The sequence below is a fragment of the Jaculus jaculus genome, chromosome 8 (assembly GCF_020740685.1).
Source record: "Jaculus jaculus isolate mJacJac1 chromosome 8, mJacJac1.mat.Y.cur, whole genome shotgun sequence".
Classification (NCBI taxonomy): domain Eukaryota; kingdom Metazoa; phylum Chordata; class Mammalia; order Rodentia; family Dipodidae; genus Jaculus; species Jaculus jaculus.
In genome coordinates, this window is record NC_059109.1 from 63,769,128 (window position 1) to 63,841,216 (window position 72,089).

Consider the following 72,089-nt stretch of genomic DNA (forward strand, 5'->3'; position numbering starts at 1 on the left):
CAATTTTCATATATGTATATAATGTATTTTAGTCACAATCCCCTCTCATTTCCTTCTTTTGTCTCCCCTCACCCGTATATCATGTGCCCTTTCCAACTGAACACTTTCTTCTTTCTAACTACTCCCTCTTCTAATTTGATGTCTTTTTTTTTTTCTTGCTGTGGTCTACCACCCATGATTATATGTTGATTGGCTCAACGCTTGGCAAGTTCTATGCAGGTAATGACAGTGTTGCAGTCAGGTTCACATTGCTGGCAGAAATCATCCAATCAAGAGCAGCTTGTAAGAAAAAGAGGTTTATTTTGGCTTACAGGCTTGAGGGGGAAGCTCCACAATGGCAGGGGAAAACGATGGCATGAGCAGAGGGTGAACATCATCCCCTAGCCAACATCAAGTGGACAATAGGAACAGGAGAGTGTGCAAAACACTGACACAGGGAACTGGCTATAAAACCTGTAAGCCTGCCCCTAACAATAACACTGCCTCCTGGAGGTGTTAATTCCCAAATCTCCATCAGGTGGGAACCTGGCATTCGGAACACCTAAGTTTATGGGGGACACCTGAGTCAAACCACCACAGACAGTCACTGTGAAGTCATAAATGCAATGGCCAGTTCATGTCTAGAAGACCAAGTTTTCAAGCACTCTTCCCCATACTCTGGCTCTTTCTGCTCCTCCTGCCCTTCTGCAATGCTTCCTGTGCATTGGAGGGGCTCATATAGCTCTCTCATTTAGTACTGAGCACTCAATAGTCACTTGTTCTCAGCACTTTGACAGTTTTGAGTCTCCCTGGTAATCACTGACATCTGCACAAAGAAGCTTGTCTGACCAAAGGTAAGAACAGCACTATATATGAGCATAAATGTTTAGAGGGCAACTCAATGTGCCCAAAGTATTTATTTAGCAACAATACTAGCTTCCTCTCTAGGGACTATGACCATCTCAGCCATAGGATTTTGATTAGGTTTACAGTACTAGACACGAAGCCCTTCCAGTTGATCAAGTCTCAAATGCAACCAGAGAGCAAATGGTTTCTCCTCTTAGCAGTTATGCCACTATTGCACCAGTGGGGACATCTTGTCGCTCTGGTCAGCCGTGTAACTCATAGGATCCACTGCTAAGTAAGGCTATTGATGACTTTTCTCCTCCAGCAGCCGGCACAGGGCTTTCTAGCATGATGACAGCTAAAAGCTCAAAAATGTTTTTGAAAAAATGATACTAATGAAGATATTAACTCAGCTCCCAAACTACTATAGCTCTTTTTTTCTTAAGTTTTTCCCTTAAATCTCTCTTCTGTCAACAAAAATATTACACTAATTATCATTGCAATCTGATAAACTTCCCTAAAACTTAATAACAAAAACAATGATCCTTAAATTTCTTATGTTCTGTAGGTTGACTCACCTATGGCTCTTCAAGTCTAAATGTTGTCCCTTGTGCTCTGTAATACAGCTGTATTCACATAGCAGCTAATCTGAGCTAGAACAGTTAAGATCTTTCTCACTTGTTTGAGGCACTGGTGGTTTCTATGGGCTGAATATTTGTTTCTTCCAAAAATTTATATAAATGCTAGTTGATAGTATTTGGAGGTGGTGCTTTTCTTTGTGAGGTCATGAGGGTGAAACTCCAATATGGAACTGGTGCTCTCATAAGGAGATGAAAAGACAGAAATACTCTCTCTTTCTCTTTCTCATTTCCATACGAGGCTACAGCAACAAGAACTAGGACTTCTAACTTTCGGAAATGTAAGAAATAAATTTCCACTGTTTAGGCCACACTGTATAATATTTTTGTTATAATATGCTATGAAGTCAGTGCCATTGACTGGGTCATCTTAGTCTTTCCCTTTGTAACATTCCACTACATCTAGTATCTCAAGGGACTTTCCATATTGTCTCTTCCTCAGTAGTGTAGTCTGGATTTTTAACATGTTACAGAAGAAAAAGAACTGAAACTGTTAGACCTTACTTTCATCATATTTGATTAGTAAAAGCAAGCTATAAGGGCATCCCACATAGAAGGGAAGGTAAATGAATTTACTCCTTGACAAGAGTAGTATGAATGCCAAAGAATGGGATAAACTGTGCTACAGTTCTTCTCCATTCACATTAAAAAATTGTACTCATTCTGAAACGTAAAATTTTTACTCCATTATGGCACAAATTTAAATCCAGTATTTTATTATTTAAATCAGATCCAGACAGGATAAATTCCTGATATTTTTCCTCAGGTATAGTTGTTTGGGAGTGCCCTCTATCAATCCAGGTTTTCTAGAGTAGGGACATCACAGAAAACTAGGTTGCACAAATGGAAAGTATACAATTGTTTTTAAGTAGACAATTATCTGAGTCCTCTACATCAAAGGCAGGAGGCAGATCAAGATCCTGGCTCAGGTCAGTGCCCTGGGAATGGCCACCTCAATCACGGCGCTCCTTGCATCTTGGCTCTTTCTGTTGGAATGTTGACTATGCTCTCCAGTCATCCTGCCTTTCTCGTGAATGTTACAAGTAATGGTTGGGAAATGCTTCTTCTGTAGTCTGTTTTCAAACTGAACAATTACTTCCTTGGTTCATGTGTACCTCCCTTCTGATCATAAACAGCCATGGAATGGGCACTTTCAACATATGCCTGGAAATCTCTAAGAGTTCTACCATCTCTTAAGGTTCATTCTTTTTTTAATTTTTTTTGTTTTATTTTTATTTATTTATTTGAGAGCGACAGGCATAGAGAGAAAGAGGCAGATAGAGAGAGAGAGAGAGAATGGGTGCGCCAGGGCCTCCAGCCACTCAAACAAACTCCAAATGTGTGTGCCCCCTTGTGCATCTGGCTAACGTGGGTCCTGGGAAATTGAGCCTCAAACCAGGGTCCTTAGGCTTCATAGGCAAGTGCTTAACCACTAACACATCTCTCCAGCCCTTAAGGTTCATTCTTTATCTTCTATGTTGACAAGCATTTTGCCACCACCTAATTCAGTGAAATAAAAATCTCCAAGGGGCTGGAGAGATGCTCAGTGGTTAAGGTGCTTGCTTGCAAAGTTGAAGGACCTGAGTTTGATTCCCTAGTGTCCTGACAACGACAAATGCACAAAGAGGTGTATGAATCTGGAGTTTGTTTACACCTGTTAGAGGCCCTTGATGTGTCCATTCTCTGTTTTTCTTTTCTTATCTCTCTGCTTGCAAATAAATCAATAAAAATATTTTTAAAAATCTCCAGAATCTAGTAATTGCTTAATGCCTTCTAGTAAGGCTACCCATTATTAAGAGTTTGTTCACTATTCTTCAAGTCTAGGCTAATAGCTTCTTTTTTGTTTTGTTTTTTTGAGGTAGGGTTCCACTCTAGCCCAGGCTGACTTGGAATTCACTATGTAGTCCAGGCATAATATTTTTAAAAACATCTATCTATCTATCTATCTATCTTCTATCTATCTATCTATCTATCTATCTATCTATCTATCTATCTATCTATCTGCCTGCCTGCCTGCCTGCCTGCCTGCCTGCCTGCCTGCCTGCCTGCCTGCCTACCTACCTACCTACCTACCTACCTACCTACCTATCTATCTCTATCTAACAGAGAAAGACGGAAAGAGAGAGAGGGGTGGGGGGAGGGCGGGCATGCGTGCCAGGGCCTCCAGCCACTGCAAATGAACTCCAGACATGTGCGTTCCCTTGTGCATCTGGCTAACATGGGTCCTGGGGAATCAAACCTGGATCCTTTGGCTTTGTAGGCAAATGCCTTCACCTCTAAGGCATCCCTCCACCCCAGGTATATTATTTTTTATTGCTTCTGTAATATACTATGCTTAAGGAACATGATTTATTACTCAAGTTGTTTTTATAGGTTAGAAATTTAATATGGATTCACTGGAGTAAAATTAAGATTATGGCTGTATTAGAAGAATCTGTCTCCTGGCTTTGTTATAGCTTCTCCAAGGCTGCCCACATTTCTTGGTTTGTGGTTCCCTTTGTCCATTCTATTTCTCACATTGTTCTTCTTCCACTTCTATGAATTCTAGTCCTTGCCTTGGGCCTGCCTAAATAATCCAGGATAAACATTCCATTTCACAGACTTCAACATAATCACCTCTGCAAAGTTTCCTTCACCATGTAAAATAGCATATTCAAGGTCTGGTAACATAAACATCTTTAAGGAGCAATCTTTCTGCCTAGTACATTATTTTCAGTCTACAGTAGCAGTTGTCATTTTTTATTTTAAAATTTATTACTTTTATTTCTGACATTTTCATACATGTACACAATGCATTTTGATCCCACTATCCCCAATTATCCTCCCTCTTCCCAACTAAATCCTTTCTTCACATTATATCTTCATCCTACTTTCATGCATTGTTTTTTTGTTTGTTGGTTAGTTTTGTTTTTTAAATAAATGTTTTTACTTATTTGCAAGCAGAAAGAGTGTGTCCAGCCACTGCAAAGGAACTCCAAATGCATGTGCCACTTTGTGCATCTGGCTTTATGTGGGCACTGGGGAATTAAACCCTGGTCATTAGCCTTTGAGAATAAGTGCCTTAACCACTGAGCGATCCCCACCCTCCCACCTTCGCTTTGACATACTGAGTAAAAATAGGGTTACTTGCCTGATCATGGCTGGGAACTTATTTACTAGAGAATGGGCAATCCACATGTGGCTGTGTACCACTGAATGATATAACCCCCCTTTCCCAGTAATCATCATTGCCACTACTTACTTTGGAAGATGTGGGATCTTGTGGACCCCCTCTCATCTGTGATGAAACATCTTATCATTGGCTTAATATCCACTGCCACACAGTCATAAAGCTACTACAGGTTTAAAGTTTTTGTTCCAGTAACACCATCCCCATAACAGTTTATTACAGGACAAGAAACTACCCCAAATTGTCCATTTTAAGATAATAACGATTTATTACCTATCACATCTGACCTCTTAGGGATTGTGTTCTCTATGTGTATGAGGATAACTTCTGCAGCTATGTTCAACTGTCCTCTATCACCAGATGTGCAGAGCAGTCTGGAACACAATGGCCTTCTACAGGTGGCCCCTGAAGGAGCTGAGTATTGGATGTCGCTGACCTCATTCTTTGCAGCTGGTCAGTGAGTCTTTCTAAAAATGTGAATGTAGACTGGAGAGATGGCTTAGGCATTAAGGCACTTGCCTGCGAAGCCTAAGGACCCAGGTTTGATTCCCTAGAACCCGCATAAGCCAGATGCACAAGGTGGCGCATGCATCTGGAGTTCGTTTGTAGTGTCCAAAGTCCCTGGCACACCCATTCTCTCTCATACATAAAATAAATTTAAAAATGTGAAACTAGGCAGCATATTTTTGCTTATCACAATCCATCCTTTACTGGTCTATAGAGATTTATCTCTTTATATGCTTAAGAAGCAATTTCAAAAGGATTCAGAGGGTTTCTTGACAGGACCTCAAAAGGTGAAAATGAGCAGAAAAAATTACTTACTGCTACAGTCAGGTGGGGAATGCATTGGAAGGTAAGGGTCACAGGACAATCAGTGTCTATTGCTACAGTTGGGTGGGGAATGTTGTCAATATGGGATGTTCCCTGCTCTACCACTGGGTCTAGATTTTCCTTTCTCTCTGCTGCTTTTTGGGATCTTAGCAAGTGTGAGTCAGACCCACCTGCACTGAGGAGCTTGGGCTGGCACACCCTTTTCAGAGTGGGGTGTCTGTGCTCGCAAAGTCAAGATAGTTAAGTGTAACACTTTGTTGCCATCCTTCCTCCTGTCCCCATTGTGGAACAGGATTCCAGCCTCCTTTTTAGGTTCAGGGTCAATCAATCTGTCAAAAGCAGGGACTTGTCTTGCCTGCTGCTCTCTGGGCACAAGAAATGAAAAGTATCCAGGTAGTTGGACCTTTTGCTATATAATCAGTCAATGGCGGTATAGCTATTACAGCACAGATGAGTTAAGGTATCATCTCCTGTACAACAGAGTAAGGTTAATGCAAAGCACTATTCTCTTTATATTTTAGGTTGCTTTTGTTTAATTAGATAATGTTCAGTAGTCACGTGATTTCAATCACAACTTTAATGATTGACTTGAGTATATAGAACTCAGACATTTCCTAGTCTTATATTTTATCTTCTATCTCCTATATTCAGTTTTTATGTCAACTATTACTTTCTTAATTTCTAGGAATTATATTAATTTAGCTATTTGGGAAAGATAGAGAGAGAATGGGCATGCTAGGGTCTCTAGCCATTTCAAACAGACTCCAGATGCTTGCACCAACTTGTGCATTTGGCTTTACGTGGCACTGGGGAATTGAACCTGTCTTTTGGCTTTACAGGCAAGGACCTTGGCTTTTCTAGGGTTTTAAATACTTTTCATATTTACATTATTTTTTGAATAAATATATTCTTTCTGAAAACATTAAATTGGTTTTTCTTTTGTTTGCTGCTGTTTCCTCGTACCTCCCCCATTCCCTAACATTTCTCAGGTGCAGAATTTTGTCAGTTGTGTAGTAATAGTTGGTTCTTATGTGTGGGTGTTTTCAATTTAGGCTCATCAAATGTTTTCACTATACTTTCATTAGAGGTTTAAAACTATATTTAGAGATAAACATTGACAAATTATCCTCTAGTAACAAGCAAGACAGGCATGTATGCACCTAATGCACTCATGACATCTGATGGAATTCTGAGGCAGAAGTTTTGTAGATACTAGCTTCTAGTCACTATAATAGACAAGGCACTACTAAGAAAAAAAATCTCATAAATGAGGAGGCAATTATACAAAAGGAATTAAAGTTCCTTCTGTAGTGTATTCTTTACTGCCTCACACACAAGGAACTGAAAAAATACATGGGGCCTCTAGCCACTGCAGATGAAATCCAGACACTTATATGGACACTGGGAATTGAACCTAGGACCTTAGGCTTTGCAGGCAAGCACCTTAAATACTAACCCATCTCTCCAACCCCTGACTGTTTATTAGAAGGTATAATCCTGGCTGGTAAAAAGCATAAAGGAAGTGGAACTAGCAAGGATGGGAACCAAACACAAACTGTATTGGAGAATAACTGCTGTTGCTGAATGAACAACCATGAAGAGATGTTGTCAATCTCTTGGCAACTATACTTATTTAACTAAATGGCACATCTAATGATGAGTAGAGAGAGAGACAGAAGTAGTCCCTCAGAAGGTAGAGAATTTTACCTAACACTTTTAGCCCACTGACCCAATTAGTTTCACTGATTTTTTTTTTTTTTTTTTTTTTAGATTGTATCCCATGCCACTTTTGACAGCTACTGAGGAAGTTCTTTGGAATTGTATTTCTGGACTGCTCTGAGTATGTGCTTAGTTGACATCAAGCACAGAAATCCTATGAGCCTGTCACTACATAATGTGGCAGCTAAGTCAAAGCTAATTGCCAAGGCCCAAGTAAATACGGAGCCCAGAACCTTGTTGGGTACTTGAGATGCTTCTCATAGTGCTCAAAACCCAGGACATGTACTGGCACAATATGCTATAAAATACAGTTAACACAAACCATTTCTTGTTGCTTACACATAAGGAATCAGGTATGTGTCTCTCCTAGCCTTGGCTGAGGATCACTCACATATATGGGTTGGTTATCTGACAATCTATGTATGATATAGGCAGAGATGGATAGGGCAACCTGGCCCTGCTCTGAGCACCTCATTCTCCAGCTAGCTAATAGTCCAACAGCCAAAGCATAAACACAGAAATACAGTAGACCTGGAAATGCCTATAGGCCAGATTCAGAGTGAAAGGGTACTTCAAACACTGAAGGACCACCAATAGAGAGAACAGCAAACCTTTGCAGTCTATCATACCAAAGAAAAACCAGATAAGTATAGCCAGTTAATTGTTCTAACAAATACTGTACTATCTTCTTTTGGAAAGAAGTTGAGATTTTATCTGGCTTTAGTTGTACCATACCCTCTTCTGAACTGTGTGCTTTTTCTTTTAAGTATGAGTGATAGAACTTCTCTCTCTCCTTTAGTTTATCCAGCCAGGTAAATGGCAATAGATATTTTCCATAAGAAAGCCTAAATTCAACCCAAAGAAATCTCAACTTTGGTCCTGCCTCAATTAATTCAAGCCTTCCTCTATTTCCAGGGCCAAAGTTTAAGCATGAAGAAATCTATTTTAATTCTATCTTTGTAAAAGAAATGCTAGATAAGTGAGACAGCAAGTTTATTTGGCTAAGCTATATAGCTAATAATGTTCAAGCCTTGGAGAATCTATGTAGCTTAACATAATGGTAGTTCACTGACCCAAACCTGAGCACTTCAGATCAGGTTCTGACACAAACTAGTTGTGTCTCCCATCAGTAATGTAGTTAATCTCTTTAGTTCTCCCTGTTCTTATGTATATAATCAGGAACTAATATGATCTGTAATATCCCACATGTCCTATTTCTATTAGATGTTAATAGACATTACATATTTTAGTATGCTTAGAACACACTAATTTACATGAGGTTCAGGATGTTTACTTCAGGACTTTTCAGAAACTTTAACATGCTGAGCCTTTGACTCTCTAAGAGGGGCAAATTAATTTCATCAAGAATTGGTTCCCCCCACCCCACAAACAGGTTTTGTGTTCCAAGTGCATATACTTTGGGAAATATACTATCACACATACTCATCAATAGTCAGAGCCACAAAAAGAAACAGGAGCATTTCAAATGGGGGCACTTGATAAGAGAGTAATGACATGACTATTTACAAAGGTCTGGCATAGGGAAGTAACAAGGGATCATGATCTACCTTGGGACTTAGTTATAACTGGAAGTCATTAATACTCCTAAGTGAAAACAGGCAGAGAGCAAGGATCTGAAGCAGGAAAGGCTTGGAAAAGGAAAGGATACTTGACAGGATGGTATTCTGTAAAGGGACACAGCCAACCTATGGTGAGATGGCAATAAAGGTCCCTGGAAAATAAATGATTTCATATCCTTCTCAAACTGCAGGCTCTTGCTGATTCTTCCTGACAGCTGAATCAACCCAAAAGCCAGAGGGCAAGTAAACTTATCTCACAGAGTAGCGAGCAGATGGACTATTGTGGAGTGGACACAAAGGGTCCAACAGAGGGCCCCAGCATAGCAGGGCTCTCTTCAACAGCAGCAGAATCTATGGCATCACATGAGCTATGAGGACTAAGTCTATTTAATCTTGTCACTCAACTTTCCTTTTCTTGAATCGCTTGAAGACTGGGGCTTGTCATAGCAGCATAGGTGCCTCAGCATATTCTTAGTTCACAATTCCATATAAGATAAAGAATAAGTATGAACATAGCACTTACCTTCTAGGTGTTGCTGAAAGCCCCTTAGATACATTCATTCAGTTCATCCTCATGCTAATCCTGTAGAGTAGCTAGTGTGTTGCTTACCCTTTACGTAAGAAAAAACTGCCATACAGCTGGCAAAGCAGAGATTGAGCTCAGTGTCTAGTTTCAGTGTTCACTAAACACTGTACAAAACTCCATCTCCTACAGCAACTCTCCTACAACAGATCAAAATTAATCCTGGTGCTAAGACACAGACAAGTCAATGTGTTTAGGAAATGTAAAATACTTAGCTTCCTAAACTAAGGAACATGGCTATTCTGCTGGTAGGACCACATGGCTGTAGCAATTTCCTCCTGAAACAGATGCCAGAAATCTGTAAAAGGTAAGTATGAATTTAGAGAATAGCACTAGAAGCTACTTCAATTTTTGTCACTAATGTATCACTTTATTTTTTTTCAGCCAAAGAAATTCTGACTTCATATAAATCAAAATTTGGGGATAAATGTGATGAAAAGAAAATATCTCTAAGTAGATATGCAATTAAAAGCACATAAAATTAATACATTATATTAAATTGTACAGTACAATCAAGTAAGACAAAATGAAACAAATGCCTTCCTAACTAACTTTTTCAATCAATACTACCTCTGAAAAATTAGAAGATGAAATTAGCATCCTTTTAAGATAAATGAAACTAGAACTGCAAAGTACTATCTCGGGCACTGCACATGACCACTTCTGAAGAATAAGCAAGGTACAAGCATAATTTATTAATTTTGGAAAAGTAAACATGACAAGCGGCTTGTGCAAAGCTGACAAACACAAAGTTGTTGCTTACTTGACTGCAGAGCACTTGGCATTCTTTATCATCCGATACATAAATGAATAGAAAAACAGAAGATTGTCATATTGTCCTATGTATTTCTCCTTTAATATATTAGTATGGTAGTCTACTAGAAAGTAGTAAATGGCTTCAATTGTGGAAAGGAAAGTATCTGGCTTTCCTTTTTGATGGCGCCAAAAGCAAGTTTTTCTTGTTTTCAATTCAACTTGCAATAATCCTGCCAAAGAAATAAAAAGGAAAAAGATAAATACTTCCAATCACATTATTATTGAGAATAATAATGATGATTGGTACAATAACTGTGGCTTGGTACAATAATAATGATTCCCCTTAATAACTTTAGAGATTTCTGTAATGAAGTTTCAGATAAATTCTTTCAGTCCCAGCTCCAAACAGTATTTTATTTCGAATGCATCAAGCAACATAATGAAGCCTCATCCACAAGTTATGTGCAAGACTTAGACCATGTACTAATAGGTTACAAGCAGTTAGCATTTAAATATCCATTCCTATCTTCTATTATTTTTTAAAAATTAACAGGTTCAGGACTATATTCACTCATTTTTTAAAAGGACTTCATTTACTTGAACTGACTTCTAGACTTCAGATAAGATGGACATTCTGGACTCCAGGTAATATGGAGGATTAGGAGTCTTACCAATGAAACCCAGGGAAAGAAAAAAGGAAAGATAACCCACAATATGCTCTTTTTTTGCAAGACATTAAGATTTGTAAAGGAACTTAATAAGCCGGGTGAGATCTCTGAAGAGAAGCAGGAAGCTACTGCTAAACAGTGTGGATTGGCTTGCACAGCTGAAACCAAGCGTTTCTCCTGGTACGCAAAGGGCCCTGACAGAACAGTGATCCTCCACACAAGCCAGCCTTGTGAGATCAGAAGAGCCTAAACCAGAGGATGGGAGAGACCAGCAGAGCTCTGTGGGAACACTCTCAGGCAATATTTCACAAGATATCCTCCCCAGTTCAGCAGCAGCAGGAACAACAGAGACTGTAAGAAGCCAAGGGTACCCCCTCTCTTTTCCCCAAATAGCATACAGCCCACTGACCCAAGGAAATCTAAAAGTACAGCAAGGAGGAGACTGCCTTCACAACTCAGGGTAGGTGGGATAGAAACTCACTCCAGAAGATGAGTTGTCTGATCTCCACTGGGGAAATACGACCCCCAAAATTGGTTTTATAGGTTTGAACTGGAAGTACAAATCACACATCCCACCGGCTAATTAGGAACTTCTGAGTCAATGATTTCATATTGTTACATCTCACTTGTACCATCAAGTTAATTGAGAAATGCAGTAGTTAGTGACAATAATAAATAAATACATAAATAAATATTAAAGAATTATAATATATGGAGGAAGAAATGTCTAAAATTATGGGAAAAGAACAACAAGAGAATAGGGAGCATATTTAAAGAGTTAGTGCTGATACCAGATTTTTTTTAAAATGTAAAACTACAGAAACATGAAACACAATGTACCTAAGGCAACACAAATACAAAAATAACAAACAAAAATGAAGCAAATATTTTAAAAGTAGCCTTTAAAAAAAGACAAATGACATATAAATAACTGACAAGAAAAATGATAGGAAACTTTATGAGCCACAGCAGAATGCTGAAGACACAGGAATAATATCCTGAAAGTTTAAAAATAAAGTCACTGGTATGCTAAAGTTGTATTCCTGGCAGAATAATCAATCACAGGAAAGAGTGAAAAGGTGAAAGAATGTGATAAACATTTATGCATGCTCCAACAATATGTTGGCTATATAAAACAATAATTATAACATCTCATTTGTGGGCTGTCAAGAAAAGAATTAAGTAAGAGCCGGGCATGGTGGCGCACGCCTTTAATCCCAGCACTCAGGAGGCAGAGGTAGAAGGATTGCCATGAGTTCAAGGCCACCCTGAGATGACAGAGTTAATTCCAGGTCAGCCTGGACCAGAGTGAGACCCTACCTCAAAAAAAAAAAAAAAAAAAAAAAAAGAATTAAGTAACAGAAACATCATTGTAAGCCAGGAGGTTGCTGAATGAAGCTTAAATATAGAAAATCCTTAAAATATTTAAATGGAAATGTTAAAGTGGCATGTGCATGGTCCTTCAGGAGAACAGAAATGGGAACATTTAAAAATAAGTTTCTTTTTTTTTCTTTTCAAATTTTTTTATTAACAACTTCCATGATTATAAACAATATCCCATGGTAATGCCCTCTCTCCCCCACTTTCCTCTTTGAAACTTCATGGAGACATCATATCCCCTCCCCATCTCAATCAGTCTCTCTTTTGTTTTGATATCATCATCTTTTCCTCCTATTATGATGGTCTTCTGTAGGTAGTGTCAGGCACTGTGAGGTCATGGATATCCAGGCCAAAAAATAAATTTCTTTAAAGAAAACCCTCATGGAAAAGCCATTCATTTCCTCCAGCCAACTGCTCTCAAGCCCATATGTGTTTTTTGAAACTTTTGTAAAAATTGTCTATGTGGCAGTATAGATTTGATTTAAAAAATACTACATATTTGTAGTAACACTGTGAGGAGTGAAATATTTATTGGAAGACAGCTTTAGAATAGAATGGACTGCCAGGCGTGGTGGCACATGCCTTTAATCCCAGCACTTGGGAGGCAGAGGTGGGAGGATCATCGAAGAGTTTGAGGCCACTCTGAGACTACATAGTTAATTCTAGCTCAGCTTGGACCAGAGTGAGACCCTACCTCGAAAAACCAAAAAAAAGAAAAGAAAAGAAAAAAAATAGAATAGGATGTATTTTCGAACTTTTTAATTTTTTTTTTAATTTGAGAGAGATGGAAAGAGAACGAAAGAGAATGGGCATACTAGGGCCTTCAGCCACTGCAAACAAACTCCAGTTGCATGCACCACCTTGTGCATATGGCTTACATGGGTCCTGAGGAATTGAACCTGGGTCATTTGGCTTTACACGCAAGTGCTTTAACTACTAAGCCATTTCTCCAGCTCAGAATGGGTTTTCTTAATGGAGACAAATACTGTTCTGTATTAGGTAGCAACTTCACAGATACACTGTTTTAGGCTTTAGATCATTTCAAAATATTTTGCTAAAATTTTTGAATACATAAAGAAACAGATTCACAAACCTTACATCTAAAGCATAACATCTGAATAGGTGTTTTTTTCTTTTAACAGCAAGAATTTCTGAATTTATTTTAAGTCCACAATGCAATCTTTGAAAATTTTTCTCAAAAGGTGTAAAAACTGTAAAATATCACCAGTGTAATTAGATTTGGTAAACTAAGTGCTTTTATGTTTGAAGTTGACTTCATAAAGCCTGTGAGTAGTTCTCAATGCTATCAACTCTCAGGGAACTATTAGAATATGTTGTGGTATCTAGAATTAGAGCACCTTGTACTGCCTGCTTTTAAAGTGCCCTGCTGTTTTAAACTTGAAACATGAAGAGTAACATTTTATCTTGTCACTGTGTGTGCACCTGGTCTATAGGAATTCCAGTGTGAGCCCTCAAGTTAGTTCCATGCACAACCATTCACCAACTACTGCTGCTGTGGTTCCCCAGGGTCACCAGATGGCTTCTCAGCCATCAAATATTCATTGAATAGCTGAAACCAATTTTTCTCAAACTGTGCCACATAATCAAAGACCAAGGAATCCTCCCTGACTCCTTTTATGAAGCTAGCATCACCCTAATACCAAAACCAGACAGAGATGCAACAAGGAAAGAAAATTATAGGCTTCTATCCCTACTGAACTTAGATGCAAAAATCCTGAACAAAATCCTTACAAACCAAATTCAGCAACACATCAAAAGCATTATCTACCTTGATCAAGCAAGCTTCATCCCAGGGAGGGAGGGATGGTTTAACATACGGAAATTGGTCAATGTAACACACCACATAAATAAACTGAACCATAAGAACCACATGATCATCTCAATGGATGCAGAGAAGGCATTTGGCAAAGTACACCACCAGTTCATGATCAAAACACTGGAAGGAACTGGCATGGATGGTTTATATCTCAACACAATAAAGGCTATATATAAAGTTCCTAAAGCCCAAATAATTCTTAATGGGAAAAATCTCAAGGAGTTCCCACTGAGATTGGGAACAAGAAGGGGTGCCCACTCTCACCACTGCTCTTCAACATAGTACTAGAAGTACTAAGTCAGGAGAAAGAAATGAATTCAATTTGGAAAGCAAGAAGTCAAGTTAGCCCTATTTGCAGATGACATGATCCTATATGTAAGTGACCCGAAAGTCTCCATCTCAAAACTTCTAATGGTGATAAATTCCTTCAGCAAACTTGCAGAATACAAAATCAATGTACAAAAATCAGTAGCTTTTCTATATGCAAAGGACAAATATATAGAGAAAGAAATCAGTGAGGCCATCCCAGTTTCAATACAAAAAAAAAAAAAAAAATTAGGGCTGGAGAGATGGCTTAGCAGTTAAGTGCTTACCTGTGAAGCCTAAGGACCCCGGTTCAAGGCTCAATTCTCCAGGACCCACGTTAGCCAGATGCACAAGGGGCACACATGTCTGGAGTTCGTTTGCAGAGGCTGGATGCCCTAGTGTGCCCATTCATTCCCTCTCTCTCTCTCTCTCCCTCCTTCCCTCCCTCCCTCTCTCTCTCTGCTGTATATGTTGTGTGTGTGTGTGTGTGTGTGTATACACACACACACACACACACATACACACACACATATGCCTCTTCCTCTCTCTGTCTGTTGCTGTCAAATAAATAAATAAAAATAAACAAAAAAAAATTAAATACCTTGGAATACACTAACCAAGGATGTGAAAGACCTATATAATAAAAATATAAAAACACTCAAAGGAAATAGAGGAGAACTTGAGAAGATGAAAAATCCTCCCATGCTCCTGGATAGGGCAAACTATTATTGTGAACATGGCAATTTTACCAAAAGCAATATACATATTTAACACAATACCAATAAAAATGCCAGCATCATTCTTCACAAAGACTGAAAAAATGATCTCAAAACACACTTCTGGAGGTATCACCATACCCACCTAAAGCTATATTACAAAGCCATAGTGACAAAGACAATATGGTACTGGAAGAATAACAGAAACATAGACCAATGGAACAGAATTGAAGACCCAGACCTTAGGTCCAGTAACTACAGATGTTTGATCTTTGACAAAGGTGCCAATAATGTAGACTGGAGCAAAGACAGCATCTTCAAGAAATAGTGTTGAACAAACTGGATGACTACATGTAGAAAAATGAAATTAGACCCACTCATTTTGCCATGCACATAAATCAAGTCCAAATAGATTAAAGCCCTCAATATAAGACCTGAAACTCTTCAACTACTGGAAGAAAAAATATGGCACTCCCCACAATACAGGACTGGGAAAAGACTTCCTGAACAAAACCCCAGTAGCCCAGGATATTAAATAAGCATTCAACCAATGGGATCTCATGAAGCTAAAAACCTTTTGCAGACAAACATACCATAAGCAGAGCCATCAGATTACCCATTGAATGGGAGAAAAGCTTCACCAGCTATACCACTGACAGAAGCTTAATATCTAGGACTCTACAATAAAGTACTGCAAAAGTGGGGCAGAAAACTGAGTAGGGAGGTTTCACAGGAAGAATTAACAAAGGCAAAGACACACTTAAGAAAATGTCCAACATCCCTAACCATCAAGGAAACACAAATTAAAACAACTATGAGATTCCACCTTACCCTATTAAGGATAGCAAACATTAAAAAAAAAAAATCAAATGAAAACAAATGTTGGCATGGATGTGGAGAAATGGGAACACTAATTCATTGTTGGAGGGAATGTAAGCTGGTACAACCACTATGGAAATAATGGAAACTCCTGAAAAGGATGAATATAGAGTTACCAATAGACTCTGTTATTCCACTACTTGACATTTACCCTAGAAGTTCCACATCTCAGTTCAGAGACATTTGCTCAACCATGTTTATAGCTGCTCAATTCATAACAGCTAAAAACTGGAATCAACCCAGGTGCCTATTATTGGGTGAATGGATAAACAAGATGTGGCATATCTACACAATGGAATTCTACTTAGCAGTAAGAAAAAATGACACATTGTAATTTGTAGAAAAGTGGTCTGACTTGGAAGAGATCACTCTAAGTGAACTCACACAATTGCAGATAGACAACCATTGTATGCTCTCACTCATCTGCAGCTCCTAACCTGGATCAGCCCAAGTTGCTGACATACCTAAACAGCATCTTAAGGCTTGGACAACAGGGCGGGTAGGGCTTGAGGGAAGGGAAAAAGGGTGAGGGGGCACACAACTAAACCCAAACTGAAGTGGTACCATAGAACCCTATATCCTGGAAGTCAGACTAAAAGGTGGGACCCTCAAGAGGACATTAGGGGGAGCACTCTGAATTGAAGGGCCTTAGAGAGGGTGAGACAAAACCTAACCTTAAATTTCTCCTGTTTCTCTTTCTTCTGCTTTTGTTTTTTAGTTTTCCCTTGGTGCTGGCCTGTAATTCCCTGTACCAGGATGTGGTTTACATCCACAATGAGCTGTTGATCTGAGAGACCTATTAGGTAGGTCTCCCAAAACAAACAAGACAGACTTCTGTTAGAGCACTTGATTAGCCACCAGAAGTTAATAGTAAGACCCTACTGCTAAAGACACCATATGCTGTCATCATAGACCATGGAGAGACCTGGTTAGAATCCAGAGGAGAGCCAGTCCCCAGGCAATTAGCCCATCCAGTGCTGGAAGGTGCCTCATGAGCTACTGGGGGAAAGTGGCCAACATCTGTCCAGGCAACTCAGAAGCAAACAACCTGATGTGATGCTCACACAAGTGCAATAGTGGCACAAAGCCATGGTAAGTAATCAACTGCTGTTGGACTGGCTAACAGATCCACTCAATGGAAAGGAAACCATATCTGGAACTGGGGAACAAGTCAGAATCATATCCAGATAATAATTCTGCTTTCCATTGTCAAGCTCCCACTAACCTTGGGCTATAAGAGGGTCTACATCTTTTAAAATTCTCTCTAAATTAATAATTGTTATCCCATTTAACCAGTGCTGACTTCATTCTCTGTTGGAGAATCTGCTTCTCTTCTTCAAATGGGAGCTGGACCTGAGGAGATAATCGACCCAGTGCACTCCACCCGGGCCCCAGCTGAAACCACAGAGGAAGTGGGAAAATAAGCACGAGTGCTGCTTTCTTAGTGAATCTGATATCAGCACAAGGATGATGGAGATAAATACTGAGGACACTCAACACCTACTAAACCAGAGATCCAGAGGCTTCTAACTGCCTGCCACTGAAATAGACTTAAGATACTCCCAGCATGACTCAGGGAATTTTGCAGAAGAGGGGGCAAAAAGATGGTTATAGCCACAAATTGGGGCATTTTTCACAGACATTGCCTACCCCCATACTGCATGACCCAAAATCCCCATGGGGTTGACCAGTATCCCCAGTGAGGAAGGCCTCTTCAGAAAAGAGGCAGGGATGAGGGAAAGAATGGTACCAACATGTGTTGTTTACATACTATGTCCATCTCTAATTTAAAAAAGAATGCATTTACAAACCAAAAAAAGATATATTAAAAAGATGAGCCAAAAGCAAATACATATTTCAAAACATCATTACCTGTATTATCAAATATATAAAGAAATCCTGTAAATCACTAATAATGGATTTTAAAAACCAGTAGCAAAATAAATACATGTATTTCACAGAGTAAACAAAATGATTCTCAATTCAATTCAGAAGTAGAGAAATGCAAATGAACACCAAAATCAGATACCATTCATGCACACAAGATTGGCAAAAAAAATCATAGATATTTGACATACTGAGGAAACAGGGAACATAAATCAACAGACACTTTGATACATGAATGATAATACCATAAAATCCTATACCCACTTTGAAAAACAATTTGGAATGAATTTTTTATAGTTAAACATTCTCACAGTTTCTTGAATTCAAAATTATTTTTGTACATATGCCAACCCCCTGGAAATTTCCTATCTTGGAGGGAGGAAATGTCCCTCCTTCATTTCTATATCCATCAACATTTCAACAGATTTGCAACTCCACTTTGGATGTTTTACAAGTAAGTATCAGAATAAAACACTGAAAAGTAGAATGCCTAATTTAATAACAGGCCAACCTAACACTACAGTGTAGGGTAACATAACATTCTGGATGATTTCTCAAAGGAAGCTTTGAGTAAGTGCAGAGGTTCCAGGCAGTCTCTTCAATGCTGCTACTGCACAACAAACCCTTGAATTGTCTCATCTGTTTCCCTCCTTCCTGTAAGTTCATGTAACAGAAAATATTCCATGCTTCTCATATCCAGCCTCTTCTTTCGTAGTAACAAAGTTTTAATTCTGCTAACTATAGCAAGTATTAAGCTAAAACACTTAACCAGACTTCCTTATAGCCAGGATAATCATGTGAACCAGTTTGGGCTAAAGAAGGGACAAAGATCTATAGGCATATCCTACAGGAAATCCATTCTTTGAATATGTCTTTATTCTGCCCTGAACATAGGAACGATGCCTCACTAACCACCAGCAATCTTAAATGCAAGAGGATGAAAGTAATTGTAAATGAGGAAAAGAGGAGTCGGGCTCCTAATTGGTTATTAAGCCACTGTACCAGACTTTATTTAAAATCCTTTGTAAAATACTGTAATATACAGATATTATAGTATTTAAAGCTTAATCTTTAAAAAATTGAACATATATACTTTAAAAATGATTTTGCAAGTATATCTGAAAATCAGTAGTTTTTAAAGCAATGACTTACAAATAGCTATTCTTCCTAAAACAACTACCTAAATCTCTTCTATTGAAAAGCAAGAGTGAAATTCTTAACCTACCTCAATAAACCAGTGAGAGCTGAATGAGACAGTACAGATGGTCCCTGACTCAAAACAGTGTGGCTTACTGTTTTATTTTGTTTTGTTTTTTGTTTTAGTTTATAGTTATAATGGTAAAACAGTGAAAAACATTCAGCAAAAACCATATTTTCAATTTGCATCTTTGAAATGCTGGGTGGTATAGAAAAGTGTGTCCATTAGTAGTTCATATGATCAGCAGAATGAACAGCTTCTAGTGATATACTGAACTATGCTATTACGGATAGTAGGTAAGTTTAGTAAGTACATTTTCAGCAACGATAATAATGTAAATCTACTGTATGCTAATAAATTTCTAGGGGTGCCATATACCCTCCAATGACCTAGTGCATATAATCTAGGTAATGTTCACAATATGAACCAAAGTACCAATTCAAAGTTTTATCAACAGAGGCAAATGAAGAAAGGGCAGTAAGTTTGGTAAAAAACTAGAGTGCACTGATTTTAAAACAAGTTGGGGGCTGGAGAGATGGATCAGCAGTAAGGCACTTGCCTGCAAAGACTAATGACCTTTGTTCTATTCCCAAGTGCCCACATAAAGCCAGATGCACAAAGAGGCACATGCATCTGGAATTAGTTTGCTCTGGTACACCTACTATCTCTGTGTGCTTCTCTTCTATCTATGCTTGCAAATAAATAAATAAAAACATTTTAAAAACAGGTAACAGTAAAAATTTGGAATTCATCCTACAAAAGAAAATCATTCTTCCTCTGCACTTACCCAAAGCTTCCTTTGAGAAATCATCCAGAATGTTATGTTACTCTACACTGTATTGTTAGGTTGGCCTGTTATTAAATTCGGCATTCTACTTTTCAGTGTTTTATTCTGATACTTGTAAAACATCCAAAGCTACTGTCTCTGTAAACTTTGGCAAAACAGTATAGTCTCCTTGTTGAGGGGATTCTTAACATCAGCATGTATGACATAATAATGGAATCAACTTCTAGTTTATCTCATTTAAAGGTTTAAATGGAGTCGTTTGTCCAGGTTAACCCAACAAATGATAAAATGCTTTAAAATACAATGCTAATGATTTATAACAAACATGGATTGTTCTGTGGTGGTAATTTGGCTTTTTCAAAAATTGGGGTAAACCAGGTGTGGTGTGACATGTCTTTAATCCCAGCATTTGGAAGGCAGAGGTAGGAGGATCACCACTGAGTTCAAGGCCATCCTGAGACTATATAGTGAATTCCAGGACAGCATGGGCTAGAGTGAGACCCTACCCTGAAAAAAACTGAACAATAATAACAACAACAAAAGGTGTTTCTCAAATACAGAGGTTATATTATTTCATGGGGCAGGGTTGAATTAGGAAATAAAGAGGCTTGCATCTGGAAATGTGTTTATTTCATGACTGTGAGCTAGTATAGAACTGAGATACATGTATCTATGTGAAATGGAAAGGAGTAATAGAAATCTTTTGTACACACCTGATTTTAGGTAAACCTAAATAAACTGATTTTGAATAGTGCCAGAATAATTCCATTTATAGTTTTCTCAAGGACTTTCATTTGATCTATGCAACTACCATATAAAGTAATAATAAAGAAAAATGATCCATTGAAAAAATCTTCAAGTAGAGGAGTAACTTGTTGCTATAAAGGGATAAGGACTGTGAGCTCTTCTCTCTTTCAAAGAAAGGGCACTAGAGGATTGTGTGTTAAATATTGACAACAAAAAATTTCAAGGTCTTATCCTTTATAGTACTCCCCTTTCCCACCTCTCACACATAGACAAAAATGCATACAAATATGTGCTCACAACAAGCTTACCAAAATGTATGCACAATACATGTATATACACTCAAAGTTACAAACAATATGAATTACACTAATTAAACATAATATTATCACTCTCTTTAGCTTGGGAGTGATTACCACAGATCAGATTCTACTAAGTGTCACAAAATCTATTCTTGATGAACCTTCTGGCAATGGGATAATACCTAAGGGGCAGCCTTCCTGCCTTCTAATCACAAAGTTATCAAATGATTGGGAAAATCCCTGCAGCTGTCAGAGAAACTGTTATGGATGCCTGCAGAACTGAGTAAGGTACAAAGAAACATGAGAGAAGTATGAGTTCCTGTTCTAATGTGTTATTTGGGTAAGTCAAGTCATCTTCAACTGTTACTAGGAACAAAGCATTTCACACAAAAGAAAAAGACATACAAATATAAAGTAAAAGAAATATAATTCCTGGAACATTACACCTGATTAGAGACTATGTAAATTCATGATATATATGTACTTATTTTCTTTTTCTTGGCCCACCGAAGCAATGACATGTAGCAAACAATTTATCACATCTAAGTTTCTTATCAAGTTCTACTAAAAGGAAACACAAGTCCTTAGAAAATGATGATTCCAAGCTATTCTTTATGTAAAAATGCCAACTAAAAAGTTAAGTGACTTGATACTTGTAGCTCCAGCTGAGGTTGAGGCAAATTGATCTCACCAATGAGATGAGACTGGGGCAACATTGGAAGACCCTGTATTGAAGAAAAGGGAGGACAAAGAAGAGGAAGAAGCAGTGGGGGTGATCAGCTAAGGCATACAGAAGAAATAATATGACTAGACATTATAAGTGGGGTCAGGAGGAGGAATGGAGAAGAGTGGGGGTGGGAGGAGAGTGAAAATCTAAATAAACCAGGATGGAAAGATAGATTAGCAGTTAAAGCCCTTGCCTACAAAGCCAAAGGACCCAGGTTTAATTCCCCAGGATCCACATAAGCCAGATAACACAAGGTGGAACATGCATCTGGAGTTCATTTGCAGCAGCTGGAAGGCCTGATGCACCCATTCTCTCTCTCTTTTTCTCTCTCTCTCTGCTTCTTTCTCACTCTCTCTCTCAAATAAATAAATAAAATATTTAAAAAATAAAAAACTAAATAAAACCTACTTCTTTATTAACTAATTAAAATATATATAAAAACTTTTAAATATACATAGCATGTATATATGTATGTATGGATCGATGGGTAGATAGACAGAAAGAGAGGAGGGGATATTGAAATTAGACAGAAATGTCATGTAGAAGTAAATAACACAGTGCCCAGAAGCCATAGATTGTTATAGAAAAATTTCAGTGCCTGGGGTGGGATACCTCCCAGTTAGTTTCTGGTCAGGGAGGCCCACAAAATACTACAGGCTATTGCTAAGATCCCTGATTGTCTACCAGAGCTAGATGGTAAGATCCTATTCCGGACGACCCTACATGCTTCAGTTACAAGACCTTGAAGAATCAAGCTAGAGCTGAGCTGGAAGCCTCCTCTCTGTTGATAAGTGGTCATAGTGCTGCAAAGTATTATGCAGGCCCCTAGGGGAGACAAGTCAGCAGCAGTCTTAACCAGCAATGGACCCTGCAAGCTACACAACTGACCTGCTAGGAAAGATGTGCCCATTAGTACAATAGTGGCATGTCTGTTATGGGGGTAACCAGAAGCTCTCAGATTGGATTTGAGGCATGCTCCACAGGAAGGAATTCATGCCTGATACTGAAAACCTAGTCAAAAGCTTATGGCTGGGAAGGGTCATGAGCCCTTGGAGGAAACCTGCTACTATTTCTTGGCTTCATGGATATATTATGCTCATCAAATTGCCCTCTAAATACTTATGTTTATATTCATATATTATTGCTGTTCTCACTTTTGGTTAGAGAAGTTTCTCTTTTCAGATGGCATTGACTCCCAGGAAGACTCAAAACTCATCAAAGTTCTGAGAAGAAGTGACAGTTGAATGGTCAGCACTAATTGAGACATCTTTATACACCCTTCAATGGCTCAAGGTCTATGGCGGAAGAGGAGGCAGAAAGAATGTAAGAGCCAAAGGATGGGGAGGAGTGCTCTGGAATGCTGTCTTCCAGACACAAATGTGCCAGTTTATTCATTACCACATAGCAGCTGTTGTTACTTGCATAAGACCTGCATACTACTGGGCATATATTAACACCTTGTCATGGATGATGGGGGAGGACCCCCCAAGAAAAGAAAGGACATTAAAATAGAAGAAGGAATACTAGGAAAGAAATGAGGGCTATGTAAAGGGGAAGGGCCCAAAGGATTAGGTAAATTTTTAATAGAAAGTTTTATTTTTAATTTTAAAATTGAGAGGAAATGAGTAGATAGTGTGATCCTAATGATTAAAATTCTAAGAACCATTATCTTCCAGCTTGCAAAAAATAATTAAAATTGTACCAGTTTTTACTTCTTAATGTAATTATTGACTAGCCATGATCAATGAATACTAAAGAGATGACGGAGAAACAGAGTTTATAGCCTGAAAGAATCACACCATAGACTATTATATTGAACAGAAACACAAACTTTTATAATGAAAAGATCTGAAAAATCACTACTTTACCATCAAGTAATCTCTTATCACAAATAAGTAAATGATAAGTATACAACTTCATGTATGAATTGTTTAACCATATAACTGATCAGCTACACTTCTCACAGTCAAATGGCAGACCAGTAAATGATTCCAAACTATAGATAAAAAACTGGAATGGCTCTAGATTTGACTTTACTTTTTTTGTTTGTCTTATTCTTGATTCTGTCCACAGAAGCAACGGCATGTACTCATTAATTTATCAAACAGAAAATTGACACTTCTAATATCAAGTCCTGCTTAAAAGAACCACAGGTCCTTAAATGATTAACACAAGTGTAAAGCAGGAGATTTATCCTTTCATATAAGTATCCTAAGCAAAATATTTAAGTGAACCTAATGATGATGAGACCTGTAAAAAGCTGACCAGCCCACTTCACAAAAATCTGAAAGGTCCCAAACAACAAACAAATAGTTGACTGCTTTACATTGAAGGAGAGACTAAAAATCTATAATAAGCATCAGAACATGAGTTTAAATGCTGTGTCAAGAGGCAACATGCTACAAAAGCTATTTTTGCATCAATTAGGGAAATGTGCATACAGAATGTATATCAGATAATGTTATGGAACTTTTGTTAATTTTCTTAGGAGTGGCCATAGCATTTATTATGTAAGAGAATATCCATATTCTTAAAGGATACATACTTAAGTATTTAAGGGTGAAGTTTTGCAAAGTTTGACACTTCAAATGGTGCAAACAAAAATATGCATAAATATATAAATACATACACATAACAGACAGAAGAAAAAAGGAAAGCAAATGTATAGATATTCAATGCAACTCTTCTTTCAATTTCTCTATAAATTTGTAGCATTTCAAAATAAAAGTTGGTGTTGGAGGAAAATCTAAATCCCTTTCTTCTCTTACCCTGAAGCCGCTCATCAGTGGATATCTTGTTTGTCTGGTTCCAGGTGCTATCTATGAAGATGATTTTTTTCAGGGTTGTGCCTATGCACTTGCTCTCATTTAAATCACAGCCCTCCTGCTCTTCAGTTTTCTTGCGTTTCAAAGATGGAATGTCAGGATCATCCTTTGGGCCTCTATCTTTACTTTTCATCCTTTTTTGGAGATGAAACGAAATCTCTTTGATTGAGACAGACTGAGGCCCCGGAAAAATAAGAGCAACCTACAACAAAGATACTTGGGTTAGCTCTATGCTATGATCTTCAACACAGATCTGAGTGACTTAATACTAAGAAAGCAAGGTTTTGAATTTCTGAGGAACAAGCATTTTGTTGGTTATATTATTTGGGTTTTTACCACATATATGGTAAAGTTTTGGCTCTTTCCTAATAATAATTTATAATCATGATATTACCTATAAGTGTTACTTCAAAATAAGTCATTTCACTAACAGACAAGGCCAAGTTAATAATACCTTGATTTTTTTTAAGAAAGTTATTTCTGCTGGATGTAGTAGTTATATGAACCCAGAATTAGAGAGGCAGAAGCAGAAGAATCATAAGTTCAAGGCCAGCCTGGGGTACTTAGTAAATTCCAGGTTACTTGAATATTTCATTAAAAAAAAGCAAAGTACATGATTTTTTAGAGAACCACTGAAAATTGTTCAATGATTAAATACCATTTTCACTGATATAATGAGCAAAAATAAAATAAATATGGTAAAATGAAGCTGGTGAGAAAATGGTAAAATAAGTCTTTATAATTACTATTGATATTAGGGTAAATAGTATAATATATACTTGGGACAGGTAGGACACACCTATAATCCCAACACTCAACACTCTAAGGCAGAGGATTCTAAGTAAACCCAAATATATACAAAATGCATATATGAATTTTTAATTTTGCTTCTAGATTAACCACACTCACAAATGGTTCCCATGGAACCTAAAAGGGTTTATTCATATGCTTCCTTCAAAAGTACCCAAAGCCTAACTTTGTGAGATGTATTACAACATCATTTTTTAACAAGAGAGATATAATATCCCACCAAAGTGATAATTTCAACTACATGAAAATGAGTAAGGATCTGGAAATGAACAAGAGGAGACCTGAATAGTCATAAGAGATGTTATAAAGCTTTGTACTATAGCTCTAAATTAAAAGAGAATTCCTGAAAAATCCTTCCAAGGCATGGTTTCTTTTCTTCTTTTGCAGACAGGTAAAATGGCATGTGTAATTAGTTTTCTAGTCTCTATCAAATTAGACCATCTATATGTAATACAGACAGGAGAACACTGCAGGGAAAAAGGAAAGCAGGATACTGGCAAAGAGTAAAATCTTTAAAAAATTTAGGCATACAAACTGTAAAAATTTAGCAGAAGAATCAAAAGAGTTAACAATTTAGGGTCATCCAAATTATGACAACAGCAATGAGGTAAAATGAATATTTAATATTATGTTAGCATAATACTAGGTTATTGAGAAAAATATTAAATTATGTTCAAATAAGTTCAGAAAGGAAACAGTTTAAAATTTATTTTTATAGTCCATGTGAAGTATTGTAAAAAAAATATGCTGCCTACTTCATGGTCCTTTTCTTCGTATTCTGGAATACAAGGATATGTATAAATGTTTACAAACTCAGGTGCTAAGAGTTTTGCATGCACAGCAGTACTTTTGCCATCTGTCTCATTTGGATGTTTAATGATATCAATCTTCAGTGGAAGCTGAAGAGAAAAAAAAAACAGTGAACAAAACAACATTTTAAATTTTATGTTAATAAAAACCTTAAAGCTACATAGCACGCAGTAAATTCCTGTAAGTATGCTTATAATTTAAAGCCATAATCTTTAGACTGGAATACTAAGAATGGTAAAAGTCATATAGCATATGCAAAATGCTTCGTCAACATTGTTAAACATGTACTAGAACAAATATTTTCAACTTATTTAACATAAAGCTTGTTCTTTAAGCAATATTCCACTGTTATTTTCATTTGTGTCATATACATACTGAGTCTTATTCCTCAATTTCAACATTCATGCTAGGAGATGAGGGGAGGAGAGAAGAGGAGAGGGGAGAGCAAGGGAAGAGGAGAGGGAATGAGAAAAGAAGAAGCAGATCATGACAAGGTATTCTATCACTAATAAAGGTGACTTTCTTACCTGGATAATAAATAGAGTTGAAAAATCCAAAGGCTATCATCAACATTTCTGATCAACTTCATTTCTTGGAGGATGTAATTTTTTATATCAAGTACATAGAATTGAATATTAATACATTTCATAAATCTAACTATTTTAATTACACAATAAAAATGAAGTTGATGAACTAATATCTCCAAAGAGAATGACACAAAATTTGTGAGTTCAGGACCCAGTCCAAGGTATCATCTGTTTTCTGAGCAAGACTGAGATTTCTGACACTGAAACCAATGCATAGAAAGATGCTATAGAGAGCTGCATGTGATGGTGTGTGCCTTTAATCCCAGCACACAGCACACAGGAGACAGAGGTAGGATGACCATTGTGAATTGGAGGCTACACTGAGACTACACGGTGAACTCTAGATCAGCATGAGCTATAGTGAGACCCTACCTTAAAAATATATTTAAAAAATTAAAAAAGATGTTACAGAAAGTCACACCTAAAATAATTGTAGAGTAATCACAGTGCTGGCCAAAGGGTAGTTTGGTGGAGATATTCTCTTTTCTGATATGTAACTGTAAAGCATTTCCATTCCTAATGCCTAAGCTTTCTACAAGAAGTTTACTATAAGCCTTTCTGGCCAAAAATATCAATGCCATTGGCAGAAAGACGTAAGTACTTTTCCATGTGATTATTCTCTCCCAGAAGAAGCAAAGAAAGTCACTTGGACTAGGACAACAAGCCTGAAGTTTTCTTTTACCTTCAGATTCTTTCTCCTTTTACAATAGCCCTAAGAGTATCATTATCTTTACTTGTGGATTGTCATGGCATTTAAAATTCATATTCTGCATATAAAGAAACTTATTTATAAATTTATTCTCTACAGTAAAATTTAAGTCTTGATAGGGACTCATTGGGTTGCACCTTTTTAAGCTCTCTAGAAGCAAATGCTGAATTGTCTGGAAAAATACTTAAGAACATTGCTTAGAGTTCCTATTACTCAACATACTACTATATAAAAGGTTTATATATAGCCACTAAAACATACCAGGAAACTGCAGTCCAGACCATTTAGAGTTGATTAAATGCTTGGCATAGTGTTTTGTTTGTTTCAATTAGATGCTGGTGTGGTGGTTTGATTCAGGTGTCTCCCATAAACTTAGGTGTTCCGGAATGCTAGGTTCCCAGCTGATAGAGATTTGGGAATTAATGGATACTGGAGGGAGTGTATTGTTGGGGGTGGGTTATGGGTGTTATAGCCAGTTCCCCCATGCCAGTGTATGGCACACTGTCCTGTTGCTATTGTCCACTTTATGTTGGCCAGGGGGTGATGTCCACCCTCTGCTCATGCCATCATTTTCTCCTGCCATCGTGAGCTTCCCCTCAAGCCTATAAGCCAAAATAAACCTCTTTTTCCCACAAGCTGCTCTTGGTTGGGTGATTTCTACAAGAAATGCGAACCAGACTGCAACAATAAAGTGGTACCAAGGAGTGGGATTGCTGCTAGACATCTGACTGTGTGGCTTTGGCCTTTTGGAGCTGATATTCAAGAGGAATATGGAAGGACTTGAAACCTTGGCCTAAGAGATGCCTTGCAGTGCTGTAAGTACAGCTTGATTGACTATTCTGGTCAGAGTTGAAAGACCTAAATGCAGTAAGAACTATGGACTGTGAGGTTTGGCTTATGAAAGAGCTGTGCCTGGACTGGGTTAGCAGTTTATGTGAGAAGCTTGCTGTTATGCACGTGTCCTGAGAAGTTGTGCAGGGTTGCATTGTGTAGAAATGAATTGGTGTGAGCAAGGGAATATGGCACAGAAAAAATGAAATCTTTGGGCCTAAACTGCTGCTCATTCACCTGCAAATTGTTTGAGAGATTACAACCATTGAGACTGGGCCAGCTGACCTGTACTGGGGTGACAGGAAGAATGTAGACTCTTTGGAAGGGGCCTGAGTGCTCAAGAAGTGTCTTGTTCTTCAAAGTCTGCTTTATTCCCCCTCTGGATTAACAAATTGGCACCCTACCTGATATTGTGGAGTATAAGACATTCAGGAAAGAGAGGGTTTTTGAGTTTGCAACATGGTCTTGTGTTTTGAAAACGGCCATGGGCAGTGTGCAACAGGTTTGCTGGAAGCCTGCATAGAGACCCCATGAGGCCATGAGGATGAACCATGGATTGCACCCAGGGGAGATGCCGGGACTACAAGATGGCTACTAAGGAAAGCTGCTGACCCCAATGAAGTTTTCTAGGACTCTGTGTAGCCTAGCTGGAGGGGCGGAATTGGAATGCCAGAGCACTTGTTGCTCGTTAGAATTATAGGACTTGGAGACTTATCACTGACTAGAGTTGTTGGACTTGGAATTTCAGTTTAATGTTTACCCTGTTTGTTTTAAATCTTGTATTGGTTCAATGTTTCTTTGCTATGCCCAATGCCATCTGTTGCAGTATGAATGTTTATTATGTGCCATTATGGGTTTGGGGGGATCTTGGGGGGGGTATTATGGCTCAGTTAAAAGATCTTGGGCTATGGGATGTTTGAACATCATTGGGATTGATAAAAACTATGGGGACTTTTAAAGTTGGACTGAATGCATTGCATTTTACATCACATATGGATATCAGTTTATGGGGGTCAGAGTGGAATATGGTGGTTTGATTCAGTTGTCTCCCATAAACTTTGGTGTTTTGAATTCTAGGTTCCCAACTGATGGGAGATTTTGGGAATTCATGCCTCCTAGAGTGAGTGTATTGTTGGGGGCAGGCTTATGGGTGTTATAGCCAGTTTCCCCATGCCAGAGTTTGGCACACTCTCCTGTTGCTACTGTTTACCTTATTTTGGCCAGGGTGTGATGTCCACCCTCTGCTCATGTCATCATTTTCCCCTGCCATTGTGAGCTTCCCCTTGAGCCTGTAAGCAAAATAAACCTCTTTTTCCCACAAGCTGCTCTTGGTTGGGTGATTTCTACCAGCAATGCAAACCTGACTGCAACAAGTGGATATTGGCTCACTAAATTGCAAAATTATCCTCTGTTTCTAAATTTCTATCAGCCCTATAGGTATATTGACCTTTTCTTTTCTGGTCTGCAATCTTTTTTATGAATACATTTTAAGATAAAACCTTAAAAAATGTTTTAACATAGGGCCTTATGTATAGTCTAGGTTTATCTCAAATTTGTTATTTAAACCAAGCTGATTTCAATCTCATAATTCTCTTGACTCAGCCTCCCAAGTCCTCAGAGTATAGGTTTACTAGCATGCTTGGAAAAATATGACTTTTATTTTATATTTTTATTCATTTATGAGATAGAGAGAGAAAATGGGTGTTCCAAGGCAATCACTGCAAATGAACTCCAGATGAATGTGCCACCTTGTGCATCTGGCTTATGTGGGTACTGGGGAATTGAACCTGGGTCCTTAGTCTTTGCATGCAAGTGCCTTAACTGCTAATCCGTCTTTCCAGCCAACATGTGATTTTGAAAAAAATATTTTATTTATTTATCTATTTATTGGAAAAAGAGAGAGAGAGAGAAAATGGGCACACCATGGCCTTCAGTCACTGCAAACAAACTCTAGATGCATGTGCCACCTTGTGCATCTAGTTTACATGGGTACTGGGAAATCGAACCTGGGTCCTTAGGCTTTGCACGCAAGTGCCTTAACCACTAAACCACCTTTCCAGCCTCAATTTTTAAAAATATTTATTTCATTTTGGGGGGAAGAGGGAGAGACAAAGAAAGACAGAGACCAAGATATGACTTTTAGTAGAGCATTGTCTTTATGTGGCTATGGCACAGAGGACAGAATTATCTTCACATATTTTTAAAACCATACTTTGGGGCTGGAGAGATGGCTTAGCCATTAAGGCATTTGCCTGCAAAGCCAAAGGATCTCAGTTCAATTCCCCAAGACCCACATAAGCCAGATGCACAAGGTGGCGCATGCATCTAGAGTATGTTTGCAGTGGCTGGAAGCCCTGGCATGCCCATTCTCTCTCTCTACTTCTTTCATGCTCTCAAATAAAATTAAAATAAAATGATAAATAAAAAAATAAAAAATTAATCCCAGAACTCAGGAGGCAGAGGTAGGAGAATCTCCGTGAGTTTGAGGCCACCCTGAGAAGACATAGTGAACTCCAGAACAGCCTGGGCTAGTGATACCCTTCCTTTGATAAATCAAAATCAAACAAACGAATAATAATAATAATAAATTAAATAAAATTTAAGAAACTATACTTTGACATGAAACATTCCTGTAAAATGATAAAATTAAAAAAAATTGTTAACTTCAAGCTCTCTTTTTTTTTTTTTCTGGGCATACTGTAAATGTATTTCCTTATTCTTTGCCAATAAATTTTCCCTTAAATCTGTATGTCTGAATTTAGATCCTGAAGAAGACCACAGACTTACCAAGATGACATTAACTTAAAATGAAATTCATGTGACAAAAAGTAAATATTGAAGTTTTTCATACGTGAACACCAAATAAACCTTAAAATCACAACAACTATATTGGAATATAGATCCGATTCACTTTTTACTAGTAAGTCCTCATTAGGAATTATGTAGCACTTCCCCAAAGTCCTAATAGATAGCAATCATACTTTATACGTTAGTTTGATTTACTCCTCACATCTGGGTCAGTGCTAGACAAGTTAAAAGATATATAGCAAATTCTTCTTCCACATGCACAAATAGTCTACAGACATTTTACCTAAATAAAAGTAGTCTTTACAAATGCCACAAAATCATCATTGGAAGCAATCAATTCAAAACAATTTTTAAATCTGGTTTAAAGCCATTATAATTATAACATAGTCTAATGAATAGGCCTTGACCTTTAGACTTTTATTTTCAGTTTTTGGCATTTGCTCCATTTGTATATATAGGATGGGGTGAAATCACAAAAGACTATGCAAAAGTGAGGCCTAGCTCTATCAGTATAGTGTTTTCTCAAGAAGCAGTCTACAACCCTGAGGAAGTTGCTAAACCTTCTTTAGGTGAGTCTATATACTTGCCCTTTTACACCGGGTGTTTTCTATACTGTAAAGAAATTATGGTTAGTTAATAGTGCATGGGCTGGTAGTACCTCTGTTATACTTTCGGTTACAATCAGTTTAAACTCTTGTGTAACAGTTTTGGTACCTAACAGTAGCTATGCATAATTCTGTGGCACAGTACACTCCCAAGCCACCGATGCAGTTATATGCTCTCAAAGTGGTTTTCTATGCTATATGAAAACAGTCTTCAAGCCTTGGCTCTCTAATGCAGCTACCACAAGAGGCTGATATTTTTATGGTGGCGTGTAATCTCCTTTTCAGGAGGCTTTTTATGGAAGGTAGACTTTGTAAAGTTAGTATGCTTTGCCTCTTGACTGCATTAATGCGCCACAGGCTCAGACTGTTTTTGTGTAAAGGATGTCAAAGAGTGGCACTTTTTCTAAAGAGAAGTTTGATATTTTGTATGCTTGTTAAGAAAGTACAGTATTGGAAATTAAAGGTGGAAACTGAAATTTAAAAAATGAAATTAGATTATTAATTTTAAAAACTAATTTCATCAAAGTTAAACCATTAATTTAAGACCCAAGTGTTTTCTCCAGAAATAAGAAAAAGATTTAGTAGTACTTAATTTTCTATTTATATAATTTATTTTAATAACAAGAGTTAGTCCAGATTATCAAATAGATATATACAAAGAATCTTTTCAAAATTTACTTTTCTAGGGCTGTAGAAATGGCTTAGCAGTTAAGGTGCCTGTCTGCAAAACTTAAGGACCCAGGTTAGATTCCCCAGGCCTCACATAAGCCTGATGGATAAGGTACTGCATGTTTCTGGAGTTTTTGTAGTGACTAGAGGCCTTGGCACACCCATTCTCTCTCCTCCCTCCCTCTCAAATAAATTTAAAAAAATAAAATTTATTTTTCTAATTTCAAAAACTTAAGCTTCTTACCAACCTTCACAAGTGGAATCTGTTCAACAGGTACATTTTCAATGGGAACATAGCATGTGTAGCAGTAGAACATCCTGGAACCACCACATTTAAGACATCGTGATCTCCCACTTTGCTGAGCTTTCTGAAGAACTTCTTGAGATGCTAAGCATAAGTTTTGAAGGGGATCTTCTGAAGCTACCAAATTATTCTGTAACTGTTTTTTTTCCATACGTTGTGAATTACTTTCTTCATTTTCTTGAAGAAACACAGATGCATTGAAAGCCATTTTTCATTCAAACTAAAGGTTATTCCTGATCATGTATCACTGTCACACTGTAAAAATAAAAGTGTAGGAGAAAGCATGAAAACAAAAAACATTTTATTTACTCTCCTTTTCCTTATCTTTTTGTGGTGTGTGTCTTGTTGTTGTTGCTGCCCAGAGGGCCATCCACTGCCTTTAAGACAGGGTCTCTCAACGGCCTGAAGCTCACCAATTAGGCTGGACTATTGGCTAGCAAGTTCCAGTGCTTTCTCCCCAGTGCTAAGATCACAGGGGTATACCACCGCACCTAGCATTTTTAGAAGGATAATAGGGATCAAATTGAGGTCCTCATGTTTTTAATGCCAGCACTATACTGACTGATCTATCTCCTTAGCCACTTAGTATTACTTGATTGATTTACAGTGTTAGTTTTAGTACTTAATAACAAATATTAACAAGTGGTATGCTTAAAAATACTATGTTAGGGCTGAAGAGATGGCTCTACAATTAAAGGGGCTTGCATGCAAAGCCCGACAGCCCAAGGTCAATATCCTAGTACCTACATAAAGCCAGATGTACAAAGTAACACATGTGTCTGAAGTTCATTTGTAGTGGCAGGAGGCCCTGGTGTGCCCATTCCTATACCCTCCTTGCAAGTAAATAAAAAAATAAAATAAAATAAATACAAAGTTAAAATGGATTCAGTTCAGAGCCACAAATCACTGTAACTCTCTTGAGCTATTCCCATAAATACAAAAAGGTGGGGCTGGAGAGATGGCTTAGCAGTTAAGCACTTGCCTGTGAAGCCTAAAGACCCCGGTTTGAGGCTCAATTCTCGAGAACCCACGTTTGCCAGATGCACAAGGGGTAGCATGCATCTGGAGTTCGTTTGCAGTGGCTAGAAGCTATGGAGCACCCATTCTCTCTCTTTCTCTCTATCTGCCTCTTTCTCTCTCTGTCACTCTCAAATAAATAAATAAAAATGAACAAAAAAATTTTTTAAAAAACTTTAAAATATAAAAAGGTGCTAGTTTAGAAAAAATTATTTCAAATATAAAAATTAGGCACTGACATTCTATTTTCATAGTCACCTTTTTATTCCAGAGATGAGTGTTTTCTTTAAAACGTATTAGGAATTCAATGATTTCATGTTAGCATGGGCCAGGAATAAATAAACTCTTTAGCCTTTAACTTTGAATTGACATTATATGGCATGAATTCATGCTGAACTCTAATGCCAATAAACAGCTGCAGTGGTAAAATTTAGTTGGCTATTAGGAAAACACACAAACACACTTTTTTTCTTATGGTTTTGACCATAGTTGGATCAAACTCCTTCCCAAGAGCAGGCCACAGGCAATCTAGTCTTAAACTGTTTCACTCACCTAATCTCAAAGTAGATGAGTAGATCCCATTTCAGAAGGGATTCTGCCCTATACCCTAGAGGAAGAATGTCAAACAACCGAACAGATAAACTCTGATGATTTCCCACATAGTCTATTAGCAAGCAAGACATGACAACCAAATAAGGACCTTCAAGGAGCGTTTGCACAACTGAGTAAGTAGAAGTTCTCAACAAGATAATCTCATCCACATACTGTGAGTGTGGCACACCTCCACAGGGATGAAGCTTCTATTCTGGGGAACCTTCTAGATTTTACCCTATGTGTCTCTTCATCTGGCTGCATATTTGTATCTTTTAAGATAGCCTTTATGCTACACTATAAAATGTAAGCATAGTGTTCCCCTGAGATCTGTTAGTCACACTCTAAAATTAAATGCATCTGAGTAGAGGCTATAGGAATCTTAATTTATAGATGATGAATAAGAATTCTAAAGGGTGAGACTTATGAAGGAGTCTAAAGTTTGGGCAGTCTGGGGGACTGAACTGTCAATCTATGGAATTTGACACAACTCCCAGGAGTGTCAGAACTGAATTAAATTGGGGGATACATCTGGTATCCACTGCAGACTTATATTTTACTTGCTGGTGGGGTGAAATCCCCATACCTATTGAGATTACAAGTAATCCTGTTGATTACAGAGTAAGAATACAAGAGAAACAAGATACCTTGTTCTTTCTAACATAGGTATGTCCTAAAAGATATATTCCTTCACAACTAAGACACAGTATTAAACATAACACACCCTTGAAAAATCACAGCTACTGTGTTATACTTTTCAAAATATGCCATAATGTAAAATATATGATCTTAGAAGTTTTAAAATTTTAAGCAGTAACATTATTGTCCATTCAGTCCATGTTATATTGCTTTTCAAAAGTATATACCATTTAGACTCTTTATTACTAAAGACAAAATAGTGACATAACTTTCCCATTTAATATGTCCTTCAAAGAAAGATGATGGCTGTCAAAATAATCACTTGTATGCCCTGGATACAAGATATCTTTCAGTGGAAGAAAGAAACTGGGGCCCTACTAATTTGATATGCATTCCACAGCTGTAAGATGATTCTCCTCTATAAAGTGTATGGTCTTGGTGTTTAACAATGAAGCTCCAGGCACTTTGAGTACAAATGCTAACAGGAGCAATGCTGTCACTGCAACAGGAAAACTTCTGTGGTCTACCAAATTTAGAAAGTGAACAAAAAGCCCCAAGAAACATAAACTACAATTTAATTTCCTAAAAATGAATTTATGACACTATTTATTCATCAAGATTTTTTTGAGATTTTTAAATTCCAGTGAGCTTGAGACCCAATAAAAGACATAAAAATGCCTTCACTGAAGGAGCAGGAAACTATATTTACCAACTTCATCCAGAGGAAAAATATACATAAATATTCTTGCTATGTACTAATTACTCACAAATTTATAGTTAAAGTTGCTCAGAGACACTGTTATTTGTGGGTGGTCCAATCCTTCCTAACTCACATATGGAAAACATTATCTACTTCTGGTGGCCACTGCACATCACCTGCCTAAAATGGCTTCTTTGTAAACATGTCCTTTACAGCTGGAATGCAAGTTATTTAATGGCCACATTTTCTTGGGTGTCAGAAGCCTTCAAGAATCACATGGAAATCTTGCATCTTATCTCTAAAATATTTTCTAAACAATTTCAGATGTTTTACAGACTCCATCTACAGAACCAAGAAAATCCTATGATGGAACAAAATATAATTCTAAGAGAGCACCCTTGAAGGATTGGGAAGGGATGGATCCTACTAGATTGTCGGGGCATGAGAGGCCCGGAAATGAGGCCTAGTGGAACTTCCTGAGCCTAACTGCCTCTGCCCAGCTATGACTCAGCAGGGGGCCAAATGGCCTCTGGCCTGCCACTTCCGCCCAGGAAGTTAGAGCCTCCCAGCCCCCCCCCCCATGCGAGCTTAAAACCAATCATCTCAAAGGTCGCAGTATGCTATTGGCCCTTACATCTCACCCCACCCTACAGTCTCCGCCTACACCCGCCTGTAACAATAAAGTGAGTTCCTGCTGCGAAAGCACTCCCCACTCAGTGTGGTTTTTCTCCGGTGGCCAGGACAGGTTTCTTCCTCCCCTCAACCCCTAGGGAGGAACCGGCAGGCCTGGTTCTTCCCTGGGCACTACCCGAGCAGGAAGGAGCCCAACACTAGATAGCAGAGATTCTCTTAGGCAATAGAATGTCAACTATTACAAGCAGAACTAGAGAGACTCTCCTTGGTTATTTCAATAGCTACTTAGTTGGTTTGCATGCATCATCAAAGGGTCTAGGCACAATGGGGCTGAAGGACATAGTTCCTGTGGGTGCCATGAAAGTCAATGTGGTTGCTTAATATTAAATTGATGAATGAGATCTTGAAGATACAGTCTCATAAAGCACTCTAGAGATATCTCAGAAACACAACTCCAAATTTCACTGGCTTCCCACTCACATACCAAATGCATATTAACAAAGCCACAAATGCTCAACCTCAGGGCTGGGAAGATAGCTCAATCGTCACAGGCCCTTGCTTGCAAAAACTGTCAACCTGGCTTCAATTCCCTAAGCTATCAATATAAGATGAACACAAAATATGATGCAAGCATCTAGTGCTAATTTGCAAGAGGCCCTGGGATGCCCATACACACAACACATATACAAGCACGTGCAGGCACACACATACAAATTAAAAAAAATTAAAAACAAATCAAATGTTCTACTTATACAAACTCATACAACCCAAACACCTAGGAGACAGCATGCTTCTGGTTCCTTACCCTGCCTCACCTACACTCTAATCTGAGATTACCACGTGAAAAACTGCAATGACTATAAATTATGGGCAGCTTCCTCCAAAGGTCTAGAAAACAATATCATTAAAGAAGGTACCCTGGCCTAGTCAACAGCTTACTTCAAATGTACACATATTATTTGTTGCAAATTCAAAACCTTTATATATTAAGTATGTCAGGGGAAATTCAGTTGGCGTTATGGAGGTTAAAAAGATTCAGAAAGCTAAGAGTGGTGATGCACACCTTTAATCCCAGCACTTGGGAGACAGAGATAGGAGGATCTCTGTGAGTTCAAGGCCACCCTGAGTCTGTAAGTGAAGAGTGAATTCCAGGTCAGCCAGGGCTAGAGCAAGACCCTACCTCGAACCCACCCCCTTCAAAAAAAAAGATTTAGAAAACATGGGCTGAAGAGATGGCTTAATGGTTAAGGTGCTTGCCTGTAAAGCCTAAAGACCCAGGTTTGATTCCCCAGTACCCACATAAGCCAGATGCACAAGGTGGCCCATGTATCTGGAGTTTGTTTGCTGTGGCCCTGGTGTACCTATTCTCTTTCCCTCCCTCAGGTCAATAAAATATTCCCCCCCCACACACACATGTAACTTCTACATTTATTTTATACCAAAAAAGTTAAGTGCAACAAATAAACATTCTTATGTATTTATATTTGTTTCCATTTACCAATTAGCAAAACGGTGTCCTAAATCTCTGAAAAATATTTCTGTCTATATTAAAGAGGAAATCTACACAGGGAATTCCATTTAAATGAGTATTAACTCAGGAGCATTCAAAGCATGAGTAATAATTTTTTTTGATGGAACATAGTATAAAGATCAAATACCTTTATAACAAAACGATTCTACCTTTTCTGGAGTAATTTGTTGGGAGGAAAAAATAGTTACCCAAGGAGTCTGAACTCTCACCTGCCCCTTTTGTTTTATTGAAGGGTTGGTCTCACAAATTAGAATTTGTAAATGCTGCTGAAGATGTCTAGACACATTTCACTGATGCATGTACACCAGAAGACTCAGTATTTTTAAAAGACTTCGAAAACAATAACTATTTCTTAGGAACTAATAACCTTAGCATTTTGATGGTATATCCATTGTACAACTTGGGCTAAAAACAAATTTTTATCCCTTCGGCTACTCAGTCCCTTCCAAGTTAATTATATTTACCTAGATGCAACCTTTCTACATTGCACATGACCTATTTTTAGACTTAAAGTCAGTATCTCCATTCAGTTCCTTATAGGTTCAGATAGGCAAAGACAATTTCTATGTCATTCTCTTTCATTCATTCTCTCTTTCACTGGTTTCACATATTTGATATAGAAATATGTACTTCCGTTTAGAGGTTCCTTTCAGTGAGGTTTCCCTACTATTAGTCAACTCTACAAAGTAAAATTCTTTTTCATTATACCTGCTCCTGATCATTATGCAATAAAAGAAATTCAACAAATACGTGTTAACTAAGTCAGAACTTGTGAAAACGGGCATTCAGTATGCACCTCAGTACTGAACTTCAAATTTTTCTTTAAGTACTTTAAGAACTGATCATATAATTTGTAAAGATCTAATATCCATTTTTAAAGTACCACCCCTTAAAAATATGCTTTATTCTCTTACAGAACCTAGTATGTAGCAGGCAGACTCTCTAATGGTACACTGGAGTTCAATTATTTTTTAAAAAATGAAGTGTTGCAATCTTAAGCATCGATTTGAGTATCCAACTCCGTCGAACTGGCACCTGAAAGTGTTAATATACTCATTTTGTTTCAGTCCTAAGAAATAATTTTGACAGAAACTCCTGTGTGTTAACCATAGCCTCGATGTCTTAAGCACTCAGTACAGCCTGCGCATTCCTGTTTACCCTAAGGTTCTCTTTCCAAATACTAAAATCAAAGAAGGGAAAGGTCTTACGGAGTGCTAACTTTCCAGGACAGACTGGGATGGAAAACCAATCACTTGTTATGGAAGAACAACAATAAAACAGGAAACCTTTGCCCCACAGGTCGCCCAAGCTGCTAGAAACGCCAGCGCCTGCAGCAGGGAGAGAGACGGGCCGGACTTCGGCTAGAGGCCGGACGAGGCCGGTCCGCCTTCCCAGTGGCCCGTCGGCCACACCACTGGTCGCAGAGGGGCCGGGAGACCGCACGCAGCCCGGGGGGTCAGACCTGCACTCACGGCGAGCGAGCGCATCTCCACGCGACTTCCGCTCCGCCCGGCCGCGCGCCCCGGACCGAGATCGCGCGCGGACCGGCGGAGCGCCTTCCGGGAGCACCACGGGCGGAGCCGCGGCGAGGCGGCGCCCGTTGTGAAGGGGGTCGCGTTGGGCGGCCGCAAGGTAGGCGGGCGCAGCGGGGCGTGGCGCGGCGGAAGTCCCGCCTCGGCCGCCCAGCCCTAGCCGCGGCCCTTCTGCTGGGGCTGGCGGGAGGCAGCGAGGGCCGCGCACCCCGGACCACCCAGACCCCTGTTGGGTCGCGCAACTGGAACTAAGTGAGGAAATGCTATTCCCACAGAACACTTTCCATTTAACCTCTCCTAGTAATAGTTCAGTTATGAGAACTTAGCTGTATTATTTTTGTTGGGGCTATTTCGAGGTAACTATGCCATGCCCAATAAGAAAAACCATTTGTGCCTTGAATATTTACTTTGCATAAGAGCCAGCCTATAGAGTTGGCACTACTGTACATTTTTCCACTTTGAAATTAAGCATGACGTATGGATAAGTTACTAAATCATTTGCTTATGCCCAACCCAAAGGAAATAATTAACATTTGTTAAATTTTGAAAAACTATCAAGTTGAGCAATCGAGTAGTGTATTATGCATTTATCATTTAAAAGAAAAAGAATGGAGCCTTGGGACCACTAGCCCAAGGTGTGAGTAAAATTATTGACCAGACCAGAATTGATATAAAAGTTTTAAACGCAGAATATACTCTGTGGGCAGAAATACAGTAGACAAATTCTTAGAGAGAGAGAGAGAGAATTGCACTCCAGGGGAGTGGGAGGGGGTTGAGCTAAATTCTGGCCTTGCCTTCCGGCCCTTTTGTGTGGGTCATATTTGAACCGAGTTCAAAAGGGCAATTCACTATCATGAGGTAGTAGTACATTTTAATACCACTTGACCTCTCTGAGACTGGCCACGTGGGGTGAAGCTTCAGGGGCCAGTAGAAGTTAGGCTCTAGTTGTTGGGATAAAGCATCACAAATCACTGGGCCAAGCTCCACACAATTAAAGTATAACTATTTACAAGTGGCGGGGGGTTGGTTTTCATTTTTTGGCTTTTCTTTTTTTGTCTACACCTTGCCCTGAAAGTGTTAAAATGACAAGCAATACATAAAGTAGAGTATGATTAACTTAAACTATAGAAAATTCAAAAGGGTTTAGCATATTAACCTAAGGAATATTGATTGTATTTAGAAATGTCTTTTTGTTTGTTTGTTTGTTTCAAGATAGGGTTTCACTCTAGCCTAGACTGACCTGGAATTCAATGTGTTATCTCAGGCTGACCTCAAACTCACAGTGATCCTCCTACCTCAGTTTCTATAGTGCTGGTATCAAAGATGTGTGCCACCACACCTGACTTGGAAATGTCTTAAGTAATGGTGATGCCCCAGGGCAGCATTTTCAACTAGAAAATTGAAAATGAGAGAAGAAATCAGTCAAAATTTCAAGTTTTAGAGCCAGGTGTGGTGGTTTATCCTTGTAATCCCAGCACTGGGGAAACAAGAAAGATTAGGAGTTCAAAGCAAGTCCAGGATACATGGTGAGTTCAAGGTCAGCCTGTGTAAAAGTTAAAAATAAAAACCCTATACTAGGAAGATGGTTCAGGGGCTAAAGACACTTGCTTGCAAAACCTGCCAACCAGTGTTCAATTTCCCAGTACCCACATAAAGCCAGATGAACAAAGTGGCATATGCATCTGGAATACTTTTCAGTGACAAGAGGCCCTGGTATCTATCTATCTATCTGTCTGTCTGTCCGTCCATCCATCTGTTTCTTTCTCTCCCCCTCTCTTTCTTTCTTTCTTTCTTTCCTTCTTTCTTTTTTTCTTTCTTTCTTTCTCTCCCCCTCTTTCCTTCCTTCTTTCTTTCTTTCATCACACACACACTCATACGAATGCCCTCTCTTTCTCCTCACCAATTAACAAATACAATTAACAAAAAATGACAAGTGCTGACCCAGCACAAGGGAAAGTTAAACAAGAGTTATTATTAGACAAGAAGGGGAAAGTAAAGCAGAAAAACTCCCAATCTGGGAGGGGTTCTGAGTGGGTAATTGCCTAATGATTTGGATGGGACATTTTATATGATTGGTGATATAAATTACCAAGTCAAGGTGAATTGGATTGCTCACTTAGAATGGATGTGGAGGGCTCCAATAGGTTATGAGTTAAACAAAAGATTGGTTACTTCATGTGTGTGGGCCAGCTGGCTTCCTAGTGAGTCCACTTGAGTCAAGGCTTTTGACCTTTTGGTGTGTCTACATGAGTTAGGGCTTTTCCGAGTTTAGTTCCTGTATTCTGCTTTCTGATCTTAAAAAAAATCAGTTTGCTCTTTGGCTCTGTCAGGCTATACATATATCTATTTATTCTTTATGGGCTTGTTAATTCTGACTAGCTGCTCACAAAATAGAGGCTGCTTTACTCCTCAATTCCTAATACTTTCATCAATATAATACTGCTCCCCTGAGTTGAATCACTTATCCTGTTTCTTTTTTAGTACTTAATGTTTTGAAATACATCCTCTAGTGTCTTACTGAAAACAAACGCAAATGAAGTATGGGAGAAAAAGCAACACTACTTTTCCATATGTCCACATTCTAATTTCTAGAACCTATGGATATATTACATGGCAAAAGTACCTGTAACTATAACTAAGTAACTTGAAGTAGAAAAATTACTCTGTTACATGGATAGACTGATGTGATGACAGGGCTTTATAAGAGGGAGAAAAGAGGTCAGGCAGAGAAGAATATCCTACACTGCTCTCTTTGAAGTTAGAAGACACTGAGCAAAGGAATGCAGATGGCCACACAAAGGAGTAAGTGATATGGAAACAGATTCTTCCTGGATACGTACCTCCAGGGGCATAGCTCTGATGACCCATTTTACCCCTCTGACAGTAACTGAGAGAAAATATTTGATTTAAGCCACTAAATTTATGGTAATTTCGTACATCAGTAAAATGAAACTAATATGGGGGAAATTATTTTAGTACAGGTAGTTATGAAAAGTGGCTTAAGTACAGCTGCTGTCTATATTTGAATTTATTGATTGAAACTTATTTTCCTGGCATAATCCTCTAAATCTTTATTTTTCTCTCTCTGAATTTTGTTCTCTTTGCCAATTTTGCTCTAATTTCTAAAATATTTCTTCAGCTTTTTTTTACTGTTTTTTTTTTACTTCTTAATTTGCCCCATTATATATGTAGTATATGATTTTTCTTATTTTAACTTATTACATGATGTTTTGGTTTCAGGGATTCATTATTTTATTATAATTCTCTATTTTAAAGGCATTCAAATTTTTTCCTTAGTTCTCCATTGTATAATCCAAAGTTTTATATTTGGTGATATTTATAGATTTCTATCATCTGCTTTTGTCTTTAATATGTGTTTCTTACTTCTCTAGTGTTCTTTAGCTTTCAATTAATACTGAAGAATAAAAATTTAAAGTGGCAATACAAAGCTCTATATGTGTGAATAGTGATTGTAAATTAATCATAGCAGGGCAAACTTAATCAATGAATTTCTCAAATACCTGTGGAGAAAAGAAGACCAAGGAAGAGGAAAAATGTTTCAGTGGCTCCTTAAAAAGGTTATCACAATATATAGACCTTAAAGTAAGATGACAAAGAAAACAGAACATTCAAAGTACAAGTATAAGGAATGAAACTTTACCACTAACTCCACTGAGAGTTAAAAGAGGACATCACAAAATTAGTACCTCACCAAATATACATACAGATGCCAAATGAGCATATGAACAGATGCTCAATAACAAATAGGCTATAGATGCTATCTTCCATGAATATACTGTTAGGTTGGGACAGGCTTCCAGGATGGAGTCAACAAAGATAGAAGAATGGTGACAAAGGCAAAAGGAAGAGAATTATCCACATTCTTCAAAAAACCACCTGGTCATATTCTCTCCTTGTCTAACAGTGCCCCAGACCATGGTTTCCTGCCCCCTTATCTCCTAAATTACATGGTCACTATATGGTGTTACACCCTAACTATTTTACTTTAATTTTTTAATGTATAATTTATTATTGACAACTTCTATCCTTACAGACAATAAACCATGTTGATTCCCTAACCTCCTCCACTTTCCCCTTCAGAACTCCACTCTTCATCATATCCGCTCCTTCTCTCCATTAGTCTCTCTTTTATTTTGATGTCATTGTCTTTTTTTCCTATTATGAGGGTCTTGTGAAGGTATTGCTAGGCACTGTGAAGTCGTGGATATCAAGGGCAATTTCTGTCTAGACAGGTGCATTGTAAGGAGTCGTATCCTTCTTTTGGCTCTTACATTATTTCTACCACCTCTTCTGCAGTGGACCCTGAGCACTGGAGGGTATGAAAGAGATGTTTCCATGCTAATTAATCTGCTGTACTTCTCACCACTATGTTGCCTTTGGGTCATCCCAGTGGTCACTGCTAACAGAAAAGAGAAGCTCCTCTAACCAAAAATGAGAGTAGTATTACTATATAAATAGGAACATTAAGTGTAGTGCTTTCAGGGCAGTATGGTGAGGATAATATATGCATTTAACCAGACAAGAATAGGCTTTTTAACCCTAAGGCTTATAACCTCCCCCGTCATTGGCTTTTGATTAGGTTTTCAGTAACAGGCATGTATTCCTTCCCATAGAGTGGGCCTCTGGTCCAATTAGAGAGCAGTTGCATTCCCCTATACCAGACATGCCACAATTGCACCTTTCGGTCATTTGGCCAAACTTGAGGCTTCCAGTGTCTATTGTTTTCACTTCTGATGACTTCTGTGTCCCATAGGGATGCATGCAGTGCAGCTTTTTCCAGCTATCAGTTGGCTGACCTACAGGGAGGAGGTTTTCAGCTCAGCCCCAGCTTGATTTCTCAGTGACCTTGCTATCCAGGCTTGTGAAGTCTTCAGCAATAGGGTCCTACAATCTGTTAAAGATGGGAAACCAAGAGCCTTAGCAGTAGCCTGTAAAGTTTTGGAGGCAACAGGGACCTCCTTGGCCAACGACTCACTGGACAGTATCCCATGTCTGGCACTGAAAATTGTGTGGCAGCAATCAGTGGCTTCTGGATATGCCATTATCCAAAAATGTAGGTATATCTTATTCAGAATATCTTCAATTTTGATTGACCCTCCCCCCACACACACCTCTTTTATTCAATCTCTTTCTCTAGCCTCAGTTAGGCCATTCCAATCCCTGTAATCTGTTCTTTTACTTACTTTTATACAATACCATCCCTAAAATCCTTCCCTCTCCTCCTTCCCTTACAGCCTTTTTCTAGCTTGCTGGCCTCTGCTACCAATTTTTGGTTCCAGTTCACACACAAGTCTACATAATTGTAGCTAGGATCCACATATGAGAGAGAACATTCAACATTTGGCTTTCAGGGCCTGGGTTAGCTTCCTTAGTATAATCCTTTCCAGATCCATCCATTTCCCTGCAAGTTTTATAATTTCATTTTTCCTTACCACTTAATAGAACTTCATTCTGTAAATGTACCACACTTTTATTATCCATTCACCTGTCGAGGGACATCTAGGCTGGTTCCATTTCCTAGCTATTGTGAATAGAGCAGTAATAAATACAGTTATGCAAGTATCTCTAAGGTAGTGAAAAGAATCATTAGGATATATGCCTAGGAGTGCTCTAGCTGGATCATATGATAAATCTATTTTTACCTGTCTCAAGAACCTCCACACTGATTTCCACAATGGCTGCACCAGATTACATTCTCACCAACAATGTAGAAGGGTTTCCCTTTTTCTGCATCCTCACCAACATTTATTGTCATTTGTTTTCTTGATGATAGTCATTCTGACAGGAGTGAGATGGAATCTCAAAATAGTTTTAATTTGCATTTACCTGATGGCTTAAGGATGTAGAACACTTTTTTAGATGTTTATATGCCATCTGTATTTCTTGCAATGACAACTCTTTATTTAGTTCCATGGCTCATTTTTAAATAGGATGTTTGATGTCTCATTGTTTTGTTTTTTTGAGTTCTTTGTATATTCTGGATATTATCCTCTGTCAGATGTATAGCTGGGAAAGACTTTTTACCATTCTGTAGGTTGTCTTTTTGCTCTATTCAGTGTACAAAAGCTTTGTGATTTCATTAGATCCCATTGGTTGATTAGTGGATTAATTTCCTGAGGAACTGGGGTTATATTCAGAAAGTCATTGCCTATGCCAATATGTTGAATAGTTTCCCCTACCTTTTCCTCTAGCAATTTCAGAGTTTTGGTCTAATATTAAGGACTCTGATCCATTTGGACTTGATTCTTGTGCATGGAAAAAGACAAGGATCTATTTCATCCTTTTACATATAGATAATCAGTTTTCCCAGCACCTCTTGTTGAAGAGGCTGTCCTTTCTCCAATGAATATATTTGGCATTTTTATCAAAAATCAGATGACTGTGTCTGCCTGGCTTAACATCTGAGTCTTCTATTCTGTTACATTGATCTACATGTCTGTCTTTGGGCCAGTGCCATGCTGTTTTTTGTTACTGTGGCTTTATAATATAGCTTAAAATCGAATATGATGATACCACCAGCCTTATTTTTGTGGTTCATACTTGTTTTGGCTGTTGATGGGTTTTTGTGCTAAAAAATGAATATTAGAATGTTTTTCTATTTCAGTGAAGAATGCCATTGGAATTTAATGAGGATTCCATTAAATGTGTAGATTGCTTTTGTAAAGATTGCATTTTCACAATATTGATTCTCCCAAACCAAGATGTCTTCCCATTTCCTAGATTCTTCTGCAGTTTCTCACTTGAGTGTTTTAAAGTTCTCATCCTTCACTTACTTGGTTAGGTTTATTCCAAGGTACTTTATTTATTTATCTTTTTTGAGGCAATTGTGAATGGGAGAGATTCCCTGATTTCATCCTCCTCATGTTTGTTGTTAGTATATAGGAAAGCTCCTGATTTCTCTGTGTTAATTTTGTATCCTGATACATTGCTAAAAGTGTTTATCACTTCTAACAGTTTGCTGGTAGAGTCTTTAGGGTACTTTATGTATAGAATCATATCATCAGCAAATAGTCATAATTTGATCTCTTCCTTTTCATTTGTATCCCTTTTATGAGTGTCTCCTTGCCTTATTCCTATAGCTAAGACTTCTAGTACTCTACTAAATAAAAGTGGGGTCAATTGACACCTGTTGCAGTCTGGTTCACATTGCTGGTATAAATCACACAACCAAGAGCAGCTCATGGGAAAAAGAGGATTTATTTTGCCTTACAGGTTCGAGGGGAAACTACATGGTGGCAGGGAAAATGATGGCATGAGCAGAGGGTGGACATCACCCCCTGGCCAACATAAGGTGGATCACAGAAACAGGAGGGTATGCCAAACACTACAGGATCCTGCCTTTTAATCCAGTTTTCCGGGTTGGTTGGGGCTTTGAGGCCATTGATATTAAGAAATATTTTTTTTAAAGAAATTCGTTCTTTCTTTCTTTCTTTCTTTCTTTCTTTCTTTCTTTATTTGAGAGCATCAGAGAGAAAGTGGCAGAGAGAGAGGGAGGGAGGGAGGGAGAGAATGGGCGCACCAGGGCCTCCAGCCACTGCAAACGAATTCCAAATGTGTGCGTCCCCTTGTGCATCTGGCTAACGTGGGTCCTGGGGAATCGAGCCTTGAACCGGAGTCCTTAGGCTTCACAGGCAAGAGCTGAACGGCTTAAGCCATCTCTCCAGCTGAACGGCTTAAGCCATCTCTCCAGCCCAAGAAATATTTTTGAAAGGTGTGTGTTTATTCTCACCATTCTTTTTGTTTTGTAGTGCTTCCTGTTTCCCTTTACTATCTTGTTTTAAGTGTTATTTGAGCATGATTTATTTTTTCCTGTTTCTTCATTTGTGTGCTTTGCTTTCTCTTCAGTGTGAAGGAGTCCTTCAAGTATTTTCTGTAGAGCTGGCTTAGTTGTCATAAATTCTTTTAGCCTGTTTTTGTTGTGGAATGTCCTTACTACTCCTTCAATGTGGATAGACAGCTTTGCAGGATAAAGTAATCTTGGCTGACAATTGTTATCTTTCAGAGTTTGGAATACATCGTTCCAAGCCCTTCTGGCTTTTAAAGTTTGTGTTGAGTAATCTTCTGTGATCCTGATAGGCTTGCCTTTCTTGGTGACTTGCTTTTTCTCTCTAACTGCTTTCAATATGTTTTCTATGGATTGCGTGTTTAGTAGTTTAATTATAATATGGTGAGGAGAGCTTCTTTCCAGGTTTTGTCTGTTTGGTGTTCTAAAAGCTTCCTGTATCTGAATTTATTCATTTCTTTTCCCCATTTGGGGAAATATTTCTTCTTTACTTTTATTGAAAATGCCTTTTATGCCTTTGGAGTGAAATTCTTCTCCTTCTACTATACCTTGAATTCTTATGTTTGATCTTTTCAGTGTCCCAACTATCTTGAAATTACCATCCATACTTTCCTATTAGCTTACCTTTCTCTTTGTGGGACTGTATTAGATCTGCCTCCTGGTCTTCTAGTTTAGATATTCTGTTCTCTACTACATTAATTCTTCTGGTGAGACTTTCCAGGTTTTTTTTTTTTTTCCTAATGTGTTTTCAGGGATAGAATTTCTGCCTGATTTCTCTTCAGTATTTCTGTTTCCTTACTCATATCTTTGAATGACTTCCTTATTTCATTAAGCTGGTTTTCTGTGTTCTCTTGGCATTCCTTCAGGAGTTTGTTTTGGCTTTCCTTTCTCTTCAACATGAATGATTCCTTCAATAATTTTTTGTTGAGCTGGCTTAGCTTTCTTAACTTCCTTTAGCCTGTTTTTGCTGCGGAATGTCCTATTTCTTCTTCAATTTGGATAGATAGCTTTGCAGGATAAAGTAATCTTGGTTGACAGTTGTTATCTTTCAGAACTTGGAATACATCATTCCAAGCCCTTCTGGCTTTTAAAGTTTGTGTTGAGTAGTCTGCAGTTATTCTGATGGGCTTCCTTTTGTGGGTGACTTGCTTTTTCTCTCTAATTCCTTTCCCTGTATTTTCTTTGGTTTGTGTGTTTAGTAGTTAATTATAACATGCCAGGAGAGGTTCTTTCCAGGTTTTGTCTGTTTGATGTTCTAAATGCTTCCTGTATCTGAATTGGCATTAATTTCCCAATTAGGGAAATTTTTTCTTCTATGATTTTGTTGAAAATATCTACTAAGTCTCTGGATTATATTCTTCTCCTTCTACTATACCCTGAATTCTTTTGTTTGTTCTTTTAATAGTGTCCTGGATAATTTGAAATTCCCATTCAAACCTTCCTATTATCTTGTCTTTCTCTCTGTTGGCCTGTATTAGATCTGCCACCTAGTTGTCTAGTTTAGATATTCTGTTGTCTTCTTCATCCATTCTAGTGGTGAGACTTTCCACAGATTTTTTTTTCTTTATTTGACTGTATTTTTCATTGCTAGAATTTCTGCCTGGATGTTCTTCAGTATTTCTGTTTCCTTAGTAATGTCCTTTACTGATCTCCTTATTTCATTAAACTGGTTTCGTGTGTTCTCTTGGAATTCCTTCAGAAGTTTGTTTTCTTCTTTGATTCCTTTGATTCCTTCTTTGATTTGTATGAGTATAGATGAAATTGTTTTTTAAAATTCTTTGTGAGGTATTTCGTCTAAAACAGTCTCATTGGGGGCCATTTTTGATGAATTTGTAATTTTTGGTGGGATTTTGTTGTTTGATTCTTTTGCATTTCTTGTATTATAAGGTATCAATTTTGCATCATGATTTGATGTTTGGGTTTTCTAATAATCTGTGGTACTTTTAGATTTGGAAGTCTATGTACTGCTTCTCCACTGTGGCTGATTAAAACCTATATAGCCGGGCGTGGTGGCGCACACCTTTAATCCCAGCACTCAGGAGGCAGAGGTAGGAGGATTGCCATGAGTTCAAGGCCACCCTGAGACTACATAGTGAATTCCAGGTCAGCCTGGGCCAGAGTGAGACCCTACCTCAAAAAACAAAAACAAAAACAAAAAACCTATATAAATTCACTTTTTAGAGCAAATGTGTATTTTGCTATCATTTTGCTTAAATCCCTCCCTAGGCTGGTTTGGTGTGACTCCTATGCAATCATCTTAGCTAGAAGTCCACCCTAGCTATTTTAAATGGTTAATGTAATGATCTCCCCTAAAGGAATGTTTCTATTTAACTTAACAAATGAGGTTTGTTTTTTTTTTCCTTCTCACCTTCCCACAAATGAAAAGGGCCTATAAAGCCCACTACCTGAAGACTCAGGTTGGCTGTGATCCTCTATTGTGACTTAGCCCTGGGAGCTCATGATTTTCCCTAATAAAAGCTTTCATCTTTGCCTCAGAATGGTTTACATGGTCTTGGTCACTTCCAAAACTTAAATTCGGTGCCCTGACTCAGATAGGAGGTTTCCAGTTTCCCTCTTGGGTAGCCAGACCTCCTTTCCCCTGACCATACCACTGAGCTGACACTGACCCTCTGAAGGCTTTGGATAATCTCTGCCTGATACCAGCTCTCACACCCACCACAGTTTGGCCTCACTCTTCTTTTCTTCTTCATCTCCTCCCTGCTTTTTGGTGAGTGTCCCTCTCAGGTTGGCCTGCTGTTGGGTTTAATCCATCTGTGTGGAAGCTGTGCTAGCATGTCAGGCTACACCCCTTGCCAGCTTTTAGGCACCAACCCCAAGTCTCAAGAAAGATGCATTCTCAACACCTCCGGGTCTCTCACTGTCCAGTCTACCACACCCTAATGGGTGCCTTTTGGTTCAATTGTTCCATCTCAGGACACTTCCTGTCCCTTCCCCCCTCTCCACCTCCTTAGATCTCATCTTTCACTGCCAGCCTCTTACTCCATCTGGAGCACAGATGCCTGTCTTGCCCAGTAACACAATGAACAGCTGACAGTTGTGACCTTTACAGCCTCTGACCACATGGAAGGTGGAAGTCCTGTACCCTAATGGGCCAGGGGATCATATTGGTGTTCTGTATAAACCCAGCTTAATCTCTGGATTCTTTTTCCCACCCTTATTTTTCTTTCTCAGTCTCCTTAAGAACTTATAGCCTCTATGACTCTTGGGTGACATCAAACCTCATCATCTGATCTTTCTCTGAAACACTGCCTGGCCACAATATAAGCTGGAGAGTGGGTCCAAATGGTCTGAAAATGATACTTTTGATTTCCAAATTCTCACTGATTTAGGAAACTTTTGCCAAGGTAGAAACAGGTGGTCCAAAATATCCTATATTCAGGCAGTTTTCATTCTGTGTGCACAGCTCGCTTGTGTTCTCTCTCTCTCTCTCTTTCTCCTTGTTCAACCTGCTCTTCTCACCAGATACTTCTAGCTAAGTCTCAGAAATGTGCTCTAATTCAACCTCACCCCATACTCATCCTCACCCTCTGCTTTGGGCCCAGATGTCATAGATGATGTGGCTCCAACAGCTTCATCTGTCTCCTGTTCTGCCTCTGTGCCCCCTGCCACCACCATCTCCCATCTCCTCTCCTCTTATTTCCCCTCCTGCCCAATGTACTCATTCTTGCAGGGATGGAATGTACCCTTTATGAGAGGTCACAGGTGCTAAAAAAATTTGTTCATGTTCATGGGTTTTTTTTTTTTCATGTCTGATTTATCACATATTGAAAAACTTCTAAGTTCTTTCTCCACTGATCCAACATGCTATACCAAAAAATTTTGCTACTTCATCCAGGCCTATAACCTAATCTGACATTATCCCCTTGTAGTTATTTCCTCCACTCTCACTCTGTATTTTGCTTGCTGAACAACAACACATCAGGTCCATGTTAATGAGACTCACTTAACTGATAATACTTTCTCGGTAGGGATGCTTGTTGTTCCCAGAGAGGATCATGACTAAAAATACCATGCTCCCACTAACTCCCCTGGATGGGTGTCCTGTGATAGGATGGTTCTTTGTCTTCTGGCTGGCCTCTAAAAATCATCCCATAAATTTGTCAGTTTTGACAAAGTCTGGATGCTTACCCAGAGGCCTAATGACAATCCAGCTGAGTTTATGGGATGCCTAACTGAGACACTCACCCAATACACTCAACTTTACCCTGCTTCCCAATAGAGCATGATAGTTCTCAATACCCATTTCCTGTCCCAATCTGCCCCTGACATCAGAAAAAAAAATTAAATGCCTAGAAAAGGGTCCTCAAAACCCTCAGGGAGATCTGCTTGACCTGGCATTTAAAGTTCTTAATAACAGAGAGGATCAGGAATGGACTGAGAGGTTGGCCAGATACAGACAGCAGTTTCAGTTCCTGCCTGAAGCCTTGAGGCCTCCCCCAAAGAAGAAGATGGGGCCGCAATACTCACTACCACAACCCTGCTGCAAGTATGGCTACATTGGTCACTGGACAAAAGCCTGCCAAACCTGGGTCTGCTGCCAGAACCCAGTCCCCACCAAGAAGATCAACTGTCCTTCTTTGCCTCCACAAGGTAGGCCATCCCCTTCCCCTCATCCCCCACGAAAGCCAATTGCTGATATTCTGAGCCTGGTGGCCAAAGATTGATGGTGGCCTGGAAATTCAGCCCCTACCAACACTCTCCTTATCACAATGGAGGAGCCCAGGGTCACAGTCCAGATGGAAGGAAGACCTGTCTCATTTGTTACGGGGGCCAATTGGTCAGTCCTGCCATCTACTTTGGTAGACTTTTCCCTCAGAGATTTCTGTGTCGGGTACTGATGGCCTATCCAACTCCCTACACATCACCCCCCTCACCCTGTTAGTCTGGGACACTCCTCTCTCCCATTCATTTCTTGGAATACCTTCTTGTCCTGTTCCTCTCCTGTGTTGAGATCTTATGCAAAAACTCTCTTTCTCTCTCTGACTTACTGCTCATACTTTGTCTTCCTCCTTATGCCAGCCCCCCCCCTCACAAAGGATCCAAATTTCCTCCTCCCTGTCTCCCAGGCTGTTCCCAGGATGTGACACACTTCCTCACTGGCACTAGCCTTTCACCACACCCCTGTCCTCATCAGACTCAAAGACCCCACATCCTTTCCCTGGCATCCTCAATACCCAATCTCACTTAAACAGTACTAAAGGCTAAAACCTATTATTTTTCACTTGCTTAAAGCTGACCTCCTTCACCCCACTCATTACACTTACAATACTCTGATCTTACCTGTTGTTAAACCTGGCAGGACCTGCCACTTATTCCAAGACTTGCACCTAATCAATGCCACTGTTATGCCAATTCACCTAGTAGCCCCCAACCCCTATATTCTCTCACATCCCTTCCTCTACTACTCAGTTTTCAGTTCTTGATCTCATAGAGGCTTTCTACTCCATCCCCCTCCACCCTGATTCTTATGATCTCTTTGCTTTCACCTGGGAGGACCTCTATACACATACTGTTTCTGAGCTCACCTGGACTGTCTTTCCCCAGGGTTTTAGAGACAGTCCCCACCTATTTGGTCAAGCTCTTATTTATTTATTTCTCAATTTTTATTAACATTTTCCATGATTATAAAAAATGTCCCATGGTAATACCCTCCCTTCCCCTCCCCACTTTTCCCTGGGAAATTCCATTCTCCATCATATCCCCTCCCCATCTCAATCAGTCTCTCTTTTATTTTGATGTCATGATCTTTTCCTCCTCCTATGATGGTCGTGCATAGGTAGTGTCAGGCACTATGAGGTCATGGATATTCAGGCCATTTTATGTCTGGAGGGAGCACGTTGTAAGGAGTCCTACCCTCCCCTTGGCTGTTACATTCTTTCTGCCACCTCTTCCACATTAGACCCTGAGCCTTGGAAGTTGTGATCGAGATGTTACTCAGTACTCCAGTCACTTCTTTCCAGCACTATGATACCTTCTGAGTCATCTCAAGGTCACTGCCATCTGAAAAGAGAAGATTCTCTACCCAAAGTGAGAGTAGCATTAATATAAGGGTGTAAATATTAAGAGAAGTGCTTACTGGGCAATTTGATAAGCATAGTATATACATTTATCCAGACATCAGCAGATGTTACATCCCTAGGGTCATGACTATCCCTGTTTTAAGTTTTCAGTATCAGGGATGTGTTCCTCCTCATGGAGCAGGCCTCCAGTCCTATTGGAGGGCAGTTGGTTTCCACAGTGACAGACCTGCCACAATTGCACCCGTTGGCTCATTTGGCCTGGCTGGCCAATTATAAGGCTTGCAGTGTCCACTGTTGAGTATCTTCACTGGTGGTATCTCTTTCTCCCATCGAACTACATGTAGAATGGCTTCTTCCAGTTTTCTGTCAGCTGGTCTACATGGAGGAGGTTATCAGCTCAGTTCCAGCAAGATTTCTCACAGCCATATACTTGCAGCCCAAGTATATGGAGTCTTCAGCAATAGGGTCTTACCATATATTCCTGGTGGGAAACCAAGGGCCTCAGCAATGGCCTATAATGTTTTAGGGGCATCAGGGACCTCCCTAACCAACAACTCACTGGAGGTATCCCATCCCTGGCACTGAAAATTTTCTAACAACTATCTATGGCTCCTGCGTGTTCCATTGTCCAAAACCGGAGGATTCCATATGATTTATTTGCATCCTCTTAGATTTTGATTAGCCCTCCCTCCACCTTTCCTTTACTCAATCTCTTCCCCTGACCTCACTTTGGGCCTTTTCATACCCGTTAACCTATTCTTCTACTTACATATATATAATAACAACCTATTAAGTACCCTCCTCCCTTCCTTTCTCTTCCCTTTATATCTCCTTTTTAACTTACTGGCCTCTGCTACTGAGTTTTTTCCTTCTCACACCGAAGCCCAATCAACTGTAGCTAGGATCCACATATGACGGAGAACATGCAGTGTTTTCCACTGACCTTTTGTCCCTGGATCTGTTGCCCAGCACGCTGTTACAATATGCAAATGATCTTTTGCTCTGCTCACCCTCTCTTTCCCTATCTAAACTATATAAAATTCTTAACTTTCTCAGATCTAAGGGATATCCAGTTTCTCCCCCCCAAAGCTCAATTTTCTTTAACCCAAGTTAGTACCTGGGCTTTCTCCTTACTTCTACCTCTTGACATCTCACCTTAGACCACAAGCAACATCTTCACTCCCTCTCCCTGTCCACCTATAAGGAAGAAATCCTCTCTTTTCTTGGCTTTGCAGGGTTCCTTAGAATGTGAATTACAAACTTTGCCCTACTGGCAAAGCCCCTTTACAACAAAGCTAAGGGGTTATCCTCAAGAATCCCTAGACCCTAAGTCAGAGACAGATGCTGCCTTCTCCCACCTGTGCGATGCCCTTTTGGGAGCTCTAGCCCTTGCCCTTCCATATCTTCAGCATCCTTTTCTTTATTACACAGAAAAGAGGAGTGTGGAATTGAGAGTTCTGGATCAAATGAGGAGTCTATCCTCTGTCTAGGGTTGACAACCATGCCTATATGATCTTGCTTGCTAAACAACTAAAAACCCTCTGTTTGGGGTTAGCAACTGTTCCTATGTGCTCTTGCTGCAGCTGATCTTCTGGCGCAAGAGGCACAGAAATTCACTTTTGGGCAATAACACAATGTCCTCTATCCACACAGGCTTAAAGATCTACTCTCCAACTCTCGCCTACACAGGCTTACTCACTCTGCCAAGGCCTCTCCACAAGGCAGAGTCCATCCCCCTCTCTCTTTCAAACCCCACCAACACAGTGGCTCACTTTCTAGTGTGGACTGTCAGATAGATTTTATTCACATGACTCCTCACAAAAAGACTAAATTCCTTCTCACTGTAGTGGATACTTTCTCCAGGTGGGTTGAAGCTTTTCCTACAACAGGAGAAACTGCAAATATAATTGCCTCACATTCTTGAGTCTATTCTGCCCCACTTTGGTCTTCCCCTTACCATCCAACCAGGTAATGGACCAGCCTTCATTTCCAAAGTTCGTATTCCATATAGGAGCTCAGTCCTCAGACAAGTATTCTCAAAACTCCCCTGTCTAAACTGACTTATGAACTTCAACTATTCTGGCCCCATCACCTCCCCTTTGCCTTAGCCTGAATAAGAGCTGTTCCTTGGGCCCTCTCCTTCCTTACCCTTTTGAACTCATATATAGGCACCCCTTCCTGTTAAACAACCTTCCCCCACTACCAGAAACTTCTCTCCATGGGTACTTTCCAACTTTCACTTTTATATTAAACCTTCTCTGGGAACATGCTAACTACTGCCTTCTTCTCCAACCATCAATGGGAGCCACAACACTCTCACTTAACCCTTGAGATCAAGTCTACCTTAAGCAGTCTTACCCACTGGAAGTCAAACCACTCTGGACCAGACCTCATCTGGTGATCCTAACCATTCCCATGGCTGCAAAGCTTCAGAACATCCCCATGTGGATCCACCTATCTCACATAAAGAGAGTCAAGTCACCTCTTTCCTACCCTACTTCACCCAGTGTTAAGTACATCTCCACCCCAAAGGGCCCTCTGAAACTTAAACTTTCTTGTGTTCCTGCTCTTCCACCATCCCAAAATGTTCCTCTTAAATACACTGATGCCCCTCTGCCTCCTCTCTCTTGCCTCAAGCCCTCTGTCCCTCACTTCTGAGTGCTCATCCCCTACCCTTTGCTTGGCATTTTGATGTTGTTGCTGTTGGCAGGGATAAAAGCCCATTAATTCTTCCTTCTTTCCTTTCATTGGGTGTACAGAGCCCATCTCCTTCACCTTCTTTAAAACAGATGTCACCAGCAATTGCTTCGAAGCCAGCTCAATACAGGGATGATACAAGAGAAGTCTCTGTTTCACTCAGGGCCAAGTTGTAAGAGCATGTTACACTATCACTATTGGAGGGTGCTCACTATCAATCTCACCACTCTGCCACCTCTAGCCACCATGAAACTGCCTCCTCATCACCTGTCCTGAAGGGAGACCCATCAACCACATTATTCAGCCTCTTTCATAAGAACTCATTGCCCCTACAGTCAGCATGAATGTATTACAGAAGAAAAATCACAGTCACTTATCATTAACAAAAGGCTAGAATGTTAGGTTGGGATGTGTTTCTGAGATGGAGTCACCAAGGACAGCAGAATGGTGATAGAGGCATAAGGAAGTGAATTATTCACATTCTTCAGGGATCGAAAAGGTCATTATCCCCTCTTTGCCTAACAATGACCCAGGTCAGAGTTTCCTGCCCCCTTATCTCCTAAATTACATGGTCATTGTTCTGGTGTCACACCCTGGCTATTTTAAATGGTTAATGTAATGATCTCCCCTAAAGGAACTTTTCTATTCAACTTAACAAATGAGTTATTTTTCCTTCCTCACCTTCCCCCAACTGGAAAAGCCCTACAAAGCCCACTACATGAAAACTCAGGTTTGCTGTGCTTCTCTTTTATGAGTCAGCCCTGGCAGCTCATGATTTTCCCAAATAAAGGTTTTCATCATTGCCTCAGTGGTTTGCATGCTATTGGTCATTCCTATACCTTACCTATACTATCTTTATCAGAACAACCCTCGAAGTTGGGTCTGTTGGTACTCCCTCTTAGAAGGAAGGGATGGAAAGGGCCATCAGATCTTCACCTGACATCACAGCTACTCCCTCATGTTCTGCTCTGCACCAGGTGTTGTGCCCCAAGAAAATTTCACACAGCAATGTGTCATTACAGAATTACAAACTGAAAAATCAATGACTTTAGAATTATATCCCAACCATGAGGCTAATGGTTTTTCTTACACATATCCTCCTACCGTGATGTGCTGCTCTAACATAGTCCCAAAATACCAGAATGAAGCTGTCATATACTGAAAACTCTAAAGCCATCAGCTTAACCATATTTATAAGTTATTATATCAGGTTTGTTATAATGATGGAAGACTAACACAATTCCTTAACAAAAAGGAGGAATCAAGCCATGAAAAAAGATTAAGGAACCTTAAATGCATATTATTAAGTGAAAGAAGCCAGTCTGAAAGGGCCTCATGCTCTGTGTTCTAACTGTATGATATTCTGGATAGTGGAAGACTATGGAGAGAGAAAAAAAGCTAGGCATTTGCCAAAGGTTGAACAAAGAAAAGGTATGAATAAGTAGAGCATAGAGGATTTTACACAGTAAAACTAGCCTGTGTGATATTATAATGGTAGGTATATCAAAGTATAAATACTAAATTGGGTAGTGGTGTACCTGTGTAGGTTGTTCAGTTCTAACAAAATTCCACTCTGTAGAAGGATGTTGGTAATGTGGGAACCTGTGTATATGTGGGAGCAATGAGTATATGAGAAGTCTGTGAACCTTCCACTCAGTTTTGCTATGAACCTAAAATTATTCTAAAACAATGAAGTTTATTAAATGTGAAAAAGTAAGTTATATTTTTGTAATACAATAAGTGGTAAAAGGTTTGTTTTGTGACCATAAACATTTCAGAACACAGGAAAGTTCACATATTAAACAATTAAGCATCTTGGGACTGCTCTGTAAGAATCAAATGAAATTATTCCTATAATTTTTCAGTATTATTCCTGAACCACAGCAAGGCAGAAACCCTAAAAGAACATGGATTTCTTGCTGAGTTGGAGAAATAATTGTCATAAATCAAGGAGCCAAGGACTTGGGACTTTCAGAGGAAAAATACTAGAGAATGAAAAGCTATGAAAAAAATGTTCCAGAAATCTGTATGGGGATTCACTTTCTTCGGCTCAATATTATTCACATGCATAGTATGAAATGCTACAGCTAATCAAATAATAATGATCAGAGAGACATACGTTGAACAATTCCTGGAGGTATCACAAGACTAGATGTCCAGATTCTGATCAGCTACCTTTGGGATACCTAGTTAAATACAAAAGACATTTATTAGAGCTCTAAGAGGATCACATCCTAGAAATAAAACTAAACTAGCTCAAGAGATTAAATTTCTCTAATTATATCCTAATAAAGTTTAAAACATTTCTCAAGAGGTTCATGCTGATTATAAGTAACTACCTTGCAAAAAAAAATTTCAGTGCTCTAAAGGAAAATTAAGACAATAAAAAAATAATATTTTCAGGGTCAGACATTCAATGGAATAATTACCAAGCCTCTGAAGAAGTAGGAAATTTGTCTAAGAACTGGCATAAGAAAAAAGAATTTTATGACAAAGGACATTGTTCTGTGACTTTTAAAAAGCTGTTATAAATAATAATCTCAAGGTTTTACATGAAGACATGAACATAATAAAATAAACAGAATAGTTTTTTTCCTGCAAAAAATAACCAAGTTGAAATTCAGTAGTTGAAATGAAAACAACATATCTGAACTGAAAACTTTGCGGGTTGGACTAAAAGCAAATTAGACATTGCTAAAGAGAAGCTTAAGTAACTGGGTGTGGTGGTACATGACTATAATCACAGATAAGAAGGATCTAGAGTTCAAGGCGGCCCTGAAGTACATAGTGAGACCCTGTCTCAAAAACACACAAGAAAGACGATAAGAGAGAAAGAAAGAGGAAAAGAGAAGTAGGGAGTGAGAGCGAAGGTGGAAGAAAAGGAAAGATGAAAAGAGGGAGGGAAAGAAGGAAGGAGGGAGAAAAAAAAACAGCTCAGTGAACCTGAGGATGTGGCACTTGAAAGCATCCAAAGTGAACGACAGACAGAAAAAGAAATTGGGAGGGACAATGCCAAGCTATCTAACATAGATGCAATTTGATACCCAAATGGAAAGTAGAGGCAAAAAGAAAAAAAAAAAAAGATTGATCTGCAGATATGTGTGCATAATACAGATCTTTTGTCAGAAAAAGACTCACATGCATGATGATTGTTTGTTAGTGCTTTTAGTTTTAATGAAGTCCTTTCATTATTCTTTTTAAATTATTTATTTATTTAAAGGAGAGAAAGAATGAGAAAGAAAATGTTCATGCCAGGGCTTCTTGACTCTGCATATGAACTCCAAACACATGTGCCACTTTGTGCATCTGTCTATACATGGGTACTGGGGGATTGAACTCAGGCTATCAGGCTTTGCAAGCAAGCACCTTTAACCACTAGACCATCTCTCCAGCCCCACTTACTTCTTCATATTTGTCTTAAGAAATCTCTTCATACTCCAAAATGCAAGACATGCTTATATTAGGTACTATATCATTGCTCTGAATAAACACTCAACCAGAAGCAGCATATGAAAGGAAACGGTTTACTTTGGCTTATAGTAGAGTAGAGTCCATCATAGCCAGCTAAGGCATGGCAAGCCTGATTGGGAAGCCAGGAAGGAAGTAGAGAGAGAATAGACCACAGACTAGTGGATCCAGCTCAAAGGTGTATCCTTTTCTTTTTTCTTTCTTTTTTTTTTTTTTTTTTAATTTATTTGAGAGCGACAGACAGAGAGAGAAAGACAGATATAGAGAGAGAGACAGATAGAGGAGAAAGAGAGAATGGGCGTGCCAGGGCTTCCAGCCTCTGCAAACGAACTCCAGACGCGTGTGCCCCCTTGTGCATCTGGCTAACGTGGGACCTGGGGAACTGAGCCTCGAACCAGGGTCCTTAGGCTTCACAGGCAAGCGCTTAACCACTAAGCCATCTCTCCAGCCCTCAAAGGTGTATCCTTAAGGCCTGCCCTCAATGACACATTTCCTCTAATAAGGCTCCATCTCGCAAAGTTCCCACAGTCATTCTGAACTGCAGCAGGAGCTGGGCATCAAGTGTTAAGACACATGAGCTTATGCACTCAAATCATAACAGTCATCTGCCATTTCACCTTCTAGTCAAACACCTTAACTGCTGAGCCACTCCCCCTCCATCCCTGAGACCCTAACCTGCTAAATGCTGTTTCTTTGTAATTCATATTTAAGTTTGTGATCTAAAGTAAGTAAGCTTTGTGTTTTCAGTGTGTTGATCTATCTATAATAAAGTTGTGTTTTGAGGCAGTCAGATTTTTTTTTAACCATTGTGTGGTGTGCATACATGCGTATGTACATGTGGGTACATGTGCTTGCTGAGGAAAGAGGCCAATGTTAGTATGTCTCCTCACTTTCCACCTTTTTTTTTGGGACAGTGCCGGGCTCCGCCAGTGGGCAGGTAGTGCTGAGGAAGGACCAGGCCTGCTGGTTCCTCCCAAGGGGTTGAGAAGGAGGGTGGGCGTCATAAGACCCAGAATCTCTCCTAGTCACCGGAGAAAAACCACACTGAGTCAGGAGTCTTGTAGAAGCAGGAACTCGTTTTATTGTTGTGAGCTGGTGTCTATATCATGTTGGGGATTGTGGTCGTTTGATTCAGGTGTCCCCCATAAACTTAGGTGTTCTGAATGCTAGGTTCCCAGCTGATGGATATTTGGGAATTAATGCCTCCTGGAGGGAGTGTATTGTTGGGGGCGGGCTTATGGGCTTTATAGCCAGTTTCCCCATGCCAGTGTTTGGCACACCCTCCTGTTGCTGTGTTCCACCTTATGTTGGCCAGGGGGTGATGTCCACCTTCTGCTCATGCCATCGTTTTCCCTTGCCATTGTGGAGCTTCCCCCTCGAGCCTGTAAGCCAAAATAAATCTATTTTTCCCAGAAGCTGCTCTTGGTTGGGTGATTTCTAACAGCAATGCAAACCGGACTGCAACAGTAAAGTGGTACCAGGAGTGGGGTTGCTGCTAGACACCTGACTATGTGGCTTCAGCCTTTTGTTTTCAAGAGGAAGGTGGCAGGAGTTGAAACCTTGGCCTAAGAGATGCCTTGCAGTGCTGTAAGTACAGCTTGATGGTCTATCCTGGTCAGAGCTGAAAGACCTGAAGCCAGTAAGAACTATGGACTGTGAGGTTTGGCTCATGAGGGTGAGAAAGAGCTTTGCTTGGACTGGGTTAGCAGTTTGTGTGAGAAGCTTGCTCTTATGCCCATGTCCTGAGAAGGTGTGCAGGGTTGCTTTGCATAGAAATGAACTGGTGTGTGCAGAGGGATATGGCACAGGAAAAAAAAAAAAATCTTTGGGTGAACTGTTGCCCGTTCAGCTGCAAATGATAAATTACAACCTTTGAGACTGGGCTAGCTGACCTGCACTGGGGCAACAAGAAGAATGTAGACTCTTTTGAAGGGGCCTGAGTGCTCAAGGAGTGTCCTGTTCTTCAAAGTCTGCTTTATTCCCCCCTGGATTAACAAATTGGCACCCTACCTGGTATCGTGGAGTATAAGAAATGCTGGAATGAAGGTCATTGAGTTTGCAACACGGTCTTGTGTTTTGGAAATGGCCATGGGCAGTGTGAAGCGGGTTTGCTGGTTGCCTGCATAGAGACCCCATGGGGCCATGAAGATGAACCGTGGCTTGCAGTGGAGACCCAGTGGAGATTCCGGGACCATGAGATGGCTGCCGAGGAGCTGCCGGCCCCGATGAAGTTTCCCAGGACTGTGAGTAGCCTAGCTGGAGGGGCGGAATTGGAATGCCAGAGACTTGTTGATCAAACTTGAAAATTTGTCACTGGCTAGAGTTGCTGGACTTGAAGCTACAGAGTTTGATGTTTGCCCTGGTTGTTTTAAATCTTGTGTTGGTTGAATGTTTCTTTGCTATGCCCAATGCCATCTTTTGCAGTGTGAATATTTATTCTGTGCCATTATGGGTTTTTTGAGGTTATTTTTTGGTATTATGGCTCAGTTAAAAGATCTTGGACTATGGGGATGTATGAACATCATTGGAATTGATAAAAACTATGGGGACTTTTAAAGTCAGACTGAATACATTGTATTTTACATCATGTATGGATATCAGTTTACGGGGGCCAGGGGTGGAATGTGGTGGTTTGATTCAGGTGTCCCCCATAAACTTAGGTGTTCTGAATGCTAGGTTCCCAGCTGATGGATATTTGGGAATTAATGCCTCCTGGAGGGAGTGTATTGTTGGGGGCGGGCTTATGGGCTTTATAGCCAGTTTCCCCATGCCAGTGTTTGGCACACCCTCCTGTTGCTGTGTTCCACCTTATTTTGGCCAGGGGGTGATGTCCACCTTCTGCTCATGCCATCGTTTTCCCTTGCCATCGTGGACCTTCCCCCTAGAGCCTGTAAGCCAAAATAAATCTCTTTTTCCCAGAAGCTGCTCTTGGTTGGGTGATTTCTAACAGCAATGCAAACCGGACTGCAACAGGGATGAAGGTGGGGATTTTAGGATGGGGGAAGAGGTAAGGGCCAATAATAAACTGGGACTATTGAAATGATAATTCCAACTCCTGCATGGAAGTAGCAGGCCAGAAGCCATTGGGCATCTTGCTGAGTCCTAGCTGGCCAGAGACAGGTCACCAAACTTTAGCTAGGCTCAGGAAGTTCCACTAGGCCTCACGCCTGGGCCTTTCAGGGTCCAACAGAACAGAATCTCTTTTATGGAACCCATTACTCACTGATTTGGCTAAATTAACTAGGAAGTTAGCTCCAGCCATCCCTTGCCTCTGCCTCCACAGCATGAGTGAAGATTACAGGCACACACCACCAACCCAGTATCTACATAGGTCCTAGGGCTCAGAACACTAAGCTGTCTCCCCAGGCCCCAGAGTCAGGGTTATTTTGATCAACATAATATTTTTAAGACTAACCAAAGATTTCCCAGATATTGTGTATGATTACTTTGAAATATTGAAGTGTGTGCTTGTGTGTATTTGGCTTGCTTCTAGAATTGAGTTGAGCACAAATTAAAATTTTCACAATGAAAATGGTGGCTTGTATGCTACAAAAATTATGTATAAGTGTTTCTGTAACTTTATTTCAATTTTGTAATTACCTAAGGCAAACACAGTGGTGAGCTGCATAATGATGTTTTGGATAACAAGAAGCCATAAATACAATAGTGGTATCATACATAACATTATATAGTGCTCAAACAGTCTTATGGTCTAATATGTCTAATATATCATGGCACAAGCCTGACATATGTTTGCTGGTTATAGCAAACCTTTTGTGCTACTTGTCATAAGTAAGCATTGCTCATACAATTATATATGCTAAGTGTGTAAGTATGTTATACCATATATGTTTGTGTAAGTTCATTCTCATATTAGCCTAATAAAATCACTTAATAGTGGGCTTGATGGTCAGTGTGCTTGCCTGGAAAGTCTAAGACCCATGTTCAACTCTCCAGGTTGAACATAAGTCAGACGCACAAGGAGATGCAAGCACACAAGGTTGCACATGGCACTAGGTGTGCCACATGTCTTTAGTTCAATTGCAGTGGCTAGAGGCCCTAGCGTGCCAATTCTCACTTACTCTCACTCATAAAAAAATTGCAAAAAATCTCCTAGAAGTGCATCTCACAGAATATGTCCCCAGAATTAAGTGTACCCTTAATTAATGAATAACTATCCTCAGGTACACAGAAGTCTGAAGCAAGAGGACTATGAGTTGGAGGCCAACTTGAAAGGCATAGCCAAACTCCTGGTTAAAAAGAAACTGACATTGTATAATATATAACCAAAGCCAAAATAATGTAAGTGAAGATCTGGTTACAAAAACTTGCACATACAGGTGCCTACATTACAAAAAAATATATCTCAAATAAATAACTTAATGAACCATCTGAAGGCTTTGGAAAAATAAGATCAGTCTAAACACAAAAGTATCCAATGGAAAGAAATAATCAACATCAGGGCAGAAATTGATGAATTTGAAATAAAGTAAACAGTCTAATAATTGATGAAATGGGGCTGGGGAGAGAGCTCAGAAGTTTAAGGCTATTGTTTGCAAAGCCTGCTGGCCTAGGTTCAATTCCCCAGTACCCATGGCAAGCCAGATGTGCAAAGTGGCACCTGTATTTGTGGCAGAAGGCCTTGGTGCACCCATATTTATTCACTCTCTTCCTCCATCCCCCCTTTCTCTCTCTCTCCAAAAGTATATTTAAAAAAAGATAAACTGGAGAGTAGGTTCTTCAAAAGAAATGAATAGGATTGATAAAGGCCTGGACAAATGATCAAAAGAGAGAGAAGACCCTATTCAACAAGATGAGAAATTAAAAAGGAGATATTACAACAAATACTAATAAAATTAGGAGAACCATAAAGACATAATTCATAAACCTATATTCCACCAAACTATAAAATCTGTAAGAAATGGATAAATGGGGCTGGAGAGATGGCTTAGCGGTTAAGCGCTTGCCTGTGAAGCCTAAGGACCCCGGTTCGAGGCTTGGTTCCCCAGGTCCCACGTTAGCCAGATGCACAAGGGGGCGCACGTGTCTGGAGTTCGTTTGCAGAGGCTGGAAGCCCTGGCGCACCCATTCTCTCTCTTTCCCTCTATCTGTCTTTCTCTCGGTGTCTGTCACTCTCAAATAAATAAATAAATAATTTAAAAAAAAAAGAAATGGATAAATGGCTTCACACCTATGATCTACCAAAGCAAAACCTAGAAGAGATAAGGTATTTTAATAGTGCTATAACATCTAATGACACTGAAGGAGTAATTAAAAGCATCCCATCAAAAAAGGTCCAGGCCCAGATAGATTCACTGCTGAATTCTAACAAACCATTCTAGGAAAACCAAAACTACTGCTTCTCAAATTCTTTCACAGAATTTAAAGGGAGGGAATTCTCCCTAACTTCTATGAAGCCAGCATTATGCCAATACCAAGGCCAGATAGACACAACAAGAAAAGCATATGAAGATAACCCTGATGAACTTAGATTAAAAATTTTTCAGTGAAAATATAATACATCAAAAGAATCATCTACCTCAATCAAGTAGGTTTCATCCCAAGGATACAGGGATAGTTCAACATACAAAATTCACTAAATGTAATACATCATATAAATAGATTTGACAGAACTTGTTTGATCATATCAATAGATGCAGAAAAGACCTTCAACAAAATACAATATCCCTTCATTGAAACACTGGAGAGTGTGGGGCTGAAGGGATCATATCTCAATACAATAAAGGCTATATATAACAGACAAAAACCCCAAACGGGAAAAAACTTGAAGCATTCTGACTAAGGTATGGAACATGACAGAGATGACAACTTCACCCCTGCTATTTAACACAGTGAAAGGCCCAAGAATTCAGAAGCCCAGAAATACTATCACGCTCCAAAGGGAGCTTAAGTGGGTCCCTGCATACCTCAAACTCCAGGCTTTACTCTCTGTTGGAAGCAAGTAAAGAATCCCTCTTCTCATTATATCAGAGCCCGCTCCTAATATAAAACTAGGTAAAAAGGGCATGAGATAGCCCTCAAGGATGGGAAATGAATAATAAAGTGAACCACTTATTTGGTTTCTGTAAATAGCCTGCACCATAAGCCCTAATAGCCTGCACCGTAAGCCTTAGTAGCCTGCACCATAAGCCAAAGCAGCCTGCCTCAGACAACCAAGGTCATAGGAGACTGATACCACACTCTGCTACTCCCACCCAAGGACCTGCACAAATGCTGACCACCAAGGTCATAGGAGACTGATTGGTCCATGAGGGGCTTGAACAAATTAAACTAATTGGCTTAGAAACTATGGAGTGGCACAAACTGACTGGCTCGCACCCCACAGGCTCCTGATGTTAAAAAATGATTGGTCTAATACACAGGCTTTGTTAGAAACCCTATAAAAACTGTCCCATTCCTGCATTCGGCTCTCTGCAGTCCTCAACCCCTGCGTGGTGTATGACTGTGGGCTCCAGCGCACTTGGAATAAAAATCCTCTTGCTGTTTGCATCAAGACCGTTTCTCGTGAGTGATTTGGGGTGTTGCCATTTCCAGGCAGAGCGTGGGGTCCTTGTTCTGGGGGTCTTACAACAGTACCTCAAGTTTTACTTTGTGGTAAGACAAAATAGATAAAGAAACAAGAGGGATGCAATTTGGCAAGGAAGTCAAACCAATATATTTAAAGATTCTAAGATTCTATACTTAAGGAAGTTGAAAACAACAGAAAACTCTTAGGGCTGATAACTGATAACTCTTAGGGCTATAGGCCCTTGAACACCCATTCTATACCTCCTTTTCTCTCTCAAAAAGTAAAGAAAATATTTTTAAAAATTCGTATGGAAGCACAAAAGGCCTTGGATGGGCAAAAATGTCCTTAGCAAGGAGAATATTACTGCTGGTATTGCCATACCTGATTTCAAATATACTGCAAAGCCAAAGTAATATAAACAGTATGGTACTGGCACAAAACACACATACACATCACTGGAATAGAATAGAATAGAAGCTCCAGGTAACTTGTAACTATAGCTACCTGGTCTTTGAAAAAGAGACCAAAGACACACTGGAGCAAAGAACAGTTTCAACAAATGGTGCTGGAGACACTGGATGTCCAGAGGTAAGAATGAATATAGACACTCTTCTCTTACCCTGCAAGAAAATCAAGTACAAATGGATCAAGGTCCTCAATATAATACCTGAATCTCTAAAATGACTACAAGAAAAAGTAGGGAGAACACTCCAAAGTAGAGGTGTAGGGAAGGACTTTTTGAATAAGACCCTAATGGCCCAGGAAATATGGCAAACACTTAATCACTGTGATCTTAAGAAACTCAAAATCTTTTGTAAAGACAGAGTCAATAGATAACCTGCAGAATGGGAGAAAATATTTGCCAGAATACAAAGAACTCAAAATACTAAGCAACTAAAAAAAATTCAACCATCCTGGCATGGTGGCACATACCTTTAGGTCTCCACACTTTGGAGGGTGAGGTAGGAGGATCGCTGTGAGTTCCAGGCCAACCTATTATTTTATTGGTTTGTTATAGCCTTTGTTTTACTTTTCCCTTTTCTTATTCGTTCTTCTTACTTTCATGCTTTGTTTTAGGCTTACTGTTCTTGTCCATAGGTCTATTATTATTGTTGTTGTTACTGTTCTGTATCCCCTGGGTTCTCTTGGTCTGGACCTGGCTAATTAGGCTAAAGTGACTGACAGTGAGCTCTAGAAAACCACCGGTTTCTGCCTCACTAGAACTTGGATTACAGTCACATGGCACTGTGCACAGCAGTTTTAGGTAGGTTCTGATAGTCAAACTCATGTCCTCAAGCTTGCACAGCAAGCACTTTGTAACTGAGGTATATTCCCAGCACAGGTTTTTATAAAGGTTATATTTTATCATTTGTTTAGGAAAAAAAATTAATTTCCTATATTATTTCTTTTTAAACGATATGTTATTTAGAAATAAAATAATGACTTTCCATATATATTTTCATACTGCTTCTATTTTAATCTTACAACAGGAAAATTATATAATATGAATATCAAATAATCTTAAATTTACTTATTTAAAACTTGTTTTATAGCACCAAAGCTCCATAGTGGTGAATTTTCCAGGTTCCATCACATTAAACGACTGTATATTCTACAGTTGTGAGCTGTAGTTGCTCTATGAATGACAGTTCAGTTCAATTGCTTAAGAATGTTCAAATCTCTTCTTTTTTAAAAAAATATTTATTTTCATGCATGTACATGCATACACACATCATCAGGGTCTCTTGCCACTGTAATCACCACTTATTTGCAGCACTTTTTTTTTTTTTTTTTTTTGAGAGAGACAGACACAGAGAGAGAAAGACAGATAGAGGAGAGAGAGAGAATGGGCGCACCAGGGCTTCCAGCCTCTGCAAACGAACTCAAGACGTGTGCGTCCCCTTGTGCATCTGGCTAATGTGGGACCTGGAGAACCGAGCCTCAAACCGGGGTCCTTAGGCTTCACAGGCAAGAGCTTAACCGCTAAGCCATCTCTCCAGCCCTCTTCTTTTTGATTTATGTATGTGCCCTTGACTTATTAAGTATTCAGAGAAATTTGTTAGATATCCAACTATAATGGTTATTTATATTTTCCACTTGTTTTATCAACCTCTGCTATACCTATCCTGAAGCTCTGTTTTGAGATATAAATCACAATGTATTTCTTGCCTTCTTGTTGCTGGAACAAATCAGTTTAAGGAAAGAAAGGTTTACTTGTAGGCTCACATTTCCCAGATGCAGTCCCTCATGGTGGAAAAATCATGGTGGCAGGAGATTGAAGCAGAAATTAGCACATTATGCCCACAGTAAGGAAGCAGAGAGCAATGAATTATATTCTCAACCAGCTCTCTCCTTTTTAATACAGTCCAGGACCTGTGCCCTTGGAATAATGGTACCCACTGTTAAGTTGGGTCTTCCAACTCAATTAACCTAATGTGGATAATCCCTCACAGGCTGCTCAGAAGATAATATAATCTCGATAAGCCTTCATAGGCATGCTCAGAGACTAACTTAATCTAGATAATCCTACACAGGCATGTTCAGAAACTAACCTAATCTAGATAATCCTTCAAAGGCATATCCAGATGCTAACCTAATAAAAATAATCTCTCACAGGCATGCTCAGAGGATACCCTTATCTAGATAATTCCTCACAGACTTGTCCAGAGACTAACCTAGTCTAGATAATTCCTCACAGGCATGCTCAGAGGCTAACCTCATTTAGATAATCCCACACAGATATGCTCTTAGACTCCTTTCCTAGGTCCTTTCTTGTTGACAGTCAATATAAACCCAAAGACATATTCAGTGCTTTATCTTCTTGATGAACTGACTGATACTTTATCTGTACAAAGTATCTGTGTTTGTGTTTGTACCTGTTAATATTCTTGGGGTTTAGTTTTTTGCCTGATGATAATATAAAGACCTCAGTTGCCTTATTTATTAATGTAGTTATAATTCTAGAAATTTCATTTGTTTAAGTTTTTAGAATTTCTATATCTCTTGAAATACTCTTCTCTTTTTGGAACTACAGGAGATTGAACCCAGGGACAGAACTTAACACACCAAATAAGTGTTCTACTCCTGAGTGTTTTGTTTTGTTGATTTTTGGATTTTTTTTTTTTGTTTGCTTGTTTGATTTTAATTTTTGAGACATGGTCTTGCCATGTTGTGTTAGTAAGCTTTAAATTTGGAATCCTCCTTCTTCAGCCTCCCAAATAGCTGGGATTACAGGTCAACACTACTAGAACTGACTGAAATATACCATTTTTTCATGTACCATTTTTCAACTTATTGTAAAATCTTTATCATGTTTATAGCAATTTGGAAATTCTTTATCTGAGAATTGCAGCAAATGTTTTCTCAGTTAACAAGTTGATACTCGTAGTATTTTCACTAGATTGTAGATTTCATGTTCCTCCTCTTTGGTGTTTTGTAATTGTTTTATTTTCATTGTGTGTTAGACATGTAAAAACTGTGGAAAGCTGCATTTTAATTGTGTATTGTTTCAGAAAGCTCAAGCCATTTTCTTTGAAAGTTAACTTTGTAGAATCAGTCCAGCATTGATTTGAGCTTCAGGGTTAACTTTAATTTTAATTGAATTAAGTAACCTTAATTCCTTAATACCTAATCAACTTCCAACTTTATGTTTTAGAGCTGTCTCCATATCTTCTCAATATTTGAGCGAAGGGAAATTTGCACTGATTCCTTTTCTTTTGATTCATCATTTATGATAATTCTGTCAAAGCTCTAAGATCAAAAAACTGTAATAATATATTGATCTGAAAATTTCTCCATTTGAAGCCATCCTCCACTGTTACTTGTTGACAAGATTCCAAAGTGAGGCTGGAAGGTGAAGAGAAGGCATTGCTTTGCCTGTGGGTGTCCTTCCAGTTTGTCCCTTGACCTCATATTGACACCAAAAGCCCAGAATATTTCTGTACATCTCTTCATTTACTCCACCATGGCAGGCCAAGGGAAAGATCAGTGGATGCAGAAAGCTAAGCTCCAGGTAAGGACACAGTCAGTTTTTTGCTTACTCATAGTGTGTTTTCTATGTGTTTCAAGTCATTAGTAGGGAAAACTCAGGGGCCTGCAAGTTATGCTGTTGTATTGGGCTTCCTGCTAAGAAGAACCCTGCACTTAAGTGCTCTGATAAATTCTGAATGAATCATAGAAATTGGTCATGGTTATTAACATCTACTGATTTTCATTAGCCCCATAGAAACAATGATTTTCATTTTGTTGAAATTCTTACCATTTACATGGAACATTGTTTTACAAAAAAGCTGAAGTCTGTTTCACTTATTAAGTTTGACTCTTTTTAATATTATTCCAAGTAAAATTGGAATTTTATATTGAAATTAGCTAAGTTTCCAATGTAAGCTTCACTGCTTTTAATTTTTTTTAATCTTAAACAATTTTTTTAATTCACTCGTCTAATTCTTTTGATGAAAATGTGGTATTTCCTGTTTGTAATTGAGGTAGTTTGTCAGCCATTAAAATTAAAAATTCAACTTTTAAATTGTTTTCATTATTCCTTTTGTGTTCTGTGCATTAATAAATATCTTGTAGTCTTTTTGGCCAAGCTATTGTACTCATTGTGCCTGATGATATGGCATCAGAAAATTTTTTTCTATCTTTCTCTAGTCCTATTGTGTACCACATTTCCTATGTCTCATCAATCTGATTATCCCAGTAGTTCCATGTTTCCCCTAAGTAAATAACATGTCAGTTTTATTCATCTTTAATTCTGTCTAAACACTTAGTTTCTATAATGTTTGTTATATATATATATATATATATATATATATATATATATATATAATTTATCTTACTAACAATTATGTATTATCTGTTATATATTTTATAATATTCATCATATATTTTAAACAATATTGAGAGAATATAATATTCTCTCTAACTCCATACATGAAATTGGTTTTTAAAAGCATAGCCCTGTAGGTTGGAGAGATGACTTAGTGGTTAAGGCATCTGCCTGCAAAGCCAAAGGATCCTAGTTTAATCCTGAAGGACCCACGTAAGCCAGATGCACAAGAGGACAGATGCATTTGGAATTAGTTTGCAGTGGCTGGATGTCCTGGTGTGCCCATTGTCAATCTCTCTCTCTCTCTCTCTCTCTCTGTCTCTCTACCTCTTTCTCTCTCACAAATAAATAAAACAAAATATATTTTTAAAAAAGCAAGCATAGCCCTTTGATTTTATAATCTGAAGCATTTAATATATTCATGTCAAGTAGGAGTCTTAGCAATGTGACTGCATTCTTTTTAGCCATGCCATCATAACAAACAGTGTGTTAGACTTAGAGATTCTCACTGATTCTTATTCTCCATAATATTATTTTTAAATGCTTATATATTTCTCCCATTCATGTACTTAAATACTTATGAAGTTGGAGTAGACACTGTAAAATTTATATAATTCAACTAGGATGATACCATAGTTTCTATCCTAGATATATAAATCTGCTGAAGGATACTATGTAGAAAATGGGACAAGAGCAATAAATTCTTCCTAGAAAATGTGATGTTCTCTCTTGTAGGATTTTGTTTTGTATTTAAATAAAATGTTACTGCTTAGTTGAGGTTGATACTGAACTTGTGAACCTCCTGTGTCTACCTCCGGACTGCTCTGAATATTCAAAAAGTAACCTTTAATCTGATACTTGAATTAAGAGCTAAATAGGCCCAGTATATTTGAAAGGAGAGACTTCTAAGCAGAGGGAAGACATGTGAAAAGTCTCTAAGGCAAATAACACCAAGGTTGGGCCTTAATTAAAATTAATTTGTCTAATGTTAAATACATTTTCAATGTACAATAAAATTACTATGTAATAATACTGGGATTATAACTGTCAGACTGAAACATACAACTATTTGAATTATTTTCACCATTTACTAGTGTGGCTTTTTAAAATATGTCACCAACATAAGGTTCATGTTATTTCGGGCTCTGGATTGAGTATGCATACAATAACCAAATTATCTTGGAGTTTTTGTCAGAATTTAAAATAATAACATTTATCAAGATTTATATGGTGTTGGTTTAATTCTAGAGGCAGTGATTAAAAGGGAAGACTTAAAGATTTTGGCTTACAGCCTTGGAATTTCACCATTCATCAATGTCTCTTTTCAAAGTGTAGGGTGATTTCAAAATTCATTCACAAAGTGAATAAATACATATTTTATAGTATCTACTAATGCTACAAGTTAAAATTATGCACAGAACTATATTTTAAGTAAATTATAAGTATTAAATACAATCTAAAATTATGCTAATGCCTGATTTTGCTTCATTAGCAAATCCCAGAGCCTCCAAAAACCATTGAAGAATTCTTAAAGTCTCAAAATTGGGTAAGTAGAGCATCCTATTTTATGTGCCAACAGACCTATTAAA

General features: G+C 38.9%; 1 protein-coding gene across 4 annotated transcripts; it reads right to left on the minus strand.

The window, feature by feature from the left end:
• Positions 1-10,020: 10,020 nt before the first annotated feature.
• Dtwd1 (DTW domain containing 1) lies at positions 10,021-39,164 on the minus strand. 4 transcript variants are annotated; one of them, XM_045156852.1, is made up of 5 exons: positions 39,064-39,164; positions 32,435-32,745; positions 25,923-26,066; positions 24,301-24,559; positions 10,021-10,331 (listed from the first exon to the last, which is right to left on the minus strand). In XM_045156852.1, the coding sequence occupies exons 2-5, from the start codon at positions 32,696-32,698 to the stop codon at positions 10,105-10,107; spliced, it is 894 nt and encodes a 297-aa protein (XP_045012787.1). In that variant the 5' UTR covers positions 32,699-32,745; positions 39,064-39,164; the 3' UTR covers positions 10,021-10,104. The 4 variants fall into 4 exon arrangements, with proteins under 4 accessions (XP_045012787.1, XP_045012788.1, XP_045012786.1 ...); XM_045156853.1 differs by having other exon boundaries at positions 39,074-39,092; XM_045156851.1 differs by lacking the exon at positions 39,064-39,164 and adding an exon at positions 38,888-39,057.
• Between the last annotated feature and the right edge of the window lie 32,925 nt (positions 39,165-72,089).

Excerpts from the sequence above, each read along its gene's own strand:
- Dtwd1 (XM_045156852.1), bottom strand. The coding sequence starts at position 32,698 with ATGGCTTTCAATGCATCTGTGTTTCTTCAAGAAAATGAAGAAAGTAAT. Across the intron at positions 26,067-32,434 it reads AACAGATTCCACTTGTGAAG|CTTCCACTGAAGATTGATAT; the intron begins GTTGGTAAGAAG and ends TTTTCTCTTCAG. Across the intron at positions 24,560-25,922 it reads ACGAAGAAAAGGACCATGAA|GTTGCTCTTATTTTTCCGGG; the intron begins GTAGGCAGCATA and ends TCTTTGTTGTAG.